The 63688-nt window shown below is 37.8% G+C and overlaps 1 protein-coding gene and 1 long non-coding RNA gene across 7 annotated transcripts; one reads left to right on the top strand and one right to left on the bottom strand.

Moving 5' to 3' along the window:
• Positions 1 to 2994: 2994 nt before the first annotated feature.
• MOB1B (MOB kinase activator 1B) lies at positions 2995 to 61142 on the bottom strand. Of its 4 annotated transcripts, none has more exons than XM_049093049.1 (7): positions 60879 to 61120; positions 26538 to 26704; positions 21732 to 21825; positions 16084 to 16217; positions 13771 to 13934; positions 10843 to 10957; positions 2995 to 3339 (listed from the first exon to the last, which is right to left on the bottom strand). In XM_049093049.1, exons 1-6 carry the CDS (start codon positions 60890 to 60892, stop codon positions 10880 to 10882), a joined length of 651 nt encoding a protein of 216 aa, XP_048949006.1. In that variant the 5' UTR covers positions 60893 to 61120; the 3' UTR covers positions 2995 to 3339; positions 10843 to 10879. The 4 variants fall into 4 exon arrangements, with proteins under 4 accessions (XP_048949006.1, XP_035568346.1, XP_025291360.1 ...); XM_035712453.2 differs by lacking the exon at positions 2995 to 3339 and adding an exon at positions 59733 to 60521 and having other exon boundaries at positions 4949 to 10957; positions 60879 to 61119; XM_025435575.3 differs by lacking the exon at positions 2995 to 3339 and having other exon boundaries at positions 4949 to 10957; positions 60879 to 61142.
• LOC112652120 (uncharacterized) lies at positions 12322 to 13800 on the top strand. Of its 3 annotated transcripts, none has more exons than XR_003131251.3 (3): positions 12322 to 12521; positions 13146 to 13282; positions 13529 to 13800. It is a non-coding gene; the product is annotated as an uncharacterized LOC112652120 (long non-coding RNA). The 3 variants fall into 3 exon arrangements; XR_003131253.3 differs by having other exon boundaries at positions 12323 to 12521; positions 13143 to 13282; XR_003131252.3 differs by having other exon boundaries at positions 12325 to 12489.
• Positions 61143 to 63688: the final 2546 nt, after the last annotated feature.

Genomic DNA, 63688 nt, shown 5'->3' with positions numbered 1-63688 from the left:
CAGGCGGGCGCACGGGGCGGGGCGGGGCGGGGCGGGGCGGGGCGGGGGTCCCGGAAGCCTGCGGAGCCCGGGGCCGCCGCCGACGCTGGAGGTGCTCCCGGGCTTGGGCGCTAGGAGGCGGCGGCGCGGGGACCCGCCTCCGCGGTGCGCCCCGAGCCCAGCAGCGCGTCTGGAGCAGAACCGGCGGGGAGGCCGCGGGGGGCGGGGGCGGGGGCGGGGGCGCAAGCCGTTGCGGGCCGGCCGAGAGGACGACCGTCGGGCCGAGTGCCGCGGGCAGCCCAGGCCTCCGGAGCGCGTGCACGTGTCCTGCTGTCGGCGCCGCCCGCAGCCCGGTGCACGGAGGCCCGCCCCAGCCCGGCCGGCCGGTGCGGGAGCTGCGCCGTGAGGCCGCCAGTTCAGAGTCGCGGAGTCCGAACGTGGAGCCGGCACAGGGAGCCACGAAGCCAGACGCCACCCCACATCCCCCAGACCCCCCTTCATCTCATTTGAATCTCACTCAGGTCGCAAGAGAATGCGCCGCCCCAGAATATGCCGCGACGGCCTACAGATGATCTAGAAACGAAGGGACTTCAGAAACAGTGCAAAGAAGGACGCTCAGCCCCTCCCTTGTCCCCACTAGAAGCAGGAGATGAGTCTATGTGAACGGTCCCCTCCCTGGGCCCGGAGTGCGGAAGGCGGCCTTGTCACAAGTAGACGATTTACGGGCTGAGAAGGCCTAGGAGCAAGACCTTGCTACTTGGCCAGTTTATAACCTCCAAACCCAAACCTCTTTATCTTGTCCATTCTAATTTATTGTTTCTCTGTCTGAAACATACAGTGACCTGCTTTGGTCATTCCTTTGAATTCCATATGTTTATGAAGCTCCTATATGTACAGAATTAAATTTGGTTTCCTCCTGTTTCTCTGTCTTGAGTCAATGTAATTATTAAACCACGCAAAGAAAGAAAAAACTAAAAATAAATAAATAAAATAAAATAATAAAATAAAATAAAATAAATAAACCAGGCAAAGACCTTAGGAAGAAGGGAAATTTTTCTGCCCCTACAATGCTATCTCTGCAGAAATTACCACACTGGGTAGGTTTCTGTTCAGCGTAACTATAGATAGCTTAATTTTGCATGCCCTACAGCTGGCACATAGTTAACAAAAGTTGAATTTTGGAATGCCTACCCATGTGCTATGAACTCTGCTAGAAGATTCACCTAGCTGGGGATAGATGCAGCGTAGAAATTCCCAGTATTTGTTCTTAATCTTGGCAAAGATCTGGTAAATACACTACCCAATCTAGAAGTTCCTGAGATCAAATGGTCTACAGAAACTAAAGGCCCCGTTACTCTTTTTTTTTACCTTGCAATTACCATCAGACTTGAAATGCATCTTAATGGTAGAGTCAGAAGGGGCGTTAATGGTAAATCCATTCTAAGGAAAAAACGCAGAAATCAAAATATGAATTTATGGGGAACTCTAGGACAAAAACAGCAAAAATCATTCTTTGTTAACATCCTTATAATTATTTTGCTATTATTTTATGGCTATTAGTTTTGTTAAACCCCTAGTGATTAGCAGCAGGACCTTTGAAATGAAAAAAGCCTGAATGAACACTTGTCATCAGATGTGGTGAGGAAGCCAGAAAAGCCCCTAGGTGTTATATTCCACACCAAGTTTAGGAAAACCCACGAAATGGTACAGATATTAGCAGTACTGAGAGAGGAATAAGGCAGGGTGAGTCTCTGAGACCTTCAAACAGGAAAGTAGAAGGAAAGGAAGAAATCTCATATGGATCTGATGAAGATGTTTAGAGTTGAGGAGTGGGAATACCAAGGGTGGTTTCCACAAAAGACACACAAGAAAAGTAGTAAAATGCCTTGATTGAGAGGTTGAAGCAGTGGAAAATTAAAGACTAGTTTCAAATTCCAGCTCTGCCAAACTCTGGCTGTAAGAACTTGAGTTCCTCAAAGCTAAAAGTGTTCCTTTAAAATAAATATGAAGTAGATAAGGGAAACCTAGCCTTCTTGGCATCAGGTTCAGCATAATTTACCATTTTCCTAAATAATCTTTGGATGATGCAAGGAAGAGATAAGAGAAAAAAACTCTTAAAAATCTTAGTTGGGCAGCCCGGGGGGCTCAGCGGTTTAGGGCCGCCTTCAGCCCAGGGCGTGATCCTGGAGACCAGGGATTGAGTCCCGCGTCGGGCTCCCTGCATGGAGCCTGCTTCTCCTTCTGCCTGTGTCTCTGCCTCTCTCTCTCTCTCTCTGTGTCTAATAAATAAATAAAATCTTTAAAAAAATCTCCTTAGTTTTGGGGGCGCCTGGGGGCTCAGTTAAGTGTCTGACTCTTGGTTTTGGCTCAGATCATGATCTCAGGGTCATGAGATGGACCCCTGCGTTAGGCTCCAGGCTCGGTGCAGAGATTCTCTCCTCCTATGTTCCTCCCTCTGCTCACTTTCTCTCTCTAAAATATATAACATCTTTTTTTTTTTAATCTACTTGATTTTTATCCACAACCTGTTATCTCGCACCCTTGTAGCCAGATGCTTCAGAATGCAAAAATATTTTGGATGTTAGAAAAGAAATACAATCGTGTAATACATATATTATGTAACCGTCCCTCACCATCATGCAGAGGTGCTATATACACAGATACTTTGCAGTGAAACAGAGATTTCATATTAAGTGGGATAAAGACTATTAACTTCAGATCAGGGGTTAAGTTTGCACTAAATTCAAGAAAATACTTTCAGTTTTCCAAGATTTTGGAACGGCAGATAAAGGCAGGGCATTGGAGCAACCAGCCAGTTGTGAGCATGCTACCATCTTCACCCTGCCATTCCTTCACCAAAGGAATCTGGGAATTCCTTTTCTGCTGTGAGAATGCTGGTATTAACTAAAGACAGGATCTTGACCGATAACATATAGGTGTTTTGTTTTTTTTTTAACATATAGGTTTATTAAGAAAACTCTAAACCAACTCAGAAAATGAGAAAAGCAAAAAAAAATAGTCCCTGAACATTGATAAGTAGTGGTTACAGTCCATGTATTTGTATACACCAGCCCAACTACTTCTGTAAAATGGTATTTATTGACTTAGTAAGTTTGGTTATAAATTACTTCTGGTAACCTTCATTATTGCCTAAAAGTACACGAATGCAGAGCCATCATAAAATATAAAAGCAAGAGCCGGGTAAGTCCCAGTGGCTCAGCGGTTTAGCATCGCCTTCAGCCCAGGACATGATCCTGGAGGCCCCGACCGAGATCCGCGTCGGGCTCCTGCACGGAGCCTGCTTCTCCCTCTGCCTGTGTCTCTGCCTCCCTGTGTCTCTCATGAAGAAGTAAATAAAATCTGTAAAAATAAATAAATAAATAAATAAATAATTTAAAAAAATAATAGAAGCAAGAGTGGGGAGTCAGGGTGCTTCCGGCAAATCTCATGTGCAATAGCAAAATAACATGCTTAGAAGGCCATAGCCACCAGTCCTACATAGCTCCTTATCAAAGGAAGATATATTATGCTGCATGTGGGTTAAGGTAAACTCTAGTCATCAAGAAAATGTGACACTGTTCTCATTGGGCTGTTTAAAACAGGAGTTAAAATATTAGTATTTATTAAACACGGCTGCTTAAAGGAATATTTAGAACTTGATACCAAAATTTATAATTCCAAATATTACATAATGAAGATGTAACTATTTAAATTTAGTACAATGGGAGATGAATCTAATTATCAAAAGACAGTTAATTTTTACATGGGTATGTACTGAGAGGAATAAGTAGACTCTTCTACAAATACCAGTTAGTGACACTGGGAGACTGTGGTACCATATGTTTAGAGGTACAAATGCCTCTAAACATAAATATCTCTAAATAATGATACTCTAAGAATACTCTAAATACACATTGCCTTTTGGAACTCAGGTATCAGAATAAAATGAAGATCTTCCAACACTGTTTATTAATATTCTTTTAATAGTTTGTAATGAAAACAAAATTTTAGATAAAGGCTTGATAGACCAACATATAATTATTTTACTAACTATCCTCATGGTAATAGAATATTTAAAGAAAACCAAAAAAAAAAAAAAAAACACTGATTTCAAGAGCAAACCTATTTAGGTCTTTAAATCCTAGTCCTAATCAGTGACTTGTATAATTCCTGAGCTTCAGTTTTCTGGTGTGTAAGACACTGAGATACCTCTGGGGTTGTTGTGAACATTATAAAAAATAATGCTTAACAGGGAACCTTGGGTGGCTTAGTTGGTTAAGTGCCTGGCTCTTGGTTTTGGTTCAGGTCATGATCTCATGGGTTGTGGGATGGAGCCCCTCATCCAGCTCCGTGTTCAGCGGGAAGTCTGCTTCAAGATTCTCTCTCTGCCTGTCTATAGGCTCATGCACAACTCATGCACACATGTGCGTGTACTTTAAATTAAACAAATCTTTTTAAATAAAATAATGCATAAGGACACCTTGGTAGCTTATACTGACTGACTGACTGACTTCGGTTTTGGGTGTGATCCTGGGGTCTGACTTCGGTTTTGGGTGTGATCCTGGGGTCCCAGGCTCCTGCAGGAAGCCTGCTTCTCCCTCTGCCTATGTCTCTTTCTGTGTCTCTCATGAATAAATAAATATCTTTAAAAAATGCATAACATAAATTTTAAATGTCCAACATATTCCATACTTACAATATTTCTCTAGGAATGTGTTTAATGTGTGAACATCTAGGGACACCTGGGTGGCTCAGGTTGAGTGTCTGCCTTTGGCTCAGGGTGTCATCCCGGGGTCTTGGGATCGAGTCCCACACATCAGGATCCTTGCATGGAGCCTACTTCTCCCTCTGCCTATGTCTCTGCCTCTCTTTCTGTGTCGCTCATGAATAAATAAATAAAATCTTTAAAAATAATAATAATAATGTGGGAACACCTAGAGCAAAAATAATCAGTAATGCAAAGTCTGGATTCATTGTCAAACATAACTATTTATTAATTTTTTAAATAAACATTCAGTTTCTTCCTTTAAAAAAAACCTAGAATTTAAATATTTCCCATCCCAGCACATACAAGTCTGTATCATTATTTACATCTCTCAGTTAAACATATTACAGATTTTCTGACATTCAGTATCCCCTTTTAAAATAAACTGATGAAGCAGTTAAACTGATCAGTAATAACCAGAATTTGAGTAATCTTGGCACAGTTTTCAATATAGCATTCATGTTGCATTTCATATTTTAGACCATTTCTCCCCATCCAGCTACTTAAAACAGAGAAAAATTATGTATCTCCATGAGAGCAAGATCCCTGTCTTTCACATTCTCTGCAATATTTACAGGTGTGAATGCTGCCACTATGCTTCCATTATATGGCACTGGCAGTATTCTACTTTTGTCCTCAGAAATGATCTCTATTCAACCTTTAAGTCTTGTCATGTTTATTGTATTCTCTTTCAACCTAGATTTCATGACAGTTCCTTGGTAATTTTAAGGAACCATGTATAGGAAAATTTCAAATAGAACAAAAGTTAAGTGTTCCCCACAGGATTAGGGCCCTTACCACCTTAGTTATGCGTGTACAAAAATAACAAATACAATCTAGTGGCTGTAAAAAACTATTTCCCTAAAAATAGTTATCTCTGCAGAACAATTTAAGGAGAAACATGTTCTTAACATGAAAATGCACTAATCTATTTTACAACCTGCACAAGGATTTCAGAATGAAATAAAAATGAAAACATACGCAAAACACCAACATACGAGATTTAATAATAAACAGAAAAATTAAATACTAACAAAAAGTTTAAATCATTAATATCTCAGGTTCAGTGACATGATTTAAAGAAGCTATCAACCAAAACAAACCAAAAATGCTTATATAAGTTGCACCTTCCAAAACTTCTGTCAATGTATTGACAGAAAATACCCCAGAATCACTAACAAAGAGGACCTGCAAAATCAATCTATTTGTTTTGTTTTCTTAGTGAGATGGGGTTCGGGAGATGGGAAGTTAATAATGTAAGAAGTAATTTAAGGAGAAGGAGATGACAAACATAGAACACAAAAAGGCCATCTTGAGAACTGTACGTAAAATTTTCTATTGCATAGCATTATATGCAGAAAAAGAAGTTACATCGTATTTGCAAAACTGGTATTATTCAATATTTTAATCTGTATTTTCTCCCTTTTGTCAAAATTTAAGTACCAATTCAGCTACAAGTGGAAAACATGGAACACAGTACTATTCCTTTAAAATAGGCTATGGTTAACTCATTAGGAACACCTTAAAAATTCAAATTGTATGGGCAGCCCAGTGGCTCAGAGGTTTAGGGCTGCCTTTGGCCCAGGGCCTGATCCTGGAGACCCAGGATCGAGTCCCATGTCGGGCTCCGTGAGTGGAGCCTGCTTCTCCCTCTGCCTGTGTGTCTCTGCCTCTCTCTCTCTCTCCCCGTCTCTCATGAATAAATAAATAAAATCTTTAAAAAAAAAATTGTTTGCAGTCAGAATTATTGTATCTTAAACTTGTCCATTAAATCTTGACATATATTTACCTCTAAATATTAATCTCATACACCATTAAACTGATAGCTGAAAAAAACAGCAATTTAACAATTGCCAGGTGAATCTTAACTTTATGACAAAAGTCTAATATTTATTTTAGGAGTGGTTCTTAAAGTACAGATCCAGAATAGCATTTCTAAAAATTGGTCTATTCTTTAGTATTTCAAGTAAGTTTCAAAATAAGTTTTCCCCTTGGTAAGCAGTCACATTTTCAAATTACAAATATACTTCTGGTCCCACATCTTTTTTTAAAAAGACATTCAAAAATTTCAAGTTATAAATGTATGAAATGATTACACAATTTTAAATATTTTATCTGTGATACACAGGCTTAAAACTCAGCATACTTATTATATAAAATTTACCAATTTGTACAATGATCTGCCGTCTTTAAATTCATATTGTTTATTTGAGTGAAAATATGTTTAAAAGGTAAAGGCTGTTGTCACCTTAAGCTACTTCTATCTTAAATATTGGATCCATTTTTTCTTCCTATCTCTAATCAAAATTATCCTACGGTAGTGAAGATAAAATTTAAAAGTTATCAGGGAAAGAAACAAAAATAGAAAACGAGATAGATTTTGATTTTTAATTATTATATTTAACTGTAAGGTAATTAAACTGAATTTTAAAAAATTAAATAAAACCTATATATCCAAATGATACTGTCTACTTCAAAGTAGTGATATCAGGAAAATATTTCCTTATTAAAATGATGTTAACAATGCTCAAAACATTGTCTTCTGCAAATTTAGAACCTATGCCAGTCCTATTTATTTATTTATTTATTTAACTATCTATCTATCTGTGCCAGTCTTTTGAACTTCCCTAAACCAGTAGGGAACTAAAGTTCTACGGAAACAACAAAGTTGAGTTGGTTTGGGGACTGAGATAGCTCATACATATTAAGCTGCCAAAAAAGATTTCATGCACGCTAAAATGACGAAATAGATTTTCTTGCATAGTCATAAACCAATTCTCAAGGCATCTCTAAAAATGTTCCAAAAACATTACACCTTCAAAATATAGCTGGAAAGAATAGAGCTCCCTAAGGAATCACTCTGAAGATCAACTCTCATTTGGATGTTTAAGGTATGACACACTTATTTTAAAAGAAAGTCCTATAACTTAATAATTGTATCTCACATATTTTACCATTTCATTGGTTATCAAAACCTCTCTTAGAGAGGGTGTACACAAAAGTATAAAAGAAATGTCATTTTGCTATTTTCCTATGAGCAAGGAAAATGCTAATACATAAAACAGTTTGGGGTTTGGTGATTACATGTAAAATATAAATATCCTCATCATCTATATTTCTTGAAGATAAGAGATTGCAGTGTTTTATAATTCCTGATAAGCCAGGCAGTAACTCAGTCTGAGATATATTATACACCAAACCTGTCTTCTCCCACCTAAAACATTTTATGCTGACCCTTTAGAATGTACAAATGAAAAAAGGAAAGCAATCTAAAATCTTTCAAATTAAACTGACCACCAAAGCCTCTACCAGCTAAACTAACACACACTACACTACTCTTTGAATGCAGTCTAATGCCATGGTTTTTATGGGAAACAAAATAATCAAGTCAGCAAATGAAATCCAGTAGCACCATCTACTGCTTAGTGAAAGATTTTCACTCTTTGTTATTAATTTCTCTCCACCACCATTACTCCATCATTTAAAATAATTCCTAAAACTTGCTTCATTTCAACATTTAACCAAAGCATTGTCACAATAATACTATGTTAACTATTTTATATTTTATGCTTTTATTATTGGATGAGAAAACCAACTTCTGCTTTAGATTTCTGTATAAGGAACAAGGGGGAAATCATTATCTTGCTTATTTATAAATTAAATTAAGAGATCAGGAAAGAATCCAATATACATTTATAAGCGAACTCCACTGCAAAACCAAAATTTGATCCTTATTCTGTAGGGCATCTTACTAACACTTATGGGAACTAATCAAAGCAACATTTTGTTAAATCAGTTATTTCTTACATGCTACCCATAGCCATGTAACACCATGTACAATGCCAGGCCTCTCCCTGGGAGAACTTCTCTACTTTGTTACCATATATACACTTACACATCTCCTTACTTCCTAATAATACCTCTGTTTAAAGGAATACTCAGAAGCAGGCACCTGAGATTATGACACAGTGACAATAAACTCCTATCTACATACAGTAGGAAAGTAGGGCCTACTACTAAACATTAATTTATAGAAACACTTTTCCATTTTTACTGTGTACTACTTGTGTAAGGCTTAAAAAGAGCAAGAACAATTTTTCACTATTTTCTACACTTGGCTATTGCAACCCTTTTGTTACTGCATTGATATTAAAGTCAAATGCAGTATGGAAGACTACTTGAAAAATCACGGGCTTCATTTTCATAAACAAATAGGACCCAAAATCACTTGACACCAAATTTTATTTCTGAATCAACCCACAGTGGCTGATATTACCTGTTTGGATAACAAAAGATTTGTTTTAAGGAAATCAGCTAGTTCTCACTGTAATTTGTCAATAAACATTACCAATGAATGTCCAATGGATTTGCCTCTGCCAGGCTCTCCTGTTACTTCTACTGTTGGTACTTGGAGAATGATTGTTAGAAATGAAATGGAGAAAAAGGCAGTTCCTAATGATCATAATTGTAATGGCACTAAATTATATCACTGCTCTCATTGTTAATGGCAAAAACAAACTGATTTCATTTTAGATTTTTTCCTACTGATCATTTTTAGTCTATGTAATTTCAGAGCAAGATTTCTATTCTACAAGGAAAAAGGTATGTATTTTAAACTGACGGAAAGAGATTTACTAGAAATGACAAAATTAAAACTGGAAGTCTGAAAAAGATATTTCTCAAGAATAAAACTAAAGTGAAAAATGCTAATATTATTTTTTAAAACTAAGTTTCTCAACTTTTTACTCATGGGAATAATTTACTAGAAAGTCATGACAAATAAGATGGAAAAGTTAATACTACTGAATTAGCACTTTGATATCACTTTGATATCACTGCAAAGAAAAAGATTTCCTTTCACAGTGGAAAAATCAGAAGTCAGAATGCTTCAAATTGGACCTATCACAAGCAAAGAAGTTACTGTATCATTTTAAAATGACAGGCAAACACCAGCTCCATTCACTGAATGGAAATGCTGGAGTGTGATCAATTTCCCGAAACAGTCCTCAAATTCCATGTTTAACGTCTATACCTAAAATTAATCATTTATGTTTAACTTCTCATGGAAGTTGATTCCTAAAAGGAAGTCTCTAAAACTTTGTTAATAAGAAATTGGTTAAAATCTTCATGCCACTCTATTCAAGGATTTTAAGACAAGACTTTTCGAATTTGATTCACCATACTTAACCTCATCCATAGCTCCCCATACAAATTAACCCTCCTAACCAAACACACACTCCTATCCATCCCCTCCTCTTCAAAGTAGAAGGGGATTCTGTAGACTTATGGCTCATTTGGCAATTGCTAAGAAACCTCACAGTTCAGCATCACCTCTGAAGATGGTAAACCTATATATAACCTGAATTTTTACACCTACAGTGCAGTTAACATGTAGAAAGAAGCTAAAATGCAATAGGTATTACACTTCAACATCCTCAAGTTTCAATATCACAGATATCAAGAGATGGAAAAAGACCTGCTTGTAGAACTGAAAGCATTTGTTAATTATCATCAATATCAAAAATAATAATTTTTTATGTTCTACATGCACACCTTTACAAACTGTGTTTCTTCAATGTAGTAAAAGCTGGAGATCACCAATTTAGGTAAACTATGGCTTTTATCATAGATATTTTGAAACATGCATCAGTAAGTGCCCTGGGTAGTATTCCTAGTATTTCAAGCCCTGTTCAGTTCAATGTCTGTGCTTTGCACTTCAGAAGTGAGCCTGCCAAGGCACTTAAAAACATAAGTCTTTTGGGGACTTCAAAAATTGGCCACAATTTACACAACACAGAACCCCCATCCATCAGCAATCCAATTAAGTAAGCATTTTCTTTCAACACACAGTATTATCAAAAAATTTGGAAGTAATCAAACCAAGTTAAAAAACACAAAAAACAAAAACTGTATGCCACTAAGACAAAATTTACCCCTATGAAATATATAGAGAATGGTTCTTGGCTTCCTCTAGCAATAGAATATGTTTAATTTATTCAGAATAAAGAAAAACTAACCCAAACAAGCCCCCCAAACCTAAGACAAAAATGACCAAGATAAAAATAAAACACAACAAAATCCAAATACACTCCACACACTTCATTTGAGGAACAACTTGCACAGCTCTTCATCCTTTTATCTGTCCTTTGAGGTGAGTTTTTCAATCAGTTCTTGGAGTGGTGCAAGTTCTCTTCTATCAATAAGGTTGAATTCCTATGCATGATAAGGCAGGAAAAAATAGTGAAAACATATTATTTGCATCTCATTCCAAAAGCAGATTTTCTATTAACATTTGTTGGAAATTAGCTTTCAAGGTAAATAAAAGTCTAATCTTTTTTTAAAAAAAAATGCTTTTCTCCTCCCTAGCTCTGTGACTTCCTTAGACAAATCACTTAAGCTCTTTGGATATTATGTTTGTACGTGTCTGTAACAATACTAGAGTAAATCCCCCTACTTCATAAAATTACCGTGGAGACTAAATGTGATTCCGTGTGTTAACTGCTTCATGTAATCCCTGGCATAAAGTGAATCCCACTCAGTTTGTAGGAGTGCTGCTTCTTGTTAAAGGGAATAACCTGAGTATCATTTAGATATAGTCAACCAAGTGGGTACCAAAAACTAGCATCTCAGGCAAATTTCAGTATTATATGAAAAGTGAAATAGTTAACATCTGCAAGCTATCATAAAATGTGGTATGAGAATAACTGTAACTAATGTGAAGTCCACAAATGATAAATTAAATCCTATAAGAAACAAATGAGAAAGTCTGGATTTAATTTTTACTTCTTTAGAAATTCCACCCCTCTCATTCTGAAGTTCAGTTCCGAATAGATTTGCCCTGAACTATAAAATTGTAAGGCTAGGGGATCCCTGAGTGGCACAGTGGTTTAGCGCCTGCCTTTGGCCCAGGGTGCGGTCCTGGAGACCCAGGATCGAGTCCCACATCAGGCTCCTGGTGCATGGAGCCTGCTTCTCCCTCTCTCTCCCTCTCTCTCTCTCTCTCTCTCTGTGTGACTATCATAAATAAATTAAAAAAATAAATAAATAAATAAAATTGTAAGGCTAATAAACATCAACCATCCATACTTCTGATCTTCTGATCTTCTGTCCTGGTGGGACATTCTGAGTTCCCATTTCATTCATTTATTAGCATGATCATATGCCAACCTGAGGGGAAGCATTAGGGAGCATTTAAGAGCAAACCTACCCCCTAAGGTTTGTGGGATCTGGACTAAGAACACAAATTGATATATATCACATGACTATTAAATTTTATACATTAAGCTAATACATTGTTAAATAAAACATATTCTATTCTCCTGCCTTGACAAATATGCCTTCATAGTGACCAGGAAAGCAAATTCAAATTTAGAACTCTCAAAATTCCTCAGGATTCTGCACTGGAAAGTAGTAACATGAGGAGAGTCTGTCCTTGACCCTCAGCAAATGTCCCTGATCTTCCAACCCCCAGCTCCACCCTGCACAAAAAGGGGCCTCAGCCTATAGGATTGTGACACCTAGGCCATGGTCATACTCTCACAAACAGCTGCCATCTGTTTACCTAGGCTTATATAGGCCATGGTCATACTCTCACAAACAGCTGCCATCTGACTACCCCTTAGATCTAGAGGTACCACCTATCAGAGATATCACCTTCCCTTGAAAGAATGGACCCAAGGGTAAGATCCGTGAACATGCTGAAAATACAACTGGGACCATGTGAAAAGGAAATTCTGAAGTGTCAGGTACCTAAGCACAGACCAGTGGGATCTGGGAGGTATGTTCTTTGCCCTATGGGTCCCTTACACTGTGGGGAGTACAGCTGGAGAAGGGCCAGAATAGGGTTCTATTAACAGTGAGGCCCAGGTCAGAGCGCCTCTTACTCAGTCAAAGGGTCATTGTATAACTAATGGACCTACCTTTAAGAAAGTCACAGTATCTTGAGATGTAAATAGGCTCAGATGTGGCAAATGCTGTATTTATCAATCCCCTACTATTTGGTAGCAGTTGAGAGAGAACATTACACTCTAAAAGAAGATCATATAGGGGCGCCTGGGTGGCTCAGTTTTTGGGCATCTGACTTCAGCTCAGGTCATGATCTCAGGGTCCTGGGACTGAGCCCCATGACAGGCTCTGTGCTCAGCAGGGAGTCTGCTTCTCCTTCTCCCTCTGACCCTCCCAGAGGGAGAACCCTGATTGGGTTCTCTCTCTCTGGCTCACCGTCCTTCAAATAAATAATATATTTAATAAAAAATAAAGAAAAAACACAGATTCAAGACTTGGACTTCTGCCTACCATCTACTCTCTCAACCTCCACCAAAAAAAAAAAAAAAAAGCTGATCAGCTTAACCATTTCCACCTCTTTCAATCCTGCCTACTAATGATCTAATTATCATAGCAGAATGCAAATATCCAACTCCTCTTAGTCTACACCTTTGAGAACTAAAGGGAGAAGGAAGAAGAGGTCAACTGGAGTCAGAAAAAAGACTAATGGACCTCTGGAATAGCAACACTCTTTGGAACATCTTTGTTCTTCAGGTATGAGTAGTACCTAACTTAAAAATTATTCAGAATATGGTTTTTAAAAGGAGGGGGGAAAGGTGTTATATTCAAAGCCCATTTCCAGGACAGAATTTGCTGAAAAAAAACAAAAACAAAAAAACATCTAGAGTAGGCAGGTATTGAGTGAGGGTTAAGGTGATTAGGAGGAATGCTAAAGAGACCAAGTTTATCTACAGGCCTGCTAAACGAGCCAGATTCCTAACTCAGCCCCCTCCATTACAGCCTGTTAACTGAAGCAAATTCAAGGCAAGACACCTCTCAGATCCATTTCAGACTGGCATGCCACCAACTTGGAGATGAATGGAATCAGAAACAAAAGGCCTTATCATCATGGCAAGCATACGAAGATAAAGGCTAGAGAGATACGGCAAATTTTATCCTAAGAGTATAGATGCGAGACTCACCCTGGAACTCTGTAGATAACTGGTTTTACTGAGTAAAAAAGGCCTCCTAATTCAACTTACCTGGACAAAAAAAATAAAGTGCTTGAAAGATGTATTGAGATGTGCTTCCTCCTGAAGCTGGATCACAGGGTCGAAATGCTGATGATAAATGTGAGCATAAACCCTAAAGAGGCGTTTGAGGATAGTTTTTGCCACAGACATGAAATTCTTCGGGAATGGGACACCTAATAAATAGATAAATAACCCTCTCTATTAACAAGAGACAAGAACAAGGTAGTATGAGTTTACCAACAAATGGCAATATAAAGTAACAAGACGAAGCTCAAAAGTATTTGTGAATTATTACCAAATACCCACTGTACTTTTCAGAAGTTCTCAACATATCATGAATGAAAATAAACCTCAAAAGTTCCATGGAATAAGCCCCTTAAGTCTCTTATATACCTGCCACTTCAAAACGTGAAATAGATTTATGCCTAAGATGGTAATGAAGCTAAAACTCACAATTACACCCTCAGATTTCTTAACATCAAGTCTCAATATAAATATTCGTTAAGTACAATGTACTAACCTAACCATGTTCAGTTTTGTTTACAAAGCTTGCAATATGTTTTTATATTTTCTTGATGGAAATTATTTCATTACAACTCCAGGTCTACATTTATTCTGAAATTAGCTGCAGTTCCTCTCAATGAGGCTCATTGTTTTATGAATAAGAGCACTTTTATAGCAATTAAACAATTACAGACTAGAAAAATGAAAAATTCCATGTCCTTTGTTACACTGGCTAAATGAACCAAATTGGTAATACACAAGCCAAATCCTAATACTACTGGATTCAGTGTCATCACATTGCCTACCATTCATTTAAAAATATTATAGGTACCAGGGCACTTGGCTGGTTCCGTCAGCAGACCACATGACTAGGGGTTTTAAGTTCAAGCCATATGTTGGGTGTAGAGATTACTTTTAAAAAAATCTTAAAATATATATAGAGAGAGATCACAAGGAAACACAAGACAAACCAAGATGAAAGGACACTATATAAAATAGATGCTTATATTCTTTGAAAAGGTCAGTGTCATCAAGGACCAAAAAAGAATGAAGTACACATATTCCATATTTTAAAAAGTTACAGTAACATGACAAACAAATGTCAGAGATTTTCTTTTGCTATGAAGGATATTATTGGGAAATTTTGAAAAATCTGAATAAGATCTACAAATTAAATAATACTCTTGTATCATTGTTAAATTCCTGATTTTGATAGTTATACTGTGATTTCCTAAGAAAATGCACACTGAAGCATATTTGGATAAAGAGACATCATGCTTAGGAAAATGCACACTAAAGCATATTTGGATAAAGGGACATAATGCATGCAACTTACTCTCAAACAGTTCAGGAAAAAGAAAACATGAAGTTGTGGGGAGTGCAGAACGGGGTGGGGGGGAGAACAGGGATTCTTTGCATAATTCTTGTAAATTTTCTAAAAGCCTGAAATTCAGTCAAAATAAAAAGTCACAAAATATATTATGGGAGATAAAAGGAGAGGGCACTTAACCAAAATGATTATGAGGTATATAAGTAAGGCAGTCCTAAAAAACAGCCTCTTATTACAAAGGCTCCAAAGTAGTTAAGACATTCAATAAATGTGTTTAAAACAATCCATAATAACAGCAACTATTTACATTGCTGTCTCCTCTACCACACCCTTCTTCCAAACTCTAAAAGCATAAAATATACTAAAAAAGTTGTCTGTTGATAGAAGAACAAATTCTTAATTTTCTCAGAAAACACGTTATAAGAAGTTTTAGAGAGTAAAACCATATGAATTATCTAGATGTGAATAATTTCTACTTGAAAACAAATATAATTTCCTTAAGAGTAAATATAAAAAAAGCAAAAGTCACTCAAAGCAGGTAACAGGCTAACCTCTCAGATCTTGTTTCTTCTCACCTAGCTTGATTTCACAGTGTATAAGATTCACACTATCATTATAAACTCAAACTCCCTCTTTGCCACAAATACACTGTAAAACTGGAAATAAGTAATATAAGCTTGTTCCCTAAACAAGAAATGGATATGACCGTGACAGATGATACTGGCTGCCTATCCGGTATACAGTCTCTTTTTTCTATAACACAGGCCAAATTTTGTTATTATCCAAGATACACTGATATTCTCATTTAAAATTACAGGGAGGTTTAACTTAATATTCATGATAAACTCTGGTATGAAAGAGATAAAATAATTTTAAATGTAAACAATTAAAAATATTTTGATACCTATAGTAGTCTAGAGAGCCAATAAGCTCTAGAAATATATAAAACTAGATAAATAATGGATTCCAATTACACAAAACAATTATACCAATTTTTGATGGAAATAATGTCTCATCATCCAACTGGTCCTGAACCCAAGTCATCAGGTAATCAATATACTTTGGTGCAGAGCACTTAATAGGCTTCTTTATGTTTGTTCCATCTGCCCAATGATACTCATATCTGTATTGGAAAGATAATAGGAACATAAAATATCAGTATATACTTATAAAAATGTGTATTTTTTAATTATATATGTATGTATATTATGAATGTACACAGGACACACGTTTTAAACAATCTGCTCCTAAAAAATAAATAAATAAACAAACAAACAAACAGTCTGCTCCTCTAAATAAAGATATTTGGCATTTAAATTTAGAGTTTTTAAACTGTTACTGGACTATTTTGCATTTATCATGATCCAAACTAAGCAGATCCCATCAAACTCATTTTTTTGTAAGCTTTTCTTTAGATACTGTATTTATATTTTAGAATCATACATTGCCATAGTAGAAAATCTAGCTAACTTCCTACTTTGCTTCTCTGATAACCTTCTTTAACCTTTATGGTTGTTTTTCTCCTTCAAAAAACATATCTCCTTATGCAATACAATTCTTTTAATTTGAGACTTTAAATTTTGGATTAAGGAGAGAGAATTAATATGGAAGCTCCAAAGTAAGATGTATGAAGAGGAGAATGAGTCAATATCTGAGTACATTTGGTTGAAGAGTTAAATAATGTCTTTAAAGAAAAATGGCAGGGCACCTGGGTGGCTCAAGTGGTTGAGCATCTGCCTTTGGCTTGTGTCGTGATCCCGGTATCCTGGGATCGAGTTCTACATCAGGCTCCCTGTGAGGAGCCTGCTTCTCCCTCTGCCTATGTCTCTGCCTCTCTCTATGTCTCTCATGAATAAAAACAGAAAATCTTAAAAAAAAAAAAAAAAAAAAAAAAGGAAAGAAGAAGGAAGGAAGGAAGGAAGGAAGGAGGAAGGAAGGAAGGAAGGAGAGAGAAGAATAAAGAAGAAGAAGGAAGAAGAAGAAGGAAGAAGAAGAAGAAGAAGGAAGAAGAAGAAGAAGGAAGAAGAAGAAAGAAGAAGAAGAAAGAAGAAGAAGAAAGAAGAAGAAAGAAGAAAGAAGAAGAAGAAAAAAAGATGGCAACCCAAATAAAGATACCTATAGGATTTGGGTATTAACAGAACACTATCCTTTGATATAAACATTTAATGTACACCTACCACATGAAAAATACTTTATCAAAGAATACTGTTCTTGATCAATGGACACTAAAATGAAAGATACTTTCCATATTGTATCATACAGGAAAACAGACTGGAGAGAGGCTTGTAAATGAGTAGCTAACAGTTTAACAAAAATGGTAATAGACTTATACACACCCCACACCCACACACAAAAACAACTTGATTTTTAAGATAAGAAATAAGCAGGCAGCCCTGGTGGCTCAGCGGTTTAGAGCCGCCTTCAGCCCAGGGTGTGATCCTGGAGACCTGGGATTGAGTCCCACATCAGGCTCCCTGAATGGAGCCTGCTTCTCCCTCTGCCTATGTCTCTGTGTCTCTGCCTCTCTCTCTCTGTCTCTCGTGAATAAATAAAATCTTAAAAAAAAAAAAAAAAAAAAAAAGATAAGAAATAAGCACACAGCTGAAACTCCAAAGCATAAAAATCTCTAAAACTACCATTTTGTTTTTTAGTTTCCAAAAGATTACTTCTACCACTTTGAATCAATTTTGTTGTTCTAACCTTGTTGCAGTCTGAACTGACAAAATGATAGGTCAGTGAGTCTAACAAAAAAGGTGAAAGAAAATATAACAGAAAAAATACAGAGTACTTTAAATGATGAAAATTATCTTGAAATCGGTTAAATAAGGAAGCTTTCCATTCTTACACCTAAACAATAAACCTAAACACAATACACCTGAAAAAACATTCTAACAGCACGTCTTACTGCCAACCCTGGGCAACAGGACTGACTGTCAAGTCTACTTTGAAGGTCTCCAAAAGGAGATTCCCCAACATTTGGCATTCTGTTCCACTGTTTAATCACTCTCACAGTCAAGAGATTCTTCCTAAATTAAAGCTAAAATCCTGAGGGAGACTTAAGTTTGTTCTCGTTCTAGGAGACAGAGACCACAAATGGTGGAACTTTTAGCATCATTATTCTTCACTTAAAGACAGGGATTCATCCATGTTTTCTCCCACATATTAAGAAATCTTAACATTTTTGCCTTCCATCCCAATCATATTTTTCATTTTGTTAGTGATAAGGTGTTACATATTCATTTTTAAATGCAGAAATCAAAAGCAGACACAGTTGACCTAAAAATCATTTCCAATATTCTGAAGCTTTTTAAAACATACTTTGAATATGCTAGTGTTTTTTGAGAAATAAAACTACATACTGCTTATACTTCTACAGTCTAGAACTATGATTTCCTGATCCTTTTTTTTTTCTTTTTTCATGTTTCTACTTAAGTGACTTCATCCTGTAACTCTATTTTACCCACATTGATTTTTTTATTCCATTTTGACAGATCATTCTCTTCGAAATGTATTTCTGTCATCATGGTATGAACGGCAAAATATTCATCATTTCTTGGTTAATAATAACAAAAAATAACTGACAAAATCCTCTGAGCCATCACTTAATAACACCCTGCACAGAGCCTATACTAAGCTACTAACAAATGCCTCTCCTTGGTAAATCCCAAGCATCATCTGCTAACAACAGCAAAGCACAATGACCACTGCATCTTGTCAGCCCTAATAATGGACAAAACTTAAGATTCTCAAAATAAAAAAAGGAAGGAAGGGAGGGAGGGTAAGTAGGAGAGGAGGGAAGAAGGGAAGGAAAGAAAGAATAAAAGGATGAAAGAAGAAAAGAAAGATCATTTTTTGTTTTTGTAGTATCGAGAGCCTGCATCTGTCACTTTGAAGAATTATGTATATTCTTCCTAACTAGCCATTTAGTTAAGGTTTCTGTGGGGAAAGTGATCACAGCAGTATTCTAAGTGGCAGTAATCCTCCCTAGTTCACAGGAACAGGATATTGGTATAATATCAGAAAACCTCACAATAAAATACTAGTCAATTTCAAAGGGGTGGGGAATGACAAATTTGAAATAAAGAAACCTTGCAGATGCTAAGATGATAAAGTAATCAGGGTTAGCATCACCAATGATGCGATGGCTGACATTATATGCCCCTTGATATGATTCACTGAGAAAAAAATTATGGTGTCCTGTCAAGAATGCATAGCCTAAATGTGGTCATAAGGAAACAGCAGACAGACTAGACTCTGCAGGGGTTCCCAAGATCACCCCCAGGTATGATGATCTGCTAAGAGGTCTCACACAACTCAGCATACAGTTGTACTCAGAGCTATGATTTATTATAGTGAAAGAACACAAACCAAAATCAGCAAAAAGAAAAAACAAATGAAGCAAAATTCAGAGAAAATCAAGCACAAGTTTCCAAGAGTCTTTTCCCAGTGGAGTCACAGGGCCACACTTAAATTCCTCCAAGACTCAGTTATGGTAACACATGTTAAATAATGTCTAGCTAGTAAGCTCATCAGAGACTCAATGTCCAGGTTATATTTATTGAGGATGGTCAAGTAGGCATCTTCTGGGTGCAGGCACCTAATAAAATTCTAGATTCCCAGAAGGAAAGCATTAACTATACTGTCTGTACAAAGAGTTTAAGCACTATGAGCCAGTCTTAACAGTTAGGAAGGTGGGAACTCTTCTGAAAACCAAGTTCCCAGTTGCTATCCATGGATCAGTTTTGAATATAGGCCTTTCAAGAGGTCTGCTTTGTTAACTCTTTTCTATATAAAGGGCAATACCAGAAAAAGATTGAGGAATTATTTCAAACTGAAGGTACCTGAAGACGTAAGTCAAATAAATGCAATACATATTCCTAGATAGGATCCTGGATCCTGGACCAAAAAGGGAAAACTAAGATACTGTTGAAGCAGTAATGAAATGTGAATGGGGTCTGTGGACTGGAAGGAGTGACTTGGAGGGTTTTGTATACTGCTTATGTAGAAGAGTACCCTTGCTTTTGGGAAATCCACGGTTGAATATGAAGGGGTAAAGAGGCCTTACTGTCTACAATTTGCTCAAAAGGTTCAGAAAAAAATACTGTTAAGGAGTATACACACAGAGTAGGTGACAAAGCAAATACAGTAAAATGTTAATAACTGGGCAATCTGTTGTGAAAGAGATATGGGAGTTCCTTGTGCTCTCTGGCAACTTTTCTGTACACTTAAAATTATTATAAGTTTCAAAGTTTGAAATAGTCTGAAAATAAGTTCTTTCAGACAAATTACCTTAAGAAATATTCAAATCATATTCTTTTCAACATCTTTGATGATGGCAAACTTTCAGGCCTCTTTAAAAGAACTGGATTCCAAGAAACATCTAAACTCGTTTGGAATTAATTTGAAAGACAAGGCAGACAACTCCAACTAGGTAATACTTTGCTCAATAGGTGAATTGGTTTAAAAAAAAAAAAAGAAAGTAAAGTAGGACTATGAAGTACTAAAACTGCATCTCCTGGGTAGTTAGCAATCTGACTCTGACACTCCAATTTATAAGTCACCAAAAGTATTCTACAATAATTGATTAGCAAACTAAGGTCACAACTTATAATGATAACACTCCTAAGCATGAGTAAGTTTGGGCAGTGTTGTTTTGGTTTGATATTTCTATCTTGAATGTAATGGGGGTATAGGATATACTTTATAAAAAAGCACTAAAAAATTAAAACTTCCCTGTCTTTATGTCTTATAAGTATCAATTAATATTTCTTATAATAAAATAATATTTTGTTATTATTGTATGTAGCAAGTAAGAGTAGTGGCACTACAATCAAAGAGACATGGATTTCAATACTGGTTCTGCCTACTTACAGATAATAATAGGTCCTTGGACATGTTACTTAACTTTCTCAGTCTCCATTTCTTTTCTTACCTCTTAAGGTTGCTATATGAAATAAAAGATGAAATGCATGAAAGGCTTAACATTTTAGGTGAACACTAAATAAATTGCACCAGTCATTGTTATTATCAGCCATAAAAATAATAAAATCCAGTTTCAAAAATTTATTGATCCAAGCAAACATTTACCAAGTGCTAACTAGGTGGCAGGCACTGTTCTTACATCAAAGGGGATTTAAATGAAGAAGGAATCTAATAAGTTAAATAAGACACGTGTAAATAGTAGTACTATAACAAAGAAGTGTAATCACAATGACAAAGAAGCTAAATAGACCAAATTTAGTCTGAAAAAATCAAAAAGTTTCATAAACAAGGAAACATTTGATGTGGGCCGTGCAGATGGGTAAGATTTCTTGAAATATTACCAAAAAATGATTGGAGGGAGATGGGAAGAAAAGAAAAGTATCCAAGAGAATAATGGAATGTGCAGGTTTTCAGAGTGTAAATAATGGAGGAAATAAGCATTTCCAGTAATCTAGTTTGGATTGACCAGAGGAGATTCATAAGCAAACTTATACTAGGAGGGCAATAAAGCTTGGGCTAAGAAATCTGGACTTTAATATATCAGTCATTAGTGAACCACTGACGGAGATCCTAAGTAGAGAAATTATATGGTCAGAAACTTCTTATCTAAGAATTTTTAAGAAAAAACGAGAATTAATCATGAACCGTGTCTTACTTTGGGCCAGCTGACATCACTGGACAACTTTCCTCTGTACAGAAATCTGTGATTGTTCCATAAAGCATATTAATCTGATTGAAGAAATCCACAGCTGCAAAGTAAAATATCAGTTATGAGTAAAAAATTAAATTTTAATTTTACTCAAGCAGAATCCTAGATTTATCAGTGTTCTTTCTTCTACAAAGAAGAGATGAAAAGTATACACAGGAATTACAATATTTGGCTACTCTGAAATTAGGGGCTCTGTTTATTAAGTGACTCCCTTAAGAGGGTTAAAAAAAAAAAAAGCACAGCGTGGGAGAAATCCTTTGCAACACATATAACCAACAAAAATTTGGGGGCACCTGGGTGGTTCAGTCAGTTAAGCAGCCAATTCTTGATTTCAGTTCAGGTCATGATCTCAGAGTTGTAAGATGGAACCCCACATCAATGTGGAGTCTGCTTAAGATTCTCTCTCTCTTTCTCTGTCTCTCGGGCAGCACCGATGGCCCAGCGATTTGGCGCTGCCTTTGGCTTGGGGTGTGATCCTGGAAACCCGGGATCAAGTACCACGTCGGGCTCCCTGCATGGAGCCTGCTTCGCTCCCTCTCCCTCTGCCTGTGTCTCTGCCTCTCTTTCTGCCTCTCTTTCTCTGTCTTGTCATGAATAAATAAAATCTTAAAAAAAAAAAAAAAAAGATTCTCTCTCTTTCTCTCCCTCCCTCCACCTCCACATACACACCCTCGCTCATATGCTTTCTCTCAAAAAAAAATTTTTTGTATTCAGAATATATATAAAGAATTCCTATGGATCAAAAAGAAAAAGACAACATAGTAGAAAAATGTGAGACAGTTTTTTTTTTCTTTAATTTATTTATTCCTGAGAGAAAGAGACAGAGAGAGAGAGAGAGTCAGAGACACAGGCAGAGGGAGAAGCAGGCTCCATGCAGGGCGCCCGACGTGGGACTCAATCCCGGGTCTCCAGGATCAGGCCCTGGGCTGAAGATGGCGCTAAACCGCTGAGCCACCCGGGCTGCCCTGTGAGACAGTTTTGAACCAGCACTTAACAAAAGAAGTTTCCAAATGGTCAAAAGCACATGAAAAGACATTGGCAATCATGGAATTACACATTTCAGTGATAGTGGGATGCCATTCCATAGCCATCAAAAAAGTTAAAATGTATTTGAAATACAAAGCTAAGAATATCCAACATATTCTAAAAGAACAAGATGAACATTAAAATTTATAAAGCACAATGAAGAAAACACTGTGGTCTTAGTAGACCAATGGAACAGAATGGAGACCAGAAACAGGTGAGTTTAGAATAAACAGCAATCACAGAAGCATATTAGTTTCAGGTGTACAATACAGTGATTCAATAATTTTAAACATTATTCAGTGCTTATCACATAAGATGTACTCTTAATCCTCTTTGCTTATTTCACCCCTCCCCCAACCCACCTCCAGAAATATATATATATTTTTTTTTTTTTTTTTAAAAGATCGTATTTATTGGGATCCCTGGGTGGCGCAGCGGTTTGGCGCCTGTCTTTGGCCCAGGGCGCGATCCTGGAGACCCGGGATCGAATCCCACGTCGGGCTCCCGATGCATGGAGCCTGCTTCTCCCTCTGCCTATGTCTCTGGCCTCTCTCTCTCTCGCTCTCTATCATAAATAAATAAAAACTAAAAAAAAAAAAAGATCTTATTTATTTATTTGAGAGTGAGAGACATAGTACAAACATGAGCAGGAGGAACAGTAGAGGGAGAGGCAGAAGCAGAGGGAAGCAGGGAGTCTGATGCAGGGCTGATTCCAGGACCCTGGGATCATGACCTGAGCTGAAGGCAGAGGCTTAACTGAGCCACCCAGGCGCCCCCACAAATATATTTCTTAAGAAGAATACAAAAAGGACTAATTGTAAAGTAGAGCTTTCTATGTTTCACTGGATTTACTCCTAGGTTTTTTATATTTTTGATGCTATTTATAATTTTTATATTGACTCCACTAGCAATCTTATTAAATTTACTTATCAGTAATAATAATCTTGGGATAGTAATAACAATCCTAATATTTTTGTTTTCAACATTCATTTTTATTGACTATGAATGAATATGCTTTCTTCCAAGAGAAATTAAGAACACAATCCCACTGGGGCACCTGGGGGGCTCAAGTTAATTAAGCATCTGACTCTTGATTTTAGCTCAGGTCATAATCTCACAGTGGTGAGATCGAGCACCACACCAGGCTCTGCCCTGGGCATGGAGCCTGCTTAAGATTCTTTCTCCTCCTCTCCTGCCCCATCCTGCTCACGTGAAAAAAAGAAAACAATCTCACTTATCATTGCACCAAAAATAATAACATGCCTAGGAATAAACCTAACCAAAGAGGTGAAAAACCTATACTCTGAAAACTATAAAATTGATGAAAGAAATTAAAGATGACATAAAGTAACAGGAATGTCTTGGAAGGATATGGATTGGAAGAATAAATATTGTTAACATGTCTATGCTACCTCAGATCAATTTAGAGATTTAATGTGATCAAAATACCAGAGAACTAGAACAAACAATCCAAAAATCTGTATGGAACCACAAAAGATCCTGAATAGCCAAAGTTATCTTAAAAAAGAAAAGCAAAGCTGGACATATCACACTTCCAGACTTTAAGGTGTATTACAAAGCTGTAGTAATCAAAACACTATGGTACTTGCACCAAAATAGACGCATGGATCCATAGAACAGAAGAGGAAACCCAGAAATAACTACACAATTATATGGTCAATTAATCTCTGATGAAGCAGGAAAGGATATGCAACGGGAAAAAGATAGTCTTTTCAACAAATGGTACTGGGAAAACTAGTCAGCTGCGTGCAAAAGAATGAAACTGAACCACTTTCTTACACCAAAAACAAAAGAAACTCAAAATGGATTAAAGACCTAAATATAAGACATGAAACCATAAAAATCCTAGAAGACAGCACAGGCAGTAATGTCTCTGACTTAGAGGAGAGCCACATTTTTCTAAATATGTCTCCTGAGGCAAGTGAAATAAAAAAAATAAATAAATAAACTAATGGAACTACAACAAAAGAAACAGCTTCTACACAGCAAAGAAAACCATCAACAAACTAATAGGCAACTACTGAATGGGAGAACATATTTGCAAATGCCATATCTGATAAAGGATTTGTATCCAAAATATATAAAGAACTAAAAAATTCAACATCCAAAATATAAATAATCCAATTAAAAATTGGGCAAAACACATGAACAGACATTTCTACAAAGACATATAGATGGACAACAGACACGTGAAAAGATGTTCATCATCACTTATCACCAGGGAAAGACAAATCAAAACTACAATAATCATCTCATACCTGTCAAAATGGCTAAAATCAACAAGAAACAACAGCTGTTGGCGAGGATGTGGAGAAAAGGAACCCTCATGCACTGCTGGTGGGAAGGCAAACTGACATAGCCACTGGAAGACAGTAAGGAGGCTCCTCAAAAAACTAAAAATAGAATTACCATATGGTCCAGTAATTCCACTACTGAATATTTACCCAAAGTATACAGAAATACTAATTTGAAAAGATATATGCACCCCTATGTTTATTGCTGCATTATTTACAAAAGCCAAAATAAGGAAGCAACCCAAGTGTCCATTCAAAAATGAATGGATGAAGAAGACATGGTGTGTGTACATGTATTTCATTATATATATAATGAGATACTACTCAGCCACAAAAAAGAATGAAATCTTACTACCTGCAACATGGACGTATCTACAGAGTATAATGTTAAGTGAAATAAGCCAAAGACAGACAAATACCATATGGTTTCACTCATATATGGAATTTAAGAACTGAAATCAAAGAAAAGAGACAAACCAAGAAACAGACTCTTAAACTATAGATAACAAACCAGTGGTTGCCAAAGAGGAAGCAGTGGTGGAGGATGGAACAGGTGAAGGGCATTAAGAGTACACTTATCCTGATGATCAGTGGGTAATGTACAGAATTAGTGGAACACTCTATTGTACATCTGAAACTAATATAACACTGTATGTTAACTACACTGGATTTAAAATTTTTTTAAAAGTCTGCCCGAAAATACAAGAGTATCTCATAAATGTATTTTACTAATTTCATAAGATCACTATCAAACTGCCTTAAAAAAAAAAGCATAATACAGACAAATAACTGAGTATGCTACTAAAAGAGGCAATTTAGTATAGTGGCTAAAATGTAGATTCTACTTGTCATGATAAGCAACAAGTGATATATGGAGCTCTGAATCACTATACTGTATACTTGAAACTAATACAACGCTGTATGTTAACTGGAATTAAAATTAAAACTTAAAAAAGAAGTGTAGTCTCTAAAATTCTAAAATATATTTAAGCCCAGGTTCTATTATTTGATAGCTGTATGACCTAGGCAAATAACTAATCTTTCTGTCTCACCTTATCTATATTAAACTGAAATAATAATAGTAACTACATCACGAGGCTATAAAGATGAAATAAAAATAATCCATATAGAAAGGATAATAGACATAGAATTAGTGTTCCGTAAATATTAATTGCTGCTGTTATTTTTTTTCCACTGAAGATGGTAAATCTATGCTTTGTATTATAAGGGGAGATAAAGATGTCATAAAATTCCATATTCACAAATAAAATAAAGGCTAAAGTGGATTGAAGTATCACTATACTGTGACATTAGGTTGCTAACTAGATCCCTGAACAGACAACAACCCAACACTCACCTACAATGAGGCTACTAACCTAATGTAAAGTCTACTGAGACACAGGCTACTTACTGTTCACTGCAACCCATTCATTTAGATCTTCCCCTTCAGGAAGCATGACAGCCATCCGGAGATTGCCACTACCAAGTGTAGCTTCTGCATGCTTTAAGAGCTCATATTGGTGAGAACCCTCTGGAATGTTCTTCTTTGGTTTAAACGTTTTAGAGGAGCGGCTACCACTATAAATAGAAGAGGAAAAAAAAGAACCTCAGTATTTAAGGCATGACTTTCAACAAAATATACTCTATTGTACTACTGAATAAAATAACATTGAGGTGATCCTAAAGTCTACAAATAAATAGACCTAAACTGTACTGGCTGCATTAAATCCCAGCAAAATAACTGTTAGAGCCACAATTTTGATACCCAAAACTTCTACAAACCTTCTTTACATTCCCTAAGGCAACTCCTAAAGAGAAAAATAATTTCTAGCTATAATTAATCCAGTTTTTCACAATAAATTAATGACTCGGGGGCAGCCCCAGTGGCTCAGCAGTTTAGCGCCACCTTTGGTCCAGGGCATGATCCCAGAGATCAGGGATCGAGTCCCATGTGGGGCTCCCTGCATGGAGCCCGCTTCTCCCTCTGCCTGTGTCTCTGCCTCTCTCTCTCTCTCTCTCTCTCTCTCTCTCTCTCTCTGTGTGACTATCATAAATAAATAAAAATTTAAAAATAAATAAATAAAAAATAAAATTAATGACTCAGGATTATAGGTTGTAATCAATAAAAACAAAAAGTACTTCTGTGATTGTTTTTGGTCATTTCATTCCTTTTCACCTCTATTTTAAGTCTCTCATCCTACTACAAATAATTTATTTACTTCATTAAAGATACAGTTTTATGTCAATAAAACACAAAAATCCTAGACTGAGAAAGAGAAGTTACATGTTCTGTTCAATTATAGGAAGCATCAGCAATCTTAATCAAGAATTCCACAGATGCAGATAAATAGCTAGACATTAATAAGGTTGACTTACTCAAATTTCTGAATTTGTGTGGATACATACGTGCATTTTTTATTTTTTTACGTGCATTTTTTAAATGGATCAAATGAAACTAGTCTTAGAAAAGGTCTTAAGAGTTTTTAAGAGGTGGATTCTTCTGCTAATGCTATCAAATTCTTATCAACTGTATTATATCCCAGTCATCCCTTCTCAACACTTCCCTCTTCTCTTCATATAAAAAGGAACAGTTAAGAAAGAATGAATTAGACAAGGCTGGGTAAGTGGAAAGTCTGTAAAGTTTAATGTTACTAAATCCATATCACCAAAACATTCAGACATGTGAACTTATGAATATGAAAGGGGAATTCCAAAAAGAACACATGAAAATAGTTAATATTCTCCAAGCTCTCCACAGCTTTTCACTTACTACCCTCTTCTCCCAAGCTTACCCCCGTGATCTCTCCTGTTTTCCCCAAGATAAAGGGTACTTCTCAATGCTGCTTACATATTATAGTCATCTGATGCGCTTTCAAAAAGTACTGAGGATTCCTGAGAGAATCTACCAGTCAACCCAAATATCCAATTCAAATTACAAGTATTTTTCATTCTAAGGCAATGGCATTCTCCTTTACACCGAAGTCTCTCCTCAGGTGTTCAGTTGGAGTAAACTGAGGTTCCTCAACTCTAACACTGCCTCCTCTCCCTGCCAGTATTTTTACTTAACAAGGTAAAAGCCCCAATCAGACATTACTACTCTGCTTAAAACCACTCAGTGGTTTTCCAGTGATCTCAGATCAAATCCAAATGTCAAACATTAGACACAGGCCCAGGACCAATACTAGAGTGCAGAAACTCTTCTTCAGTTTAACCAGATGATGCTTTAAACACCACAAAGAAGTTTTAAAAATTACACTTTGGGTTTTTTTGGTGCTTTTGCTATATCAAGGCTCAGGTGATCTAATCCTAATTGTGAAGCTAGACTGGAAATTAAAAAAAAAAAGGTTCTATTTCTCATTTTGCTATTTTCTTATGTTACTTAGGAAACCACAAATTATCATCTATTCACTTTATTTTGTTTTTTGAAAGCCTGGAAAATAACTTTTTACAAAAGGGTACAATTTAAGAGATGAGATAATGTTTATAAAATGATTTTAGTTCCTTGCAAATTGTGGACTCCCTTCTCTGTTTCTTTTCACATACATTCAACTTCCAAAATGTTCCTAAGCCCTTTAATTTTCTTTCTCTCTGACCCTTCTGCTTTATTCAGGCAGAATAACCATTTCAACATATATGTTTAAAATATTCTTTTTAAAGACCATATTCAGCTTTTTCAACTGCTACCTGAAACTTTTACCAGTATCCACCCTACCCTGGAAGAGGTGATCAATATTGCCCCCCATTCCTAGGTCAAAAGACCAACTGACAGAGTCCTCAAGTTGAAAAGAACAAATATGAAAGCATATACACAAAAGTCCTCATCAACAAGTACAAATTCTTATAATAACAATGTAAGGCCAAATGCATATATCTCACAAGGCATTTTAAGACATTTGATGCAAATATTCACAAACATTTTCTTTTTTTTTTTAAGATTTTATTTATTTATTCATGAGATACACACAGAGAGAGATAGAGAGAGGCAGAGACACAGGCAGAGGGAGAAGCAGGCTGCATTCAGGGAACCCGACGCAGGACTTGATCTCAGGTCTCCAGGATCATGCTCTGGGCTGAAGGCGGCGCTAAACCGCTGAGCCATCCAGGCTGCCCCACAAACATTTTCAATAACAAAAAGTATGTTGTCCTCCCACCCCATCATCTGTTTCCAGAAGAAATCTGTGTATCAGGAGAATCTCAGGAGAAATATCTTGTGTATCCTTCCAGAGAGATACATTTCTATGTCTAAATAAGCATAAGAATGCTTGGGCCTGTTTTGTTTTTACACAATTGTTGCATGCTATAAGTATACTCGTATGTATTTTTCACTTAATATATCCAGGAGATGGCTGTATATTAAGATAGAAATAGATCTAACTTATTCTTTTTAAGAATGATTAGGTACCCAGAATGACTGGCTACCTGGGTGGCTCAGTGGTTGAGCGTCTACCTTTGGCTCAGGTTATGATCCTAGAGTCCTGAGATGGAGCCCCTGCTTCTCCCCTCTCTGCCTATGTCTCTGCCTCTCTGTGTCTCTCATGAATGAATAAATAAAATCTTAAAAAAAAAAAAAAAAAAAGAATGACTAGGACTTCCTCATATAAGTGTATAATATAGTATAATATATGTATATTTTTAAGATTCTATTTATTTGTTTATTTGAGAGAGACAGAGAGGATGAGCAGAGAGGAGGGGCAGAGGGAGAAGCAGGCTCCCCATGAGCAAGGAATCTGATTGGAGCTTGATCCCAAGACCCTGGGATCTGCCTCTCTCATGAATAAATAAAATCTTTAAAAAAAGAAAAAATCTCCCTTATAACTAGTCTTCCAATTTGATCTACCTTTTGTAAATTTGAACGGCATTATTTATTTCCTCTTTGAGAACCTAAAGAATAGATTAGCCCCCATAGTGACACCTAGGTTAGTTCCCACAAACCATTATTTCCTACCATCTCAACACTGTCACATCTATCATTACCCTTAATTTTTAACTTTTTTGTCCAATCGAACTATGAATGAGGTTGATACTTTCAAATTTGGACAGGAGAATCTTAAGGCTAAAGGAATTGGGGCAGGGAGGAGATATATAGAGAACTCAAAACAGGGGCACTGGTAAAGGTTAGAAAATAGGTATCTGTATATTTTGACACTGGAGAATGTCAATTATCTTGGACAAGTTATTAGCATTACGAAGCCTCAGTTTCCTCATCTATAAAATGGGAATAATAATATTCTACCTTACTACTGAACTCTGTGGTAAAAACTATACTAATATTAATTCTCTTTGCTCCACCCCTAGGTACCAATCTGTTATTTGTATCAGTAGCTCCTTCCATAGGTCTAATCCAATACTAAAGATCAGGTACTTGATAAATACCTGTTAATTGACAGTTCCAGTGAACTTCAGGCTAAGAACTCCTACATCTGGATAGCAATGATGATGATTAATATCAACTAGCATTTACTGCAGGTTTTGTGCTCAGAAGTATTTTACATGCAATATCTCATTTAATCTTCTTAATTCTATTATGTAAGGCTATTATTTTATTTTATGGATAACAAAACTGAGGCTTAAGGTACTTATGTAATTGGCTCAAGATTATAAGAGTGTAATGAGCCAGAATTTAAGTCTGGGATTTAAATCTTTAAAGTCCATTCTTGTACCTGCTACCCAAGACTACATGATGCTTCCATTATCTTCTATCCAATTATTTCAAACAACTTTCTTCCTAAATCAGCACAGTTTAATCAAGCCACTTATGGAACACAAAACTAATTCACACTGAGAGAGTTATCACTTAGGCACATTTTTAAAACAATCTTCAAACTACTTAATTCCATTTCCTCCTCATACTTATTCTAATTTATATGAATACTTAGAACTCCCATTAAGGAAAAATAAGGGGATCCCTGAGTGGCTCAGCGGTTTAGCGGTTTAGCGTCTGCCTTCGGCCTAGGGCATGGTCCTGGAGTCCCTGGATCGAGTCCCACATCGGGCTCCCTGCGTGGAGCCTGCTCCTCCCTCTGCCTGTGTCTCTGCCTCTGTTTATGTCTCTCGTGAATAAATAAAATCTTAAAAAAAAAAAAAAAAAAAAAGGGAAAATAAAACCCTGCCAGATAGCAATTTCTCCTAAAGGTTGCCAAACATACCAATGCTTTCAGAAAGACAGATATGTACCAGCAAAAAAAATGTTAGAAATTACCAAAATCAAGTAGAGCATGTTCTAAAAATAAAGCTATAGGCTAAAAGACAATCTTCATTCAAGAAAGTTAACAATGTGAACAAACATAAATAATTACATTTCTGCCTAACCCTAACATTCTTTTTTTTTAAAAGATTCATTTATTTATTTTGGAGAGCAAGACAGGGCATGCACACAAGCAGGGGGAGGGGCAGAGGGAGAGAGAGAATCTCAAGCAGGCTCCGTGAGCAGCACTGGAGCCCTACACAGGGCTGATTCCAGGACCTCCCAGGTCATGACCTGAGCCAAAACCAACTGACACATTCAACTGACTGACTGAGTCACCCAGGTGCCCCATGCCTAACAGTCTTTCTAAGTGACTAGTATGAGTGGTACTATTGCTATCATTAATGTTAGAGAGTAAAAATCCTTAACATTGCTAGAAAGAAAGAAAGCTAACAGCAGACCAGAAATTGAGGAATTCTGGTAAGATTAAAAAGCTGATGAGAAGAAAAAAAAAAAAAAAAGCTGATGAGAATATACCTGAAACTAGGAGGATATTATATATCATTTATACTTCAATAAAAAAAATAGATTTAAAAAAATGTTGATGAGATACAGTGACAGAGAAGCCTAGAAAACCTAGCCTAGAAAATGCCCAGTGATACCTCCTATAACAAGAGTGAATCCTGAAAATACTATGCTAGTGAAAAGAACCCAGACACAAAATATCATATTTTGTATCATATATTGTATGGCTCCATTAATTATTTAAGATTTTATTTATTTATTTATTAGACACAGAGAGAGAGAGGCAGAGGCATAGGAAGAGGATGAAGCAGGCTCCCTGTCATGAGCCCAATGTGGGACACGATCCCAGGACCCCGGGATCATGCCCTGAGCCAAAGGCAGATGCTAAACCACTGAGCCACCCAGGTGTCCCTGTATGACTTCATTTATATGAAATGTCCAGAATAGATAAATCTACAGAGACAGAAAATAGGGGCTGGAGAGGAAGAAATATAAGAGTGACTACTAATGATACATGTTTTTTTCTGGGGTATGACGAAAATGTTCTGGGATTAGATAGTTGCGATGGCTGTACAACTTTATTAGTATACAAAAATCCACTAAATTGTATAGTTTAAAGGATGAGTTTTATGGTGTGTGAATTACAGTTCCATTTTTTAAAAATAATCTTTATTATTAAAAAATAATGCTTCTCATCACCTCAATAAGTCAGTTTCTTTCATCCATTTATCCACTCTTGCATTCTGTCTTCCAAAGAACATATTCGGACCACCATCTATATTGTAAGTAGCACTGTTTTAAGCCCTGAGATGTAACTTTGAACAAGAAAGACCCTACTCTCAAGGTGGGAATAGAAAGAAGAAAGATTTCAATATTTGGAGGTAGAACCAACAAGATTCACTTTTGGATTTCATGATTTATGGAGAATGGTGAAGAATCAAGGAGGATTCCTATGGTTTTTTTTTTTTGTCTCAAGTAGGTAGAAGATGGGTCATTTATTGAGACAGGTTTGGGGAGATGAGTTTTAGACATGTTAACTTGAGATACCAGACATTCAAATGGATATGTTAGGTAGGCAGTTGTATTTATAAGACTCAGGCTCAGAGGAAAGATCAGACTAAAGATAACTAATAATTTTGATATCTTCACTGGTTAGCACAGTGTCAAAAGATACTCTAGTATATTAGTAAATGAGTATTTTATAAGCTGTGAGATGTCCTATAGTAGTAAAAAAAAAAATTGTTTATGATTTAGCCCAGGGCTTCCAAAACATCTTTAGTCATGGGAACTTTTTTTCCATATTTTAACATCTTGCTCTTTAACACATTATTAGGGAATATTTCACCAGTATATTAACCTGCTAACTGGGATGCCTCTCAGTATAGAGCAGATTCACAACACCTACAACTTTACAAAGTATAATTCAGTGACTTCATATAAGACCAAGCAGATGGTTGGTCAAGTCACTATTTAATGCCCCATAACATTTTATAATGTAATCCTTAGAAAATAATAAAGCACTTCACACACAAAGGCCAGTTAGTTTCTATACCTGTGAAGTGACCTAAGGCATTATCTCAGCTATAGGCAAAGACACTAAAGTTTAATCACTCATCTCCGATCACCCGCTGAGCTTTTGAGTTGTATACAAGCTGCAGTTTCTTTTGCCCAGCACTAAATTCATTGTTCTAGTCAGTAAATAGGTACTGAAACCCCAAGAGATTCTAGGAAGTGCCCAGAGTCAAATGTCTGGGTGATTTCCATGCAACAGCAGTGATTCCATTTTCAGAATCCTATACAATTTGCTGCACTGTTAAAAGGAAGAAACAGAAACTTCCACGTGCAAAGTTCAGAATGAACATCAATCTAGAAACTAAGTTGGCAGTAATTCCAAATATACTGGTATTTCAACCAAGAAACACCTAGAAAGCTTAAATATCACTTCTTGTATAAAATTTTTTCCTAACCTCCCAGGAAAAACTCCGTTCTCTCTTGTGTTTCATTGTAGCCTAAAGTACCTATAAACACCTTATATGTGTATTTTTGTGTTTGTTCTCTTTTAGATAGTATACTGGAGATGACATCACCAATTAGGCAAGACCATTATGACAATTAAATGAGTGAATACATTTAAAGCATCTAAGTTTTAAGGTAGCTATCACATAACATATGCACAGTACAGGAATGGACAGATTTAAATTGTTCAGTGAACAAATGACTATATGTATATGCACATTTACATGCACGTATACATATTTGTACATGTATAAATAAAACACCAATCCTCACTTTATCCTTGTCTTAGTCCATTCAGGCTGCTGTAACAAAATATCACAGATTGGCTTATAAACAACACAAGTTTAGTTCTCACAGTTTCAGGGGTTCAAGATGAGGGTGACAGTATTGTCAGATACTGGTGAAGGCCCTCTTCTGGGTTGCTACCAGCCCACTTCTCACTGTATCTTCATATGTGGAAGGGGCTGGGGGTTTTGTGGAACCTTTTTTCATAAGGGCACTAACCCCAATCATGAGGGTGGAGCTCTCATGACCTAATCACCTCCAAAAGGCCTCATCTACAAATACCATATATCGGGCATTAGGAGTTCAACATATAAATTGGGGGAACACATACAGACCATAGCAATTTTACTTCCACACTTATATTAATCCATAAAGAGTCAGCTCAAAACATTCCCTATTTGTTTACATTTTACACTAGGATGTGAGTTACTCAAGAATATAAATGTCTAAGTCACCCATGAATTCCAAGTACCTAATATAGAGCTTGATACCTAATAAATGTTTATTTATGTTTATTTAATTTTAAATAATGATGTTTAAAGGGGAGAAAAGCTTCTTACTGCAAAGGGAACAACTGCTCCCAATATTAAAGAAAAAAAACTGATCTATAATCTTTATTTGGTACAACAACTCTAAAAGATTTTAATTGCAACAAAAGAAGTAGCAGATGGGGGCACCTGGGTGGCTCAGTGGTTGACTGCCTTTGGCTCAGGATGTGATTCCAGGGTCCTGGGATCGAGTCCCGCATCGGGCTTCTTGCGGGGAGTCTGCTTCTCCCTCTGCCTCTCTCTCTCTCTGTCTCTCATGAATAAATAAATTTTTTAAAATCTTGAAAAAGAAAAGTAGCAGGTGGACTGGGGTTAATTCCTAATCCTGATACCAAAATTTCATTTTCAACCTTGGACCCTTTGTAGTCCTGCTCTACTTAAACCTTGGTTTAAAAACTGGTCAATCAAGGGCAGCCCCAGTGGCGCAGCAGTTTAGTGCCGCCTGCAGCCCAGGGTGTGATCCTGGAGACCCAGGATCCAGTCCCACGTCGGGCTCCCTGCATGGGGCCTGCTTCTCCCTCTGCCTGTATCTCTGCCTCTCTCTCACTCTCTCTGAATGAATGAATGAATGAATGAATGAATCTTTAAATAAATAAATAAAAACTGTCAATCGGGCAGCCTGGGTGGCTTAGCGGCTTAGTGCCGCCTTCAGCCCATGGCGTGCGTGATCCTGGAGACCCAAGACTGAGTCCCACATCAGACTCCCTGCAAGGGGCCTGCTTCTGCCTCTCTCTATGTCTCTCATAAATAAATAAAATCTTTAAAAATTAAAAAAAAAAAAAACTGGTCAATCAAAGCAAGACATCTCAGCAATTTTAAACAAGCTTACTCCTCCCCACTGAGGGGAAAGGGAGGGAGGATGTAGTTTTTATACTTTTTTTATTACTGAAATATAACTGACATACACTGTTCTATTAGTTTCAGGTGTACAACATATCAATTCAACAATTCTATATGTTACTCAACAGTTTACCACAATAAGTGTAGTCACCATCTGTCACCATATGTTACTATAAAATTGACTATATTCTCTACACTGTACTTTTCATCTGTGATATATTCATTATATATATATTTAATAACTAAATAGGTTGCTACATCCTCCCCATAGTTTAAAGAATTTAATCATACTTTAAAAGCTAATACGTACTTCCTTGTCATATAGGATTATTTTTTCTTTTTTTTTTTCCTAAAGCAAAAAGAAGTATGCAGCCTTGGCAGTAATGGAACAATCTTTCTTACTTTTTTTTTTTTGTAAGCTCTATGCCCAATGTGGAGCTTGAACTCACAAACCGAAGATCAAGAGTCACATGCTCTATCAAATGAGCAAGGCATCCCCTGAACAATTTTTATTATATCAGATATAGATCTCAAGTTAACACTTGATTCACCTCCAATTCCTATAGTCTATCATTTGCCTACAAATATAAAGCAGTAAAACAAAAGGATACAGTGCAAAATATAGAAGTCTTGGTCTAATGCCGGGAAATTAAATTCTTATAGTAATGCCAGCCTGACTAGGAAAAAAGAAAAAAAAAAAAAAAACAGTACAAAGTTAAAATCAGGTAGAAAATAAAATAAAATCAGGTAGAGCCTACTCCTCCTTATCTCATATACTTTTAACTGAACTTTTTTTTTTACTGGATGGCTACTTATCCCAAGAGCATTAATTCAAATACCATTTTCAGTAGGCTTCCCTGATAGCCTAAACTGGGTTAAGGAAGCCTTCTCTGTGTTCACACAGGAACTATCACGTGTATCTATTTTCCACTGTACCATGAGTTTCTCAAAAGCAAGAACTATTTCTAAGTCAACACTGTACCTCCAGAGTCTAGCAGAAGGCGGAGGTTAGAACAGATCTTTGCTAAATGTCTGTTGAGCTAAACTGATAAAAGGACTCAGGTCAAAAATGGTACAGTGAGGCACCTGTGTGGCTCAGTGGTTGAGCCTTTGGCTTGGGTCATGATCCCGGGGTCCTGGGATCAGGTCCCGCCTCAGATTCTCTGCAGGGAGCCTGCTTCTCCCTCTGCCTATGTCTCTGCCTCTCTCTGTGTCTCTCATGAATAAATACAATCTTTAAAAAAAAAATGGTAAGGTAAAGCAGTATCTTGGCAACACTTGCTCTATTCATATTCTGGGCTTATAAAAATAGGTTCAGTCTTAACAGGTAAAAGTAGCATAGCACATACTATATTACTACATATGTATAGTGGTATACATATTATAGTGGGGTGGTTTTTTTTTTTGTTTTGTTTTAAAGATTTTATTTATTTATTCATGAGAAATAGAGAAAGGGAGAGAGAGGCAGAGACATAGGTAGAGGGAGAAGCAAACTCCCCACAAGGAGCCCGTAGGACTGGATCCTGGCCCCCAGGATCATGACCTGAGCTGAAGGCAGACGCTCAACCACTGAGCCACCCAGGCGTCCCACACATTATGTTTTGAACTAACATTTTGGTAGTCAGTTAACAAATAGAATCATCCAAGCACAAAATTACAGCCTGAGACTGTAGGATTGGATTTACCCTGACACTAACAGTTTAAACTTCAGGGATCCTAAATGTCAGTGTCCTTTCCAAGGTGCTGGGAGGTCCTAACAATGTGTTCCCATGGTCCTAAGTTTTCACAAAAGTTGCAAAAGGTAAGTAATTGCAATTGGTTAAGACTGCTTTCTCTTAAAAAACAAAAACAAAAACAAAACAAAAAAACAAACAAAAAAACTGCTTTTTCTAATTCCTGCTCCATTATACTTCCTCCTGGGCTAATGTGGTATCTGGGTATTTTGCTAAAGGGAGGTTGAGGTGGAGATATATTCAGGTTTCACAGGATATGTATAGTTCTCAATCACTTCCATGTATGATGAAATTATTACCACTCTAAATATAGAATTAACTTCCAGGAGTATCCTACCACCTAAGCACTGCCTTATCTGGTGTCATTTACACTAGTGTGTGGCAACAGAGTCATCTAGATATGAGCTCCACAGAGTATTGGCAAAGACACAGGAATATTATTCTCTCTGTCACCTATGGGAGAAACTTAGTAGAGATATACACAAATTTGACAATAATCTTAAAAATAGTACATGACATTCCCACTAAAATGAGTTATAAACCAGAAACCCTTGAAAGCTATCAATTATACTAATAATAAACACATTTTGATCAGTCATGACTCTTTCTTTCTCCCTTTAGAAGAAAAAGTAAATAATCTTTCTATTCTCTGAATAGCCAACAGTAACCCTATCTCACAAATTGTTGACAAGATGTCAGAAAGTATGCAGCCAAAAAAAATGTTAAGTAAAAATATATTAAGGCATACCAGGTAGTTAATTAATAAAAATGCTATTTTTCTATATTTTGTGATATTCATGGACTTTGCTTTATTAAATATGTAATTTTTTAAATTTATTTTTTATTGGTGTTCAATTTACCAACATACAGAATAACCCCCAGTGCCCGTCACCCATTCACTCCCACCCCCCGCCCTCCTCCCCTTCCAACACCCCTAGTTCCTTTCCCAGAGTTAGGAGTCTTTATGTTCTGTCTCCCTTTCTGATATTTCCCACACATTTCTTCCCCCTTCCCTTATGTTCCTTTTCACTATTATTTATATTCCCCAAATGAATGAGAACATACAATGTTTGTCCTTCTCCGACTGACTTACTTCACTCAGCTTAAATATGTAGTTTATTGTGTTTTTTACTCTAAATATTTACTTAACCACCTAATTTTGTATTCATGATTTTTATTCATTTTCTCAAGGGCTCCCAAATCTCTAGTCTCTCTATCCATTTAAAGGATCACAAAAGATACCAACCGATGGAAAATTAGAAGTTGGCTGATATACTGATTCTCTCAATTATCCACATATAAGTTTATTTAGATATCTTTCAGAGAAACTGCCCTTGACCATCCCCTAAAGAATTAACCATACCTTCCTTCAAGTACCACTATAGTCCATAGTCTTCTATTACTGTATTAACCAAACTGAAAATTATATGCTAACCAGTCTGTCCTCCCTTATTACCACCATGTGCTTAAGTGTTGGTCCTACACCTCTTATTCATGTGGATATTTTTTCAGACGCTACTTTTAATACAATAAATGATCAATAATTGTTAATCTTTCTAAAAGTTGCTACTCCTTAAACTACTATCTTTAGCAAAGTTCATTACAGCTCTTTCACTCATTATATCAGATGTTGATTAACCACTGTGGATTAAGTGAGTAACATGATTAACTATAAGAATTCACATGACCTAATTTCTTTAAGGACCTAGAAGTTGAAGTACTGAAGTGTCATTTCAGTGCTTTGCTCACCAAAAAGATCATCATAGTTTAAGAAGCTATGTTGTCCAGGTGCACCTGGGTGGCTCAGGCAGTTGGACATCTGACTCTTGATTTCGGCTGAGGTCGTGATTCAGGGCTGTGGGATTTCAGCTGAGGTCGTGATTCAGGGTTGTGGGATTTGAGCCCTACATCAGGAACCCCATTCAACAGGGAGTCTGCTTAAGATTCTCTCCCTCTGCCTCTCCATCCACTAGTGGTTGCACTCTCTCTCTTTAAAATAGATAGATCTAAAAAAATAAAAATAAAAAAATAAAATAAAATAGATAGATCTTAAAAAAAAAAAAAAGGCTGTGTTGTCTAATGGGAGAAATTTAGCAGCAAGTGTGAACAGTAGACTGTAGGAGACTATTTGTTTTTCCCCCATTAAAACTGGGCAACTCAAGGGATGCTAACCTGGCTCAGTTGGTAGAACATATGATCCTTGATCTCAGGGTCATGAGTTTGAGACCCATGTTGGGCATAGAGCCTACTTAAAAAGAAATAAAAATAATAAAATAAAATAAAATTTATGGGCTGTCTGGCTGGCTCAGTCAGTAGAGTGTGCGACTCTTTGGGGTTGTGAGTTTAAGCCCCACATTGTGGTCACTGAACTTAATTGGAAAAAAAAAAATTGAGCAATTGTTTAGTTAATAGATTCTCCACAACTACATGAAGTGAAGGGGAAGTGTGTCCTAATATCAAAGAGCTACAAAGAATGGCCTTTGGTTTTACTTTAAAAAGTTAATGTACCTTCAAGGGTGATGAAAATGTTCTGGGTCTTGACAAGGGTAGGGGTTACACAGGAGTGCACATTTGTCTAAACTAATCAAACTGGGCAGCCCCAGTGGCCCAGTGGTTTAGCGCTGCCTTCAGCCCGGGGTGTGATCCTGGAGACCCGGGATCGAGTCCCACATCAGGCTCCCTGCATGGAACCTGCTTCTTCCTCTGCCTTTACCTCTGCCTTTGTGTGTGTATGTGTGTATGTGTGTGTGTGATGAATAAATAAAATCTTTAAAAAAAATGTAAAAATAAACTAATCAAACTACATAACTCAGGTCTGAGGATTTCACTGTAAATAATACTTCCATAAACAAAATCAAAACTAAACTTAAAGCAGTGAACATTAGCCTAAGACATACCTCTGAGCTACATACTACAGAAATACACCTCCCACGATAGATATACTTAAAACATTTAAACATTATTTTTTCTTTACTGACTTTTCTGCCTCCAGTTCTTAATCTGTTTTGAGCTTCTGATAATTTGAACATTTATGAACTTACTCTAGAGATATAAGAGACAAAATATTTTACATACAGGAAATTCAGAAAAGCACTAAAACCTGTTCATAAACCCAGATAAACAACTCCTGCCCTAACCTGTCTCCTTTCTCTCAGGCTATAATGACAACATTCATTTTCTTGTGAAATCTTCTATCAGCTCCACATTTATTTTCCTTTTTCTTTTTCTGTTTTTTTTCTTTTTTAAAAGATTTTATTCATTCATTCATGAGAGACAGAGACAGGCAGAGACACAGGCATAAGGAGAAGCAGATTCCCTCCAGGGAGGCTAATGTAAGACTTGATTGCAGGACCAGCGATCACACCCTGAGCCAAAGGCAGAGGCTCAACTGCTGAGCTACCCAGGTGCCCCTCTACACTTATTTTCTAATCCTATAGATGTACTCTTTTGGATAAAGCCACACAGACATTCAGAATGAATAAGTGCAGTCTATTCAATGAAAAAAATCTATTGTTTATATTCTATGGTTTACCATTTATTAAACAGTGATTCTAAAAGAAAGCAAGCTTTGATCATATTTGTAGAATAAAGTTCAAAACCATGGTATTCATAAGAAATTCAATGCATTAAATTAATGGTCTTAAGAAAATAAGGAAGCTCATGTTGATGCCTATAAAAATTGATAAAGTGTGCAGGAAAATGGGAAAAGTCTTTTATTTATTAGAGCTGGAGGAAGAGATCACAAACATGAATACAAAAGTTATAAACCATTTTCTTCTATAAATATAATTTCAGGGTGCCTGGGTGGCTCAATCAGTCAAGTGTCTGACTCTTGGTTTCCACTCAGATCATGATCTTGGGATTATGAGATCAAGCCCCACACGGAGCTTCATGATCAGCTCAAAGTTAGCCTGAGATTTTTCTCCCTCTTCCTCTGTCCGTCCCCCTATTCTCTCTCTCTCTAAAATAACATAAATAAATAAAATCTTTAAAAACATATATATAATTTCAAATACAGCTGATTGGTTTTTATTTGTTTTTGAATAAAAGGGATCATTCTTGATTTGGAAATATATTTCACCCAATGAATAATTAAAGTCAAAGACATTAAAGATTTAAATGAGATTTGCTAAAATATACTTCAGAAACATAACCTGAATAATGTGGAATTCAATGAAGATTGATAATAAATAATAAATAAAAGTTCCTTACAGCTCAAATTTGGATTAATCAGTTTTCTTGTAAAAATAAGTTATTGAGCCTGTTAGTTGGAAAAAGGGCTTTCAGACTCACTACCTACTAATACATCACTGAAACAAAACTCAAAAAACACAGAGTAGTTTAACACAGAGACATAATTTCCTTTCACTTAGAGACAGCACAGAACTGTCAATACTTAACAGAGCATGGCAATAAAATGAATTAGAACTTATAATGAAACTATTTTGAAGAGTGATAGTTGAAGATGTGGGCTGGGCTACAAATACACATTAGTTTCCACTCCCTACTAAAAATGATAATAAAGTGAATTTTTAAAAAATCATAATCCCATAAGGACAAAAAGAATGAAAGAGACAATAAAATTTTGAAAATTAGAAAAGTAGATGAATAAATAACTGAAGTAACTAACCTACCTAAGAAAACCCAATCTTAAACTTAGAAGCAACCCAATTTACACCACAGATCCCACAAAGGGTTCAGAAATAAGAATATTCTGGAAATGGGAGTGAAGATGGAATAAGACTTTCACAGTCTAAGAAATTACATATCCAAATTCCCTCTGCAATTTGCACAGCGGGTTTCTATACTATCCCAACCCTAAGAAAAGACTAGGAGCTAAGGGTTATCCTATGAAAAAGGCAAAACAGAGAGGGTGTCTGATTTGGGAGGCGAGGCACACTTATGGCACATGCACCATACCTAACATTGGGAGATTAGATGACTGTGAAAAATCAGTGTCAAGACCTCTAGCCTCCCCTGCACCTTTCCCCATCAGGATCCTAAAAACCTTGCAGCCAGGATAATAATCTCCAAGCAAACATCAGAAGAGCTCTTCCTAACAAATTTGACCACCCATGTACAAAGACCTAAAAGGATTCATACTAGGAGTTCTTCAGGGAAATAGCCCAGCAGAAACACTATCCTTCGGCAAAGACCACTCACCCTTTATACAGATTCCAATTAGCTTTTCAGTTGTCCTACTTGTAAATAAAAGCAGAAAGCTTCAAAGGGTTACCAGGCACTTGTAGGAACCCTCTAACATGAAAGAAGACACTAAAACAGAAAAAAGGCAACTTGAACAATAAACAATGCAAAAGAATAAAAATTACTCCATTCCAAAAAAACATTAATACTTATAGGAAAAAAATGCTTCATGAAATAAGAACAGGATACTATATTAAAAAAAAAAAAAGAAAAGAAAAAAAAAAGAAACTAAATAATAATACAGGTTCCCCGATGGGGAGCCTGATGCGGAACTCGACCCCAGTACCACGGGATCATGACCTGAGCCAAAGGCAGACGCTTAGCCACTGAGCCACCCAGGCATCCCAACCCTTGAATTTCTTTTAAAATGGTAGCAGAAATGAAAAACATGATAAAAAAAATAGAAAGTAAACAATCTCTTGGGACACGAAGCATACAAAACAAAGAGATGGAAAGCAGAAAATCAAGGACCAGTCTAAGAGGTCCAATATCCAAGAAAAAGAAATTCCAAAAAGATGTAACAGAATAACAAGGAAATATTTAATCATAAAAATACTTTATCAGTGAAATAAATCATCAAATTCCCAGAATTGAAAATGCACTTTTAGACTGAGCAACCTAATTGGGTGGATGAAAATAGATCCACACCAAAAGATGCCATTATGGGGATCCCTGGGTGGCACAGTGGTTTGGCGCCTGCCTTTGGCCCAGGGCGCGATCCTGGAGACCCGGGATCGAATCCCACGTCGGGCTCCCGGTGCATGGAGCCTGCTTCTCCCTCTGCCTGTGTCTCTGCCTCTCTGTCTCTCTCTGTGTGACTATCATGAATAAATAAAATCTTTAAAAAAAAAAAAAAGATGCCATTATGAAACTCCAGAACTGTATGTATAAAGAGAAGGCTCTACAATAGTCCAGAGGACAAAATAAAAACTAGTTTTTATGAGTTAGGAATCATAAAGGTATTTAGATGTCTCTCAACAGCTGGAGCTTAGCTCTCATATAAATTAAAATTAAAATTCTGTGGAAAAATTATTTACAACCTAGAACTCTATACTCTGACATAATAAAAATAAAATCAAGTATGAAGATAAAATATATTTCTATACACATAAGGTCTTAAAATATTTACATTCCACTTACTATGTCTAGGGAGTTTTTAGATATCTGCCCCACCAAAATAAGGAAGGAAACCCAAGAGAAAGGACATGATACCCAAGAAACAAGAAACCCAACCCAAAAGTCATATAAGGAGGAATCCTCAGAAAGTGAAAAGAGATTCCAAAAGTAACAGCTATGCAACAGCACTAGATACCATTAGACAATACAGACTAGAGCAGGTCAGAAAACTCCAATAGGCACTTACGAAAATAGAGCAAAAGAAGATAAATATTTTTAAAGATTAACTGGGGAGTACTGGGGATTAAAAGAACAATGAGTACAAAGAAAACATTTCCAGAGACAGCTTAAAGTTGTTCAGGAAAGGAAAAAGAAAATTACAGTACATACTTGGCTCAACTGTCAACAGTGTTTACAAAGTACCAATCATATTGAGAAGCTGGCAGGATAAGAACTATGTATATACTTGGTGGGAGGTGTGATAGGAGGGGGTGTGATATTTTCTTCTCCCATTTTAAGAATTCAACCCTGAATTCAACCCTGAATAGCCAAAACAATCTTTAAAAAGAACAAAGCCAGATGTATCACGCTCCCTAATTTCAAACTATCCTACAAAGCTACCGTAATCAAAACGGCCTAAAAACAGATACATAGATCAATGGAATAGAATACAGAACCCAGAAATAAACTCCTGCATATATAGTAAATTAATTTACAACAAAGGAGACAAAAATATACAATGGGGAAAGGACAACCTTTTTTTTTTTTAGAGATTTATTTATTTGAGACAGAGAGAGAGTACACACATGCAACCAGGGGAGGGACACAGGGGAAAGGAGAGGGAGAGAAAGAATACCAATTATCAGACTCTGTACTGAGTACAGAGCTGCACATGGGACTCAACTCCGTGTCCCTGAGATCATGACCTGAGCTGAAACCAAGAATCATTTAACTGACTGAGCCACCCAGGTGCCCCAAGGACAATCTCTTTAATAAATGGTGTTGGAAAAACTGGACAGCTACATACAAAAAAATTAAACTGTCCACTGTCATACATCATACACAAAAATTAACTCAACATGGATTAAAGACTTGAATGTAAGACCTGAAACCATAAAATTTCTAGAAAAAAACATTGGTGGCTAGCTCCCTTGACATCGGTCTTAGTGATACCTTTTTTGTATCTGATTCCAAAGGCAAGGGAAACAAAAGCAAAAACAAACAAAGGGGACTACATCAAACTAAGAAGCTTCTGCACTGCAAAGGAAACCATCAATAAAACTTAAAGGCAACCTACTGAATGGGAGAAGATATGGGCAAATGATATATCCAATAAGGTGTTAATATTTAAAATACATAAAGAACTCATACCACTCAACAACAACAACAACAAAATCTGATTAAAAACTGGGTAAAGGGGGCAGCCTGGATGGCTCAGCAGCTTAGCGCCGCCTTCAGCCCAGGGCATGATCCTGGAGACCTGGGATCGAGTCCCACATTGGGCTCTCGGCATGGAGCCCGCTTCTCCCTCTGCGTGTGTCTCTGCCTCTTTCTCTCTCTCTCTTTCTCTCTCTCATGAATAAATCTTAAAAAAAAAAAAAATGGGTAAAGGACCTGAATAGACATTTTTCCAAAAAGACATAGCCAACAAGCACATGAAAAGGTGCTCACCATCACTAATCACAGGGAAATTCAAATCAAAACCACAGTGAGGGGATCCCTGGATGGCACAGCGGTTTGGCGCCTGCCTTTGGCCCAGGGCGCGATCCTGGAGACCCGGGATCGAATCCCACATCGGGCTCCCGGTGCATGGAGCCTGCTTCTCCCTCTGCCTGTGTCTCTGCCTCTCTCTCTCTCTGTGACTATCATAAATAAATAAATAAATACCTTAAAAAAAAAACCAAAACCACAGTGAGATATCACCTTACATCTGTCTGAATGGCTATTATAAAAAAGATAAGAAATAACAAGTATTGGTGAGGACGTGTAAAAAAGAAGACCCTCATGCACTGTTGCTGGGAATGTAAACTGCTACAGCCACTATGGAAAAGTATGGAGGTTCCTCAAAAAATTAAAAGAACTACCGTATGAGCCAGCAATTCCACTACTTACTGAGCGTCTATAGGAGGGAGGGAACACTACTAAATTGACAAGACATAAGGCACTCTTATGTTTATTGCAGCATTTTGTACAATATCCAAGATATGGAAACAGCCTAAGTGGCCATCAATAGATGAATGGATAAAGAGTATGTGACACACACACGACTACTACTAAGCCATAAAAAAGAATGAAATCTTACCATTTGCCACAACATGGGTGGATCAACAGGTATTATGCTAAGTGAAATGAATCACAGAAAAGGCAAATACTACATGATTTCAGTTAAGTGTGGGATCTAAAAAACAAAACAAAGCCCAGACACATAGAAACATAGAACGGACTGGTGGTTGCCAGAGGGGAGGAAGGTTGGGGAAGTACAAATGAATCAAGAAATACAAAGTTACAGCTATATAATAAGTGATAGGGGTGTAATATACGGCATAAGAAATAGAGTCAATAATACTGTATCATACTTTGATGACACATGAATTGACTAGACTTTTAGTGATCATTTTGCAATGTATACAAATGTTGAATCAGTCTGTTGTACACCTGAAGCTAATACTGTATGTCAATTATACTTCAATAAAAAAAGAACCCAATATTTAACACACAGAAATTTTTTAAAAAATGAGAAACAATACAAATTAGAGATAAAAAATTAGAGATAAAGATAAAACAGTCCGATATAAGAGTTCAAATGGCTGTATCCTGAAGCAGGAAAAAAGGGGTTGTTTTTATGACAAGCCTTACAGAACTATTTAGCTCTAAATTAAATCATGTACATGTATAATGCCAACAAAAGTAAAATTTTCAAAGTATGAAAGTTTAAAAAATGTGAATGCTTATGAATACATGGCAATAAAATGGATTGTTTACAGAAATGTTAATAAACTGTTCTATCTTTAAAATCAAAGCATACTATGCAATATATTTATGATTCATCATATTTACAGTACACCATAGATCAGTAAGCCAAAATCACCTATATATATGGAGACTTCTCATCCTAATGGTTTAGTAGCTGGTGGCTGCTATTGCTTAGCTCTACTATCAAATTGTCTCAAAAACATTCATTCACTTTAGAAACTGCCAGATTCAATTTAATGAACCAATGGCTCTTGAGAAAACCAAAAGCCATCAATTAAGTACATTATCAATTTGAGATTTGTAAAAGCAGCCTACAACACAGAGTAATGGGAGAACACTGACTGCTAACTGGAATCCTATAGCCCTAGAATGACATGGTGCCTCTACTACTTAGTGAGACACTTAGACTTAGTTACTTAGCCTCTCTACAGCCTTATTTGCCTCATCTACAAAATGGAGAAAGTGTTATGCTGAAGTTGTTTCAGGATTAGAAACCAGACAGTAAAATACCTGGCACAAAGATCCCTACTGTTTATTATTTAACTTGGGGCGTTATCTATTTCATGCAGAATCTTGATTTTTGCAGTTGGGTACCCGGGAATCCCTCATTTGGCTTATACTAGTTATGTGACTTTAGGTAAACTACTTAATCATTCTGATTTACAGAAAAGAGAAACTGTATCACCTATCATGTAGGATGGTTCTGAAAACTAAATGATATGGGGGCACCTCGGTGACTTAGTCAGTTAAGCGTCTCCCTTCAGCTCAGCTCATGATCTCCACGTCCTGTATCCTGGTATCAAGCCCTATGTTGGGCTCCCTGCTCCATGGGGAGCCTGCTTCTCCATCTCCCTCTGTCCCCCCCAACCGCTCACTCTCTCTAAAATAAATAAAATCTTAAAACTCTTAAAAACCAAAACTAAACTAAACAATATGTACAGAAATATAAGGAACCACCCCGTGCATAGTTAGCACTCAATAACTGATACCACTTAAATATATTCATACCATCTCTTTATCCCTTATAGCAAAAGCCCATCCATAGATAAAAGCTTGAGTCACAGCTACATATTGTACATATTTAAGCAGCAACTCTAAAAAGGGCAAAAAAATAATGTAATGTCAAAAAATACAACTAAAATGACAAGATACTTGGAATACTTAGTGTAACCAAGATTTGTCTCATTAGAATTTGTTTACACAACTGACAAAGTGTAGCCATGGAAAATCACAAGATCCCACAGTCTCAACTGGTTCATCTAAAAATAAGAGATTGGACTAGAATCTTCTCCAACTCTAAAACGGTAAATTATCCAGAGATTTGATCTCATTCTTACCAATTCCACAAGTCACCATAAATCTCAAACACCATGAAGAAGACTGCATATTGGTAAATATAAAACTATGCTTTTTATAAGTAGTTGAAAAAGAGGCACAAAAGTACAATGATTTTGCCCAACTTAAATTCTGTACTATTACCTAAATTCCAAGTCTTACCTCTGTGATCCTGACTTACAGGAGCCAACACAGGCTCTAGTATACGGTTTTATTTTTTTTTTTTTCTAGTATACTGTTTTAGAGTACAACTGTAGGTCATCAGAAAAACTGAATTCTTCTTTAGAGAAATTCAGATAAAATATTTCTTTTTTTCATTCTCCTTTTCTGTTGGGAAGCAAGGGTTCCATCTTTCCAATCACCAATGATTTAAGCATGAGACTACGGCACCCAAACACAGGACAATCATTCCTCTAAATGAAAGCTAACAAGCAGCTTATATTTACCAGTGTAATGTCAGGAGAGTTCCTGTGAAAATAATAATCAAACCTGGGAACACAAGGCAGAAAAAAGACTATATAAAACTCAAGGAATGGTACAATTAAAAAAAAAAAAAGCCACTCTAATCCTAATACTGAAAAAAATGACATTTTCTGGGATTCAGCAATACTTCCCAGTACCTGCAATGGGTCAACTGCAGCCATTTAAAACTATGAAAGGATAACACAAATAAGTGAAAACCACCAAAGAGGAGAAAAAGAAAAAAAAAAATGCATAAAACTAATCATAAAAATCTTCCCTCATCACCCCCAGTTTTTTTTTTTTTTTTTTTTTTTTTTTTTTTTTTTTTTTAACTAAGTGAAATGTATCAGAACTACCACAAGAAAAGGAACAAATCCATTAAGGTTAGCAGGTTTCTCATATATACAAATATGTGAAGTATTTACTGATAAAATGATAAAATGTCCTTGAGTTGTCACACCATATACCTTACTATAACAATCAGCCTATAAATGCTCAAAACTATAAGCACTTCATAAAAGTATATGCTTCAAATTCAACAGCACTTTGGGAAGAAAAAAAACCACTCTCTACCTTGAAATAATACAGAGAGAAAAACCCTGGCAGAGCTCTCTATCAGACTCCATGAGAAGAGTAATAAATATGTTAAAAGTAATAGGTGAAAAGCAGCTTTATTTTTTTTTAAGATTTTATTTATTTATTCATGAGAGACAGAGAGAAGCAGAGACATAGGCAGAGGGAGAAGCAGCCTCCCTGTGGGGAGCCTAATGTGGGACTCAATCCCAGGACCCCAGGATCATGACCTGAGCCAAAAGCAGATGCTCCACCACAGAGCCACCCAGGTGCCCTGAAAAGCTGCTTTAAATCTATTTCCAGAATCTATAAGTCATTTTTACAGCTCCAAGTATGCCATCTGCCTCCCAAACATGCCATTTGCATTAAATCAGTAGCTTATTATCTGCATTAAAATATCAAAGATAATTAAGAAGAAATCCAATTAAAGTTAAATATTTCATTTTGTAAAATCTCCCTTTACAGACCATAATCTGTACAGATCTTGGAGAAACTTAGTATCTTCCTAATAAGTTACTAATATTTTAAAAACTTAATTTTATGACTGTTAAACACATTGAGCAACAAAAAAATTTTAATTATATTCTATTTTTTTACATGACTTAATTTTAAATTTTCAATTATTAATAAATAGCTCCATTCTAAATTATAACAGAAAGCATTACTTTACCCTTTTAAAATAAAAGAGGAAAAAGATTGATGGTAATGTAAGCAAGTACCCTAACTATTTCGTTAGAAAAGAAGGGGCAGCCCGGGTGGCTCAGCCTTCTGCCCAGGTTGTGATGCTGGAGACCCAGGATCGAGACCCACGTCAGGCTCCCTACATAAGCCTGCTTCTCCCTCTGCCTGTGTTTCTGCCTCTCTCTCGCTGTGTCTCTCATGAATAAATAAATAGTCTTTAAAAAAGGGGGGAGGGGGGATTCTTTGGAAGACTCTTTACCATACCATTAACTTGTGTACTTTGGGAGCACCTAGGTGGCTGAGTGAGTTAAGCATCTTTTTTTTTTTTCTTTCTTTTTTTAAGATTTTATTTATTTATTCATGAGAGACACACAGAGAGAGAGAGAGAGAGAGGCAGAGACACAGGCAGAGGGAGAAGCAGGCTCCATGCAGGGAGCCTGATGCAGGACTCGATCCCGGGACTCCAGGATCACGCTCCAGGCTGAAGACAGTGCTAAACCACTAAGCCACCTGGGCTGCCCAAGCATCTAACTCTTGATCTCAGCTCAGGTCTTAATTCAGGGTCATGAGTTCTAGCCCGACTTTAATTTTAAAAAAATTAAAAAACAACAACTTGTTTACCTGGCATTAATATGAAAAGCCTAAGAAGCCAAGAAGTTTTTTTGATGATTATTCTTATTAGTATAATGGTGGTAGGGATATAGGGCAATAAGGACTCTCATTCACTACTACTGGAACACCATTTACAGTGGCAGGTAGGAAACGTGCCTGGCACATATCAATCCTGAAAAGAGGGTAAGATAACAAGGTCTCTACAAAATCGTGAGATACAGATCCAATAAATAGGTGTTCCAAACCTTTCTGTGCACAGTAGCCACCTATTTATATTTCCCAAGTCTCTTGAAGGTCAAAATCAGAGCAGAATAAAAGAAATCACTCACACCTCCACCTACCACCAGGAAATACTTGAAAATGTCACGGATTTTTAAAAAAAATTTTGTTACTGAGTATGTGCTAGGCACTATGCTAGGTGGCAGAGATTTAAAAACGGCTTTTGAAATTGCGAGGTCACACATTCTGATGAAGAAAGGCCTGAAAACGGACAAATACGGTATCTTTTTTGATAATGGTTATAATAAGGAACATGAAGGAATCTGAAATGGCACCAAATGGTAACAAACTGGAAAGGGGGCACAGGGCAGGGAAAAAGAACTGACTCTTGAACTGAAAAAATGAGCGTGGGAAGAAAGGCAGTCCAGCCAGAACAACAGGAACAGCATTTACAGAGGCAGGCAGACAAGGAAGAAATGCATGTTGAAAGAAATGCAAACTGGAGCACCTGGGTGGCTCAGTCAATTAAGCATCTGACTCCAGGTTTTGGCTCAGGTCATGATCTCAGGGTTGTGAGATCAAGTCGGTCTCTGGGCCAGGCATGAAGCCTCCTTCAGATTCTCTTTCTCCCTCTCTCCCTGCCCCTCCCCCTCCAAAAATAAAATAAAATGGCTGGGCTCTGTGAGGGAAGACATGGAAGGAAGGCACAAATGAGGCTGGAGTAATAAGCAAACACCGTATCACAGAGGTTCTCTATGTCTTGGGATTTTGCCAACCACTGCTAGCACACTCCAATCTCTACCTGGAAAATTGAAGTGAACTGCAGGAAGAAAATCCAAAGGATTCCAGCCACTCCCTTCCCTTACTCTTTAATTTCCCGGGGTGTTCCAAGTATTATTCCTGACCTCTTTCTCCTCCCAACACCAGCTAACACTTTGCTTTAGACACAGGAGATATCCAATAAATTATTGTATTATGCAATAATACCATTCATTTATAAGATAGCTAAATAAATTTGGAATGCAGAAAGAGTTTACATACTGGGCTTGGGAACTTCTTGAGTAAGGATAATAATAGTGTTTGTACAGGATTCTCTGGTTTATAAAAACTTCCATATACATTCTCATTCAATTCTCACATTTACCCAATGGAAAAGGCATTCCTTTCCACCCAGTAGATAGAGGAAACAGAAGCTAAGAAATTAAATGATGTGCCCAAAGTCACATGTCTGGTGACAGACCAAGACTTTGAAACCTAGGTCTCCTCATTCATGGGCCACTATTCTTTATATATATATATATATATATATATATATATATATATATATATATATATATATATATAAGGTTGTTATGGAAAGAGTAGTGGCCTATGAATGAGGGGTCCTGGGTTTCAAAGTCTTTGGTCCAGATAGATAAGTAAGTAGATGACATATTTACCAAGCAATGTACTAACACCCTGGGAAATAAAATAGCGAACAAACCCTATGAAACTTAATGTTCAGAAGGGGAGAAAAACCTTAATTAATAATTAATAAAGGTAATCACAGGTATGCAAAGACAACCAAGGGACCTAAGCTCCTTGAGAACTGTTAAAGAAAAAAATATTCACTGACAATTGTCAAAGATAGTAAGGCAGACTTTATTCAGGAACAATGAGATAGATATAGGAACAACTGCAATGGGATTTTACAGTTGGGGAGAGTGGCATTGGGGGAGATGGGGTTCAAATCTAAATAAAGCATGTGCAAGTGGGAATTAAGAGGCAAGGAGCAGGGTATAGTGGATAGAAAATTACTAGGAGAAAACATCAGGATTAGAAGGGTTCTAACTAAATTGACCTAACAGGATTCTTGCTGAAGACACAAGCCAGGGTGATCAGACATCACCTGAGGGACAATGGTAGATGACCAAGCTAAATCAGATATTGAGGTTGGGGAAAGGGGGTTCTGGTTAAATTCAGCAAGTAGGGTCTCTGCTAAAACTAAACTTTATAAAGTACACAGATGAACCTAGAAGAAGGCTCAAGAGCCTGACTAAAGTTTTGTCAAGCTTCTACCAGGGCTCAAGAGCACCAGGGCTTCACAGAATGTCTCAAAAAAGGAGGTAGTGTTAATATTGAATCCCAAGGATTTTTCTTCTTTACCTTATTTTGAATCATTTAACTCAATATACAGACATCGCCCACTTGCTATTATCTAAAGCTTCTTAAACTTGAACATGCTTTTCACCTAGGAATCTTAAAATGCATTCTAATTCAAGGTTTTGGGCCTGAAATCTTGCATTTTTAACATGCTCCCATGTGATGCCCAAAGCCCCACACTTTAAGGGTCTAAAGTAGACTTACCAAGAGCTTTAATCATGTACAGATATGGATTTCCTCAGTCCTAGGGGTGGTCTTCTGACACCAGAGAGTCAACTACAGCCTTGCTTCCCAATAGTGCTATAAAATGACAGTGGTACTTTTTTTCTAAATGTTGAATGGCATTAAAATAAATAAAGGTATCTCTAGAACTTACAGGCATCACTAGGCAATACAGTCCCAACACCTAAATTATGTTCCCACTTCAGCAAAGGTAAAATCAGTACAACTCAAGTGAGGCACATTTTGGTTCCCATACATATCCAGGAACTTAGAATTGTACTTTTTGGAATAGTTTGGCTGTAAATATAGTCTGATAAAAAACAAAAAACAAAAAACTTTATTTTGGTTCTTGGTAACTTGTCATTTCCCAAATTAAAAACTGCAAGTTTAGGGTACCTGGCTGGCTCAGTCTGTAAAGTTGGAGTTACACGTTTGCAGGTAGAGTTTACTTTAAGAAAAAAAAAAAAATGGCAAGGCTGACAATAGGTTGATTAAAGAGTTAAACAAGCTGACTGATAAGATCCCTTTGGAAGTCCTTAACAATAGACTAGAGACACAAGCAACACTCTTCAACACTCGCTCATTCTGGTTGAGAGAATACAGTTTTGTCAATTCAGTTTGTTGGTCATGATTCAAAAGTGACATTTCTAAGAGTTGAAAATAAGAGAGCCAGCTAAATATTTGGCAGGATGTGGGGAAGAATTAGGGAGAATGGAACTTGGCCTATAAGTAAAAACTATAGCCACGGGGAGTTTTTAAACAAAGAGTTCTTCCAGTAGTAAAATCTAATGCTAACAGGACACTAACAAGCAAAAAGTTTCCCTCCGAGCAAAAAGGCCATGCTGCTGCTGCTCCTCTGTCTGGAACATGATCGAGGCACCAAGATACCAGAAAAGTTGCCATAAAAGGCTTTCACCTCTATTGCTTCTACTTATTATTCTATATTTACACTGATTATTAAGAAAGTATTTGTTATACCATTATCTACTTCTACAAAGAAACACACAAAAAATATTCCTCTAATACTTAATACTATAACTACTGAACTATTCTCATCAAATTTGAATTTGAGAACAAAAGGATTTAGGCTGAAAGATAAAATAATAGTAGCAATAAAAGAAAATGCAAACTTTCCTTCATAAATAGTAATAATAAGACTACTTGGCTATGAGGTAAACCACTACTCAAATATTTGCTTGCCTTCAACTCCTGCTTTTAAGTTCTAACTGCAGAAAAATCAAAGTAGCACTGATACATATGATTATAAACCTACAGAAATTGTGTATGATTTAAGCAATCAGAATGATGAATATGTCAATAAAAAATAACAACAGCTACTAGCAATCATGACACTGTTGAGTTATCAATAATGAACTAGATATTGCTGCTGCACTTAACTATAATTTATTGAGCTAGGCCTTTTACATTCAATATCTTTAATTCTTCCAACATCTCTGAGGTCTTGATCCTAACACAGGATTCATAGGAAAAAAATTAGATTACTGTCATACTCGTACCATACACAGTGGAGTCTCAGTCTGCTTTCAATACGGCTGAAGCAGGGGCCTGCACATGCTCTGGAGACATGGATGACATGTGGAAGCTGGAGCCACAACAAGGGTGGTGGCCAGGAAGGGTTAGGAGAATGGCAATGCACAGTCGTTTGAGCAAATACATATGTTGAGAATTATGGGAGCCTATTTTTCACTAACAAAGTGAAAAATATGTGAAGAGAGAAAGTAGAATGAACCCTGTGCTACTCGGATCAGACCTGCAGATATTAGTATGAACTCACTCAATACATACAGATAGTATGAACTCACTCAATACATACATGTAAATGTATGTGGACATGGTATTTTCTAGCACTATCTGCTGAGAGGGCCTGGGAACAGCAACATATCTGTACTAACATACCTATCACCTACATTCTGTTTTCTAAATACCATTTTTCAATGAACAGAATAAACACCTTTAGAGAAATGGCCATTTCCAGGTACAGGGCACAGAAAATGTAGGACAAATCTGGAATACCTGGTTGTGCCAGAAAGTTAGGAAATACTCAGAAAAAGAGACAAGCAGAGAGACTTAGAAACCAGACTGAACAGGGCTCCCACTAGCCAAAGCTGAAACATTAGGAGCATCAACATAAATAATTATAGTTATAAATCATTAAATACAATAGGAATCAAAATGCCTCCACTGATAGATAAAATTCTTCAGTAAAAATGTCAAATAAATGTAAAAGCCTGACAGAATTAGAACACAGCCATCAATGTAATAAGTAGTAATAAGTTAGACAAGAAACATCAAAGAACACTAAAACTAGTGGGTGAAAACAAAATGAGGAATGAGACAGTTCCACAGTCTCAAAACACCTCCCCACAAAATATTAATTACTCAAAGGAAAAAACATATATAATAATGTCACACTGGAGAATCTCTGTAGACGCTTTAATCAAAGGATCACTTCCAATCATGGGCAAACATATGTTAAATGCACCATAAGAAGCTATAAGATAAACCTATGTAACACTTCTGTAATAATTTTGCCCCAAATGCATAACCAGGTCTAACCACAAGAAAACATGACAAACTCAAACTGAAGGATATTCCACAAAATAACTGGCCTATAATCCTCAAAAATATCAAGGTCCTGAAAGGCAAGGGAAAACTTAAGGAAATATTTCAGTTGGAAGAAGGCTGAAGAACAAAATTGGGTGAGTCATGACTGGACCCTTTTGCTGAGGATAACATTATTGGATCACACTAAATGGGGTCTCTGGATAAAAACTATGTAGGAATTCTTTGGGCTATTTTTTGCAACTTTTCTAAAAATCTGAAAATCTTTCAAAATAAAATTTAAAAACCACTTTCTACAAATGAACAGGTTTCACAGCTACACTTTTTACTAAATGAGCTATGAAGGATGGCCTTAAGTTAGATGATTGATACAAAACAAAAATGCAAGTTGTACTCTTGAAGCTAACATAATGTTATATATCAATTATATCTCAATTTTAAAAAACGGAAATGTGGAAAGAAGAGTTAAAAAAATTTCTCTATAAGACTTAACGCTCCTAAAAGGTACCATTTTTTCAAGTAACACGTAGCTATTCTGTCCCAATACCTCATAATCAAATATACAGCTGAGAAGAAGTACTACATGTGCTTTTGTATATTAGACACTCCAAAGGTACAAAAACTCTGCAACTATGAGGGCAAAAAAAAAAAAAAAATCAATAATGATAAAAGTGATCACATAGTAATTATTTTGCACTCAGTAATGTAAAGCAAAAGCAATTCTATATTAGAGAGGAAAAGTAAACTAAACCCAGTCAGGTATCTACAATTCTCAAACTGTAGTTCTAAAAGATGACCACACTTAATCTACTCCCCCTCCCCTCAAAAAAAGCATAACATAGTAAATCAGGCTGTCAGAAAACAAAACTGTTAACACTTGGTCAACAGCCATTCAAAATCATATTGCAGAATGATGTTTGCTGACATAAAAAAATTCCCAAATGGAAAATCTGGTCTATATGTAGTAGAAACGTGGCAGGAAAGATGAGGAAACTATATCACAGAATACAAATAATAGTTATTTTGGAAGGTGTAATGATTATGAGTGACTTATTTTCTTGCTTTCCTTAGCACTATATTGTGATTTCTGCAACATGTGTATTATTTTTACATTAAAAATGGGAGTCAAGGGGCACCTGGATGACTCTGGTTGAGCATCTGCCTTTGGCTCAGTTCGTGAACCTGGGGTCCTGGGACTGAGTCCCGCCGCATCAGGCTCCCACAGGGAGCCTGCTTCTCCCTCTGCCTGTCTCTGCCTCTCTGTGTCTCTCATAAATAAATAAATAAAATCTTTTATAAAAGATGGAAGTCAAAAATAATTATAAGTATTATTTAAATTTAAAAGCTTCTATTTTTTTCTTCCACTATTATATTCTTGGTGACCCTTAGCAAACAGTCCAGGAGTATGAGCTATTAATACCTGGGAATGGGAGACTTCTAAAAACAAGGCCTTTTGAATACTATCTTTTTATATAATTTTTTTTTAATTTTTATTTATTTATGATAGTCACACAGAGAGAGAGAGAGGCAGAGACACAGGCAGAGGGAGAAGCAGGCTTCAGGCACCGGGAGCCCGATGTGGGATTCGATCCCAGGTCTCCAGGATCGCGCCCTGGGCGGGCCAAAGGCAGGCGCTAAACCGCTGCACCACCCAGGGATCCCATCTTTTTATATAATTTTATCAATTATAGATATGAGGCAGGACTGTTGGATCTAGACAGCTAAAATTCAGACCCCTGCTATTATCACTGGCCCCATAATTTTAAACAAATTATTTAACCTCTCTTTGCTAGTTTCTTCTTCTGCTAGTTATTGAACTAAGTTAATCATTTAGAGCACTGAGTGCCTGGCACATGGTAAACACTTAGCAATATTTATTATTACTATTATTAATATTAGTTTCCTTTATAGGTGAAGATGCTGAAGCACTCCAGTCAGTCAGCTTATTTGCCTTAAAACAAAGATGCTGGGGTTATTTTTGGTGAGGGGGGGCAGGACTGAAAGAGGTAGAAGAGGGAGACAGAGACACATATAAACACAGCTACATCTCCTTTCCTAAATTGCTATTATTTTGGAAAAGATAAATTGAATTTACCTAGAATAATGCTCAGTATTTCCTTCCTTTCCCAACAGATCTGATTCTCCCTATACAGAAACAGACCTGGTTTATATTCATTCACATCCCTAAACCACCTTTCCTCCAGACTTCCATTTTAAAGTTAACTACAAATATTTGTTTTAACTCTGTTCCAATCAAGTAGCCCTACATTAGGAAATAATATCTTGGTCTTTTCCAAGTCAAATATTTCAGTGAAATTCTATTGGTCAGAAGAGACCAGCAATTACAAAATGCTAGAAACAGAAAACACTCAACGTACTCTGAATGAACATTGAGAACTCACTCTGATCCTAAATTTCCCTGAATGTTATGTGCATAAAATGCCAAGAGAGGAAAAACCCTAAAAGGCCTGTGTTTCAATTCAACACAAGCCAATAATTAGGCCGGTAACCTGATGTCAGTGATTTTGCCATTTTACCCAAAAGAGGTTGAGTAAGCTATGTTACTATAGATCCCATCTAGCTCCACAATTCCATAGCCTCCTGGACAAACCTGAAAATGGACAATTCACAAGCAAATTCACGTTTCTGTGATGTTTCCTGCGACTGAAATCTTCTAGTTTCCCACACCCTTTTAGAGAACCCTTGTTATACATTCCATTAACTATCAATCACTTATTTCAAGAAGCCTTCCTCCAGCCCAAATAAAGCAAATTATTCCATATTCTTTAGACCTCCATGACTGTATTGCATCTATTACAGATGACTATTTATAAACTGTCTACCACTCTGGAGTTCCACATTGCGCACAATGCTTAGCACACAGCAGGTGCTGAGGATGTTTAAAGATTTGAGACTACAAAGTTAAATTAGGTTCCTGTGAAGTTTCCCTATGTACATTTGGGAGTTTAGCTTATTAATCTGAAGATACATAAAGGCCAATGTGTAGCACAACCAAAGCTTTGTCCCAGTCATATCTATAGATGCTGTACAATTTATTCTGAGCATTTGCACAAAAGCTATAAAAGGTATCATTGCTGCTGATTATCTGGGTACCGTTTGGGGATTACCTAATCTACCTCATCTCCCCTTCCAAAAAAACCTCTTTACCCTGCTTTACTTTGTTCCATGGCACTTACATCCTCCTACAATGCAATATAATTTACTGGTATTCAGTGTTTATGGTCACTTACCAAAACATAAACTGAACTAATACAGGAATTTTTGTCTGTTTTGTTCATAAATGATACCTGGTGCCTATATCAGTACCTGGCACAATAAACGATTTTCTTAACCAATAATTCTCTCCTTCTGACTTAAAGCCGTCAGGAGTTATGAGTCAGCATCTTCATAAACCTATCTCACATTGCCCTTATTTCCTCGGCTCCATCATTTACAGTAGCCTTACAAGTAGCCTTCCAAGAGCTAGAAGAAAATGTTTACATTTACTTCCTAACTTGCAACTTTTAATTTTCCTGCTCACCTACTGGTACAGAATTAGGTGTATATCTTCAGGAAGATATACCAAATAATATATAGATGAAATAATCAAAACTTTGTTCTTTCACTTTGATAATAATTACTTCTATCCATGAGGTCTTCACTTTAGATTTGAAACTACTGGTAGACAAAAAACAAAACCAATAAGGTTGGATTAACTTTTTTGGATTGTCAGGCATGAGGGCCAAATATATTGGGAATGTATTAACTGCTACATGAAACCTAACTGAAAAATTGTGCTCCAGACAGTACAAACCTATAATGTGGTATATATATATACACATATACATATATATACACACACATTTGTTATGGCAGGATTTTTCTTATGTAACTTGTATGCTTCAGAAGAAATGAACTTAAGCACTGCATTTCAGTAACTATAAAATACTGAGCCATGTAAAAATAGGATACTATTCTATTTGTATTCAGAAAATATCACCAAGACCTTCTCGAGACATCCCCTAGTTTCAGCCAAATATGGTTCTTCCCTGCTTCAACCAATTTAGCTCTGAGTTCCAAGAGACACAAGCCCATCGGCAGCAGTCATGGACATCATCCACATTGCTATTTTGAAGACAGCTTCTACATTCTTGAAGAAATCAAATGCAAGCAATGTAAAACATAGTCTAGATGAGAAGCTTCAAGCTGAGACACCTGGATACCTGGATTCAAGCTAAAACTGGAAGCAGAGACCTTCATAAAGTCACCCAGTCCTCTCATGTAGCACACCTGTATGACACACTCAGATCAACTTCCAGGATGAGCCTAAGAAAGAGATTTCACCAACTCACATGTGTTCCGCAGGGTGACTCAAGGCAGGGCTCCTGTGCACACGAGAAATATCAAGCCCACCACCTGCCAGTTAATGTTCTGTGATCACAGCTTTGCATAATGCCCGGAAAACGATTAAAATCCCACGTATGAGCACGTGAAATTAAGGGTCAATTAAATTCTCAGGATCCAAGTGCCAATGTTGATGACTAAAAAATTACAGGTGGGGAAAGAAGGAAATCGGGACACAACTGCTAGGGTCATTGTTGTGAAGGAAAATGCTATCCCGTCCACGGCAGTAAAGGAGTATAAGGTGCAAGTTTCAGCCTCCGAGTCTTTATGAGCTTCTCTAACCACAGACTAAACGTGGGTGAATCACAACGAAGCCTTCAAAAGAGGAATTCCGAGGGTGTCAAGTCCTGTTTGCTGACGACCTGAGGCTGTCTGCTGCCCCCATACTCCCATTTGCCCATCCCGTTGGTCTGCCCATCCCTCCTAAAATCGTCCACAATAAAGGACGAATAAATGAAATAACGACCAGTCAGTCCTAAACGTGACGTTATTGGCATTTTCAAATCCTTCGCAAAACAACTCCCCGCGGACCTAATCAAGCCCGACTGATGGGTGCTTGTCTGAAAGGATGAGGCCCGGACTTCCCGGGGGCGCACGCCGGGGAGGGGGGGGGGGAGGCAGGCGGCTCTGCAGACCCCGAGGCCTCGGGCTGTCGCCAGGGCATCCGGACCCGAAAGCAGCCTCGTTAAGGGTGTCCCCTCCACGGGGCTCGGCGCCCCGACTTCCACTCCTAAAACCTAAGGGGAAAGTTAAAAGGGCGCTGAGGCCACAGGGGGGAAAAAAAAAAAAGCGCAGCGCCCACTCTTCTATGCTCGGGACCCAGAAGGAGGCGGCGGGCGGCAGCTGGCGGCGCAGGACGCACGGGCCGGGGAGGGGAGGGGAGGGCAGCAGGTGTCCCCGCAGCGCAGCCCAGCGCAGCGCGCGAGCCCCGGGCAAGGGGCAGGGAGGCTCGGAGCCGCGGGGTGCAGGGCCGGGCGGACAGAGCCTGCTCGGGGGCTGCGGGGCTGCAGGGGGGCCGGGACCGCGGGGGAGCCCCCGCCTCGCCCCCCCGGGGCCGCCCGAACAAAGCCGGCGCGCGGGGCCCGGCGACTCACAACAAGAAGCTCATGTCGGCCGCGGCGCGGGCTGGGCGGCGTCTCTAGGCCTCGGGGCGGCAGGCGCGCGGGAGCAGGAGGAAGGCGGCGCCGGCTTCTCCGCGGCGCGACCAGCTCGGCTCTGCTAGTTCCAACGGCAGGCAGAGGGGGCGGGAGGGAGAGGCGCCCGGCGCGGATCGCCCTCCGGGAGGCGGGGAAAGGCCGCACGCCCGCCCCCGGGAGCACAGCCGCCGCCGCCGCAGCCGCCCGCCGCCGCCCCTCCCCTCCCCCTCCTCCCGCTTCGCCCCGCCCCCCGCGGCCCTCACCCCGCGAGCTCTCGCGAGAGCGGCGCGCGCCCACCCTCCTCCTCCCGCGGAGCCCGCCCGCCGCTACGGGCCCGTGCACCGGGTCGGGGGCGCGGCGCTGCCCGGCGGGGCTCCAGCAGCCAGGAGGGAAGCGAGCGCCGACCCCGGGATGCCGGGGCTCTGCAGCGAGGGACGGATCTGCCCGCGGAGACCCGCCGGCTGCGGATGTGCCAGGGATGACGAAGGCGGGGCCGCCCCTGCCGCCTTAGAGACCCGAGGAGGGCAACGTGTTTGGAACAGGTTGGGCGTGGCTCCGCCGGAGCCCGGGAGTCTGCGTGGGGCTCAGGGTCCCTGCCATCGTGAGGTCGCGCCTGAGAGCCCTGAACCGGGGGCCGCCCGGGGCCGTCACTGCCTCCGCAGGCAGCTTAGGCTGTCCTCGGCCCTGGTGCCCGGAGCGTTCCTGAGCAGATCCCAGAGTTTGGCCCAGAACCCTTGACTCCGAAATGCGGAGCTCTGCAAGGGAGACTGAGCCATGTCCGGCCTCCAGGATGCTTCGTGCAGCGCCCAGCGGTTACAGTGGTCCTGGGCCCCGTAAATGCTTGCTGAATCAGCATCCGCCGAGAGCCAACCCCCCCCCCCCAACGTTATCAATTTGAGGACCCATTTATTGCACATGACATGTGCATCTCTACGCGCAGCAAGCACCAAATCACAAGTAAGCGGCGCCGGGGTGGCTCAGTGAGGTGCCTGCCTTTGGCTCAGGTGCTGATCTCAGGATCCCGGGACCCAGCCCCTGTTGCACTCCCTGCTCAGGGGACAGCTTGCTTCTCTCTCTCCCTTTATTGCTCCCCCTGCTTATGCTTTCTCTCTCTGTGTCAAATAAGTGACTTTTTTGAATCTTAAAAAAAATCGACAAGTAAATTTTCAAAGTATCTGAACAAAACTTAAATAATGTGCAGCTATTAACCCACCTTGGGTTGGTTACTTAAAAGAAGTACTAATATGCAGTGTATTCTGTTGCGTTTGTGCACTATTACTTTGGCAAATCAAACCATGTTTTAAAAATGAGGAAAATAGGGATCCCTGGGTGGCGCAGGGGTTTGGCGCCTGCCTTTGGCCCAGGGCGCGATCCTGGAGACCCGGGATCGAATCCCACATCGGGCCCCCGGTGCGTGGAGCCTGCTTCTCCCTCTGCCTGTGTCTCTGCCTCTCTCTCTCTCTCTCTCTCTCTCTCTCTCTCTCTCTCTGTGACTATCATAAATAAATAAAAATTTTAAAAAAAAGAAGAAAATCTTGGAATCTTGACACCAACTCCAAAGAAGCAGAGGTCACTGGAATAATTTGAGACTTAAAGACTCAGAAGATGCAGGAAAGAAGAGGGGAAGAATCCATCTTAATATAGTGAAGATAATGGATTTACGACAAAAGCCCACATCTTGATTTGGTGCTACTAATTTACTATATCATTCCTTAAGGGTCTTCTGAAAGTAAGACCTTGAATTAACCAGATTAGGAAATTATGTTTGGGGGGAGTAAATCAGTTGACCTGTTCAAACAACCGTCTCACCCCTGTTAAAATGAGAGCCTTGGATTATTACATGATCTGTAAGATATCTTCCAGTTCTAAAATCTGTTATGTCAGGGGTTTCATTCAAAGGACTGGCAGACAGTTCTCATCTGCTCACTGACTTGGTAGGTGGCTTATGTGGCTTTGCTTTTGTTCTAACACAGTTTAGATGAATTCTATGACACTGAATCAGAATAATGATCAGCAGAGGAGAGAATCTGCCAAATTACCTGCTGAGTTCTTCTTTTCATATCTCAAGGAGAGCTGCCTGAAATTAACGCCTGATAAAATTTAAATATATTGGTCTTAGAAATGATAGAGGTATCATGTTAATAATACAGAATATAATTCCAGAGATTAAACATTTAAATCATACTGTGGCTGTCACAAAATTATTCAGCTTCAAAAGCACTGGAAAATTTAGAATCAAATAAAGGGTATATTCAAATAGACGTTTCTAATGACAATTTCACCTTCACCAATTCATATTTCATATTACTCTCCTCTTAAAATTTCAAGAAGTTACTCTCCTGATCAAAATCTTATTTTATTTATAAATATTTGTTTATGTGGGCACTTGGGTAGCACAGTCAGTTAAGCATCTGCCTTCTGTTCAGATTGTGATCCTAGGATCGAACCCCGCATCAGGCTCCTTGCTCAGTGGAGAGCCTGCTCTCCCTCTCCCTCTGCCGCTAGCCCCCAACCCCTGCTCATGCACTCTCTCTCTCCTGCTCTCTTCCTATCTCAAATAAATAAATAAAATCTTCCCCCAAAATAAGTCTTTGTTTATGAAGGAAGATGATTAAAATTTGTATTTACCAATTTTTCAAAGAATTGACACTATAACAAGAATAGAACAGAACATGTATGGATATACCTTCAAATATCTTTTTAAAAGACTCATTCAGGGGATCCCTGGGTGGCGCAGCGGTTTGGCGCCTGCCTTTGGCCCAGGGCGC

Source organism: Canis lupus, chromosome 13 (genome assembly GCF_003254725.2).
Source record: "Canis lupus dingo isolate Sandy chromosome 13, ASM325472v2, whole genome shotgun sequence".
NCBI classification, from domain to species: domain Eukaryota; kingdom Metazoa; phylum Chordata; class Mammalia; order Carnivora; family Canidae; genus Canis; species Canis lupus.
This window is presented reverse-complemented; position numbering and strand designations above follow the sequence as displayed.

Bases quoted from the DNA above. Each gene is read 5' to 3' on its own strand.
- MOB1B (XM_025435575.3), bottom strand. The intron at 21,826-26,537 runs GTAAGTAGCCTG...TTTACTTTGCAG, and splicing joins TGAATGGGTTGCAGTGAACA to CTGTGGATTTCTTCAATCAG. The intron at 13,935-16,083 runs GTATAATTGTTT...TCTATTTATTAG, and splicing joins ATTATTTCCATCAAAAATTG to GTGTCCCATTCCCGAAGAAT.